Raw genomic sequence first — 69,492 nt, forward strand, 5'->3', positions numbered from 1 at the left:
ATTGGTAAGGCATTCGACATGTAATGGAAAGGCGTGGGTTCGGTCCCCACTCTGGGCGCGTGTTTTTCTTTCTTTCTTTCTCTTGTATATTTAAAAAAATGTTTACCTCATTAACCATAGTAAAAAAGAAAAAAAAGAGCCTAACGACACCCCTATGCCTCCTTTGGCGTTGTAGACTGCTGACCTAGCTTTCTGTATTTCCTCAACGAGCCCCTCATTTCCTTACTATATTATTCTGCGAAAGCCTAGCGAGGGTCTCGGTTCTGGCAACCTTGATGCCTAGGTAGCATAAGGGGGCTTCCCGCCAGTTACCCGCTCATGACAGGCTGTAGACGTTGGAGTCACGCCCCGGGGGTTGAAAAGAAGGTCCCCTTCTCCCCGTGTAGTCAGAGTGGCGCTGTCTACCACCCTCAAGTGTCAGATACACTTCTAGTAAATATAAATAGCCCAGAAAGTGAAGGAGAACACAGTCGCCCAGATAGCCGAAATGGTAAGGCATTCGACATGTAATCGAAAGGCGTGGGTTCGGTCCCCACTCTGGGTGCGTGTTTTTCTTTCTTTCTTTCTCTTGTATATTAAAAAATGTTTACCTCATTAACCATAGTAAAAAAGAAAAAAAGAGCCTAACGATACCGCTATGCCTCCTTTGGCGTTGTAGACTGCTGACCTAGCTTTCTGTATTTCCTCAACGAGCCCCTCATTTCCTTACTATATTATTCTGCGAAAGCCTAGCGAGGGTCTCGGTTCTGGCAGCCTTGATGCCTAGGTAGCATAAGGGGGCTTCCTGCCAGTTACCCGCTCATGACAGGCTGTAGACGTTGGAGTCACGCCCCGGGGGTTGAAAAGAAGGTCCCCTTCTCCCCGTGTAGTCAGAGTGGCGCTGGCTACCGCCCTCAAGTGTCAGATACACTTCTAGTAAATATAAATAGCCCAGAAAGTGAAGGAGAACACAGTCGCCCAGATAGCCGAATTGGTAAGGCATTCGACATGTAATCGAAAGGCGTGGGTTCGGTCCCCACTCTGGGCGCGTGTTTTTCTTTCTTTCTTTCTCTTGTATATTTAAAAAAATGTTTACCTCATTAACCATAGTAAAAAAGAAAACAAAAGAGCCTAACGACACCCCTATGCCTCCTTTGGCATTGTAGACTGCTGACCTAGCTTTCTGTATTTCCTCAACGAGCCCCCATTTCCTTCCTATATTATTCTGCGAAAGCCTAGCGATGGTCTAGGTTCTGGCAGCCTTGATGCTTAGGTAGCATAAGGGGGCTTCCCGCCAGTTACCCGCTCATGACAGGCTGTAGACGTTGGAGTCACGCCCCGGGGGTTGAAAAGAAGGTCCCCTTCTCCCCGTGTAGTCAGAGTGGCGCTGTCTACCACCCTCAAGTGTCAGATACACTTCTAGTAAATATAAATAGCCCAGAAAGTGAAGGAGAACACAGTCGCCCAGATAGCCGAAATGGTAAGGCATTCGACATGTAATCGAAAGGCGTGGGTTCGGTCCCCACTCTGGGCGCGTGTTTTTCTTTCTTTCTTTCTCTTGTATATTTAAAAAAATGTTTACCTCATTAACCATAGTAAAAAAGAAAAAAAAAAGAGCCTAACGATACCCCTATGCCTCCTTTGGCGTTGTAGACTGCTGACCTAGCTTTCTGTATTTCCTCAACGAGCCCCTCATTTCCTTACTGTATTATTCTGCGAAAGCCTAGCGAGGGTCTCGGTTCTGGCAGCCTTGATGCCTAGGTAGCATAAGGGGGCTTCCCGCCAGTTACCCGCTCATGACAGGCTGTAGACGTTGGAGTCACGCAACGGGGGTTGAAAAGAAGGTCCCCTTCTCCCCGTGTAGTCAGAGTGGCGCTGTCTACCACCCTCAAGTGTCAGATACACTTCTAGTAAATATAAATAGCCCAGAAAGTGAAGGAGAACACAGTCGCCCAGATAGCCGAAATGGTAAGGCATTCGACATGTAATCGAAAGGCGTGGGTTCGGTCCCCACTCTGGGCGCGTGTTTTTCTTTTTTTCTTTCTCTTGTATATTTAAAAAAATGTTTACCTCATTAACCATAGTAAAAAAGAAAACAAAAGAGCCTAACGACACCCCTATGCCTCCTTTGGCATTGTAGACTGCTGACCTAGCTTTCTGTATTTCCTCAACGAGCCCCCATTTCCTTCCTATATTATTCTGCGAAAGCCTAGCGATGGTCTAGGTTCTGGCAGCCTTGATGCTTAGGTAGCATAAGGGGGCTTCCCGCCAGTTACCCGCTCATGACAGGCTGTAGACGTTGGAGTCACGCCCCGGGGGTTGAAAAGAAGGTCCCCTTCTCCCCGTGTAGTCAGAGTGGCGCTGTCTACCACCCTCAAGTGTCAGATACACTTCTAGTAAATATAAATAGCCCAGAAAGTGAAGGAGAACACAGTCGCCCAGATAGCCGAAATGGTAAGGCATTCGACATGTAATCGAAAGGCGTGGGTTCGGTCCCCACTCTGGGCGCGTGTTTTTCTTTCTTTCTTTCTCTTGTATATTTAAAAAAATGTTTACTCATTAACCATAGTAAAAAAGAAAAAAAAAAGAGCCTAACGATACCCCTATGCCTCCTTTGGCGTTGTAGACTGCTGACCTAGCTTTCTGTATTTCCTCAACGAGCCCCTCATTTCCTTACTGTATTATTCTGCGAAAGCCTAGCGAGGGTCTCGGTTCTGGCAGCCTTGATGCCTAGGTAGCATAAGGGGGCTTCCCGCCAGTTACCCGCTCATGAAAGGCTGTAGACCTTGGAGTCACGCCCCGGGGGTTGAAAAGAAGGTCCCCTTCTCCCCGTGTAGTCAGAGTGGCGCTGGATACCACCTTCAAGTGTCAGATACACTTCTAGTAAATATAAATAGCCCAGAAAGTTAAGGAGAACACAGTCGCCCAGATAGCCGAATTGGTAAGGCATTCGACATGTAATGGAAAGGCGTGGGTTCGGTCCCCACTCTGGGCGCGTGTTTTTCTTTCTTTCTTTCTCTTGTATATTTAAAAAAATGTTTACCTCATTAACCATAGTAAAAAAGAAAAAAAAGAGCCTAATGACACCCCTATGCCTCCTTTGGCGTTGTAGACTGCTGACCTAGCTTTCTGTATTTCCTCAACGAGCCCCTCATTTCCTTACTATATTATTCTGCGAAAGCCTAGCGAGGGTCTCGGTTCTGGCAACCTTGATGCCTAGGTAGCATAAGGGGGCTTCCCGCCAGTTACCCGCTCATGACAGGCTGTAGACGTTGGAGTCACGCCCCGGGGGTTGAAAAGAAAGTCCCCTTCTCCCCGTGTAGTCAGAGTGGCGCTGGCTACCACCTGCAAGTGTGAGATACACTTCTAGTAAATATAAATAGCCCAGAAAGTGAAGGAGAACACAGTCGCCCAGATAGCCGAATTGGTAAGGCATTCGACATGTAATCGAAAGGCGTGGGTTCGGTCCCCACTCTGGGCGCGTGTTTTTCTTTCTTTCTTTCTCTTGTATATTTAAAAAAATGTTTACCTCATTAACCATAGTAAAAAAGAAAACAAAAGAGCCTAACGACACCCCTATGCCTCCTTTGGCATTGTAGACTGCTGACCTAGCTTTCTGTATTTCCTCAACGAGCCCCCATTTCCTTCCTATATTATTCTGCGAAAGCCTAGCGAGGGTCTCGGTTCTGGCAGCCTTGATGCCTAGGTAGCATAAGGGGGCTTCCCGCCAGTTACCCGCTCATGAAAGGCTGTAGACCTTGGAGTCACGCCCCGGGGGTTGAAAAGAAGGTCCCCTTCTCCCCGTGTAGTCAGAGTGGCGCTGGATACCACCCTCAAGTGTCAGATACACTTCTAGTAAATATAAATAGCCCAGAAAGTGAAGGAGAACACAGTCGCCCAGATAGCCGAATTGGTAAGGCATTCGACATGTAATCGAAAGGCGTGGGTTCGGTCCCCACTCTGGGCGCGTGTTTTTCTTTCTTTCTTTCTCTTGTATATTTAAAAAAATGTTTACCTCATTAACCATAGTAAAAAAGAAAACAAAAGAGCCTAACGACACCCCTATGCCTCCTTTGGCATTGTAGACTGCTGACCTAGCTTTCTGTATTTCCTCAACGAGCCCCCATTTCCTTCCTATATTATTCTGCGAAAGCCTAGCGAGGGTCTCGGTTCTGGCAACCTTGATGCCTAGGTAGCATAAGGGGGCTTCCCGCCAGTTACCCGCTCATGACAGGCTGTAGACGTTGGAGTCACGCCCCGGGGGTTGAAAAGAAAGTCCCCTTCTCCCCGTGTAGTCAGAGTGGCGCTGGCTACCACCTGCAAGTGTGAGATACACTTCTAGTAAATATAAATAGCCCAGAAAGTGAAGGAGAACACAGTCGCCCAGATAGCCGAATTGGTAAGGCATTCGACATGTAATGGAAAGGCGTGGGTTCGGTCCCCACTCTGGGCGCGTGTTTTTCTTTCTTTCTTTCTCTTGTATATTTAAAAAAATGTTTACCTCATTAACCATAGTAAAAAAGAAAAAAAAGAGCCTAACGACACCCCTATGCCTCCTTTGGCGTTGTAGACTGCTGACCTAGCTTTCTGTATTTCCTCAACGAGCCCCTCATTTCCTTACTATATTATTCTGCGAAAGCCTAGCGAGGGTCTCGGTTCTGGCAACCTTGATGCCTAGGTAGCATAAGGGGGCTTCCCGCCAGTTACCCGCTCATGACAGGCTGTAGACGTTGGAGTCACGCCCCGGGGGTTGAAAAGAAGGTCCCCTTCTCCCCGTGTAGTCAGAGTGGCGCTGTCTACCACCCTCAAGTGTCAGATACACTTCTAGTAAATATAAATAGCCCAGAAAGTGAAGGAGAACACAGTCGCCCAGATAGCCGAAATGGTAAGGCATTCGACATGTAATCGAAAGGCGTGGGTTCGGTCCCCACTCTGGGTGCGTGTTTTTCTTTCTTTCTTTCTCTTGTATATTAAAAAATGTTTACCTCATTAACCATAGTAAAAAAGAAAAAAAGAGCCTAACGATACCGCTATGCCTCCTTTGGCGTTGTAGACTGCTGACCTAGCTTTCTGTATTTCCTCAACGAGCCCCTCATTTCCTTACTATATTATTCTGCGAAAGCCTAGCGAGGGTCTCGGTTCTGGCAGCCTTGATGCCTAGGTAGCATAAGGGGGCTTCCTGCCAGTTACCCGCTCATGACAGGCTGTAGACGTTGGAGTCACGCCCCGGGGGTTGAAAAGAAGGTCCCCTTCTCCCCGTGTAGTCAGAGTGGCGCTGGATACCACCTTCAAGTGTCAGATACACTTCTAGTAAATATAAATAGCCCAGAAAGTTAAGGAGAACACAGTCGCCCAGATAGCCGAATTGGTAAGGCATTCGAGATGTAATGGAAAGGCGTGGGTTCGGTCCCCACTCTGGGCGCGTGTTTTTCTTTCTTTCTTTCTCTTGTATATTTAAAAAAATGTTTACCTCATTAACCATAGTAAAAAAGAAAAAAAAAGAGCCTAACGACACCCCTATGCCTCCTTTGGCGTTGTAGACTGCTGACCTAGCTTTCTGTATTTCCTCAACGAGCCCCTCATTTCCTTACTATATTATTCTGCGAAAGCCTAGCGAGGGTCTCGGTTCTGGCAACCTTGATGCCTAGGTAGCATAAGGGGGCTTCCCGCCAGTTACCCGCTCATGACAGGCTGTAGACGTTGGAGTCACGCCCCGGGGGTTGAAAAGAAAGTCCCCTTCTCCCCGTGTAGTCAGAGTGGCGCTGGCTACCACCTGCAAGTGTGAGATACACTTCTAGTAAATATAAATAGCCCAGAAAGTGAAGGAGAACACAGTCGCCCAGATAGCCGAATTGGTAAGGCATTCGACATGTAATGGAAAGGCGTGGGTTCGGTCCCCACTCTGGGCGCGTGTTTTTCTTTCTTTCTTTCTCTTGTATATTTAAAAAAATGTTTACCTCATTAACCATAGTAAAAAAGAAAAAAAAGAGCCTAACGACACCCCTATGCCTCCTTTGGCGTTGTAGACTGCTGACCTAGCTTTCTGTATTTCCTCAACGAGCCCCTCATTTCCTTACTATATTATTCTGCGAAAGCCTAGCGAGGGTCTCGGTTCTGGCAACCTTGATGCCTAGGTAGCATAAGGGGGCTTCCCGCCAGTTACCCGCTCATGACAGGCTGTAGACGTTGGAGTCACGCCCCGGGGGTTGAAAAGAAGGTCCCCTTCTCCCCGTGTAGTCAGAGTGGCGCTGTCTACCACCCTCAAGTGTCAGATACACTTCTAGTAAATATAAATAGCCCATAAAGTGAAGGAGAACACAGTCGCCCAGATAGCCGAAATGGTAAGGCATTCGACATGTAATCGAAAGGCGTGGGTTCGGTCCCCACTCTGGGTGCGTGTTTTTCTTTCTTTCTTTCTCTTGTATATTAAAAAATGTTTACCTCATTAACCATAGTAAAAAAGAAAAAAAGAGCCTAACGATACCGCTATGCCTCCTTTGGCGTTGTAGACTGCTGACCTAGCTTTCTGTATTTCCTCAACGAGCCCCTCATTTCCTTACTATATTATTCTGCGAAAGCCTAGCGAGGGTCTCGGTTCTGGCAGCCTTGATGCCTAGGTAGCATAAGGGGGCTTCCTGCCAGTTACCCGCTCATGACAGGCTGTAGACGTTGGAGTCACGCCCCGGGGGTTGAAAAGAAGGTCCCCTTCTCCCCGTGTAGTCAGAGTGGCGCTGGATACCACCTTCAAGTGTCAGATACACTTCTAGTAAATATAAATAGCCCAGAAAGTTAAGGAGAACACAGACGCCCAGATAGCCGAATTGGTAAGGCATTCGACATGTAATGGAAAGGCGTGGGTTCGGTCCCCACTCTGGGCGCGTGTTTTTCTTTCTTTCTTTCTCTTGTATATTTAAAAAAATGTTTACCTCATTAACCATAGTAAAAAAGAAAAAAAAAGAGCCTAACGACACCCCTATGCCTCCTTTGGCGTTGTAGACTGCTGACCTAGCTTTCTGTATTTCCTCAACGAGCCCCTCATTTCCTTACTATATTATTCTGCGAAAGCCTAGCGAGGGTCTCGGTTCTGGCAACCTTGATGCCTAGGTAGCATAAGGGGGCTTCCCGCCAGTTACCCGCTCATGACAGGCTGTAGACGTTGGAGTCACGCCCCGGGGGTTGAAAAGAAGGTCCCCTTCTCCCCGTGTAGTCAGAGTGGCGCTGTCTACCACCCTCAAGTGTCAGATACACTTCTAGTAAATATAAATAGCCCAGAAAGTGAAGGAGAACACAGTCGCCCAGATAGCCGAAATGGTAAGGCATTCGACATGTAATCGAAAGGCGTGGGTTCGGTCCCCACTCTGGGCGCATGTTTTTCTTTCTTTCTTTCTCTTTTATATTTAAAAAAATGTTTACCTCATTAACCATAGTAAAAAAGAAAAAAAAAGAGCCTAACGATACCCCTATGCCTCCTTTGGCGTTGTAGACTGCTGACCTAGCTTTCTGTATTTCCTCAACGAGCCCCTCATTTCCTTACTATATTATTCTGCGAAAGCCTAGCGAGGGTCTCGGTTCTGGCAGCCTTGATGCCTAGGTAGCATAAGGGGGCTTCCCGCCAGTTACCCGCTCATGAAAGGCTGTAGACCTTGGAGTCACGCCCCGGGGGTTGAAAAGAAGGTCCCCTTCTCCCCGTGTAGTCAGAGTGGCGCTGGATACCACCTTCAAGTGTCAGATACACTTCTAGTAAATATAAATAGCCCAGAAAGTTAAGGAGAACACAGTCGCCCAGATAGCCGAATTGGTAAGGCATTCGACATGTAATGGAAAGGCGTGGGTTCGGTCCCCACTCTGGGCGCGTGTTTTTCTTTCTTTCTTTCTCTTGTATATTAAAAAAGTGTTTACCTCATTAACCATAGTAAAAAAGAAAAAAAGAGCCTAACAATACCGCTATGCCTCCTTTGGCGTTGTAGACTGCTGACCGAGCTTTCTGTATTTCCTCAACGAGCCCCTCATTTCCTTACTATATTATTCTGCGAAAGCCTAGCGAGGGTCTCGGTTCTGGCAGCCTTGATGCCTAGGTAGCATAAGGGGGCTTCCTGCCAGTTACCCGCTCATGACAGGCTGTAGACGTTGGAGTCACGCCCCGGGGGTTGAAAAGAAGGTCCCCTTCTCCCCGTGTAGTCAGAGTGGCGCTGGCTACCACCCTCAAGTGTCAGATACACTTCTAGTAAATATAAATAGCCCAGAAAGTGAAGGAGAGCACAGTCGCCCAGATAGCCGAATTGGTAGGGCATTCGACATGTAATCGAAAGGCGTGGGTTCGGTCCCCACTCTGGGCGCGTGTTTTTCTTTCTTTCTTTCTCTTCTATATTTAAAAAAAATGTTTACCTCATTAACCATAGTAAAAAAGAAAAAAAAGAGCCTAACGACACCCCTATGCCTCCTTTGGCGTTGTAGACTGCTGACCTAGCTTTTTGTATTTCCTCAAGGAGCCCCTCATTTTCTTACTATATTATTCTGCGAAAGCCTAGCGAGGGTCTCGGTTCTGGCAGCCTTGATGCCTAGGTAGCATAAGGGGGCTTCCCGCCGGTTACCCGGTCATGACAGGCTGTAGACGTTGGAGTCACGCCCCGGGGGTTGAAAAGAAGGTCCCCTTCTCCCCGTGTAGTCAGAGTGGCGCTGGCTACCACCCTCAAGTGTCAGATACACTTCTAGTAAATATAAGTAGCCCAGAAAGTGAAGGAGAACACAGTCGCCCAGATAGCCGAATTGGTAGGGCATTCGACATGTAATCGAAAGGCGTGGGTTCGGTCCCCACTCTGGGCGCGTGTTTTTCTTTCTTTCTCTTGTATATTTAAAAAAATGTTTACCTCATTAACCATAGTAAAAAAGAAAAAAAAGAGCCTAACGACACCCCTATGCCTCCTTTGGCGTTGTAGACTGCTGACCTAGCTTTTTGTATTTCCTCAAGGAGCCCCTCATTTTCTTACTATATTATTCTGCGAAAGCCTAGCGAGGGTCTCGGTTCTGGCAGCCTTGATGCCTAGGTAGCATAAGGGGGCTTCCCGCCAGTTACCCGCTCATGACAGGCTGTAGACGTTGGAGTCACGCCCCGGGGGTTGAAAAGAAGGTCCCCTTCTCCCCGTGTAGTCAGAGTGGCGCTGGCTACCACCCTCAAGTGTCATATACTCTTCTAGTAAATATAAATAGCCCAGAAAGTGAAGGAGAACACAGTCGCCCAGATAGCCGAATTGGTAAGGCATTCGACATGTAATCGAAAGGCGTGGGTTCGATCCCCACTCTGGGCACGTGTTTTTCTTTCTTTCTTACTCTTGTATATTTAAAAAAATGTTTACCTCATTAACCATAGTAAAAAAGAAAAAAAAGAGCCTAACGACACCCCTATGCCTCCTTTGGCGTTGTAGACTGCTGACCTAGCTTTCTGTATTTCCTCAACGAGCCCCTCATTTCCTTACTATATTATTCTGCGAAAGCCTAGCGAGGGTATCGGTTCTGGCAGCCTTGATGCCTAGGTAGCATAAGGGGGCTTCCCGCCAGTTACCCGCTCATGACAGGCTGTAGACGTTGGAGTCACGCCCCGGGGGTTGAAAAGAAGGTCCCCTTCTCCCCGTGTAGTCAGAGTGGCGCTGTCTACCACCCTCAAGTGTCAGATACACTTCTAGTAAATATAAATAGCCCAGAAAGTGAAGGAGAACACAGTCGCCCAGATAGCCGAAATGGTAAGGCATTCGACATGTAATCGAAAGGCGTGGGTTCGGTCCCCACTCTGGGCGCGTGTTTTTCTTTCTTTCTTTCTCTTGTATATTTAAAAAAATGTTTACCTCATTAACCATAGTAAAAAAGAAAAAAAAAGAGCCTAACGATACCCCTATGCCTCCTTTGGCGTTGTAGACTGCTGACCTAGCTTTCTGTATTTCCTCAACGAGCCCCTCATTTCCTTACTGTATTATTCTGCGAAAGCCTAGCGAGGGTCTCGGTTCTGGCAGCCTTGATGCCTAGGTAGCATAAGGGGGCTTCCCGCCAGTTACCCGCTCATGAAAGGCTGTAGACCTTGGAGTCACGCCCCGGGGGTTGAAAAGAAGGTCCCCTTCTCCCCGTGTAGTCAGAGTGGCGCTGGATACCACCTTCAAGTGTCAGATACACTTCTAGTAAATATAAATAGCCCAGAAAGTTAAGGAGAACACAGTCGCCCAGATAGCCGAATTGGTAAGGCATTCAACATGTAATGGAAAGGCGTGGGTTCGGTCCCCACTCTGGGCGCGTGTTTTTCTTTCTTTCTTTCTCTTGTATATTAAAAAAATGTTTACCTCATTAACCATAGTAAAAAAGAAAAAAAGAGCCTAACAATACCGCTATGCCTCCTTTGGCGTTGTAGACTGCTGACCGAGCTTTCTGTATTTCCTCAACGAGCCCCTCATTTCCTTACTATATTATTCTGCGAAAGCCTAGCGAGGGTCTCGGTTCTGGCAGCCTTGATGCCTAGGTAGCATAAGGGGGCTTCCTGCCAGTTACCCGCTCATGACAGGCTGTAGACGTTGGAGTCACGCCCCGGGGGTTGAAAAGAAGGTCCCCTTCTCTCCGTGTAGTCAGAGTAGCGCTGGCTACCACCCTCAAGTGTCAGATACACTTCTAGTAAATATAAATAGCCCAGAAAGTGAAGGAGAACACAGTCGCCCAGATAGCCGAATTGGTAAGGCATTCGACATGTAATCGAAAGGCGTGGGTTCGGTCCCCACTCTGGGCGCGTGTTTTTCTTTCTTTCTTTCTCTTGTATATTTAAAAAAATGTTTACCTCATTAACCATAGTAAAAAAGAAAAAAAAAGAGCCTAACGATACCCCTATGCCTCCTTTGGCGTTTTAGACTGCTGACCTAGCTTTCTGTATTTCCTCAACGAGCCCCTCATTTCCTTACTATATTATTCTGCGAAAGCCTAGCGAGGGTCTCGGTTCTGGCAGCCTTGATGCCTAGGTAGCATAAGGGGGCTTCCCGCCAGTTACCCGCTCATGACAGGCTGTAGACGTTGGAGTCACGCCCCGGGGGTTGAAAAGAAAGTCCCCTTCTCCCCGTGTAGTCAGAGTGGCGCTGGCTACCACCCTCAAGTGTCAGATACACTTCTAGTAAATATAAATAGCCCAGAAAGTGAAGGAGAGCACAGTCGCCCAGATAGCCGAATTGGTAGGGCATTCGACATGTAATCGAAAGGCGTGGGTTCGGTCCCCACTCTGGGCGCGTGTTTTTCTTTCTTTCTTTCTCTTCTATATTTAAAAAAAATGTTTACCTCATTAACCATAGTAAAAAAGAAAAAAAAGAGCCTAACGACACCCCTATGCCTCCTTTGGCGTTGTAGACTGCTGACCTAGCTTTTTGTATTTCCTCAAGGAGCCCCTCATTTTCTTACTATATTATTCTGCGAAAGCCTAGCGAGGGTCTCGGTTCTGGCAGCCTTGATGCCTAGGTAGCATAAGGGGGCTTCCCGCCGGTTACCCGGTCATGACAGGCTGTAGACGTTGGAGTCACGCCCCGGGGGTTGAAAAGAAGGTCCCCTTCTCCCCGTGTAGTCAGAGTGGCGCTGGCTACCACCCTCAAGTGTCAGATACACTTCTAGTAAATATAAGTAGCCCAGAAAGTGAAGGAGAACACAGTCGCCCAGATAGCCGAATTGGTAGGGCATTCGACATGTAATCGAAAGGCGTGGGTTCGGTCCCCACTCTGGGCGCGTGTTTTTCTTTCTTTCTCTTGTATATTTAAAAAAATGTTTACCTAATTAACCATAGTAAAAAAGAAAAAAAAGAGCCTAACGACACCCCTATGCCTCCTTTGGCGTTGTAGACTGCTGACCTAGCTTTTTGTATTTCCTCAAGGAGCCCCTCATTTTCTTACTATATTATTCTGCGAAAGCCTAGCGAGGGTCTCGGTTCTGGCAGCCTTGATGCCTAGGTAGCATAAGGGGGCTTCCCGCCAGTTACCCGCTCATGACAGGCTGTAGACGTTGGAGTCACGCCCCGGGGGTTGAAAAGAAGGTCCCCTTCTCCCCGTGTAGTCAGAGTGGCGCTGGCTACCACCCTCAAGTGTCATATACACTTCTAGTAAATATAAATAGCCCAGAAAGTGAAGGAGAACACAGTCGCCCAGATAGCCGAATTGGTAAGGCATTCGACATGTAATCGAAAGGCGTGGGTTCGGTCCCCACTCTGGGCACGTGTTTTTCTTTCTTTCTTACTCTTGTATATTTAAAAAAATGTTTACCTCATTAACCATAGTAAAAAAGAAAAAAAAGAGCCTAACGACACCCCTATGCCTCCTTTGGCGTTGTAGACTGCTGACCTAGCTTTTTGTATTTCCTCAAGGAGCCCCTCATTTTCTTACTATATTATTCTGCGAAAGCCTAGCGAGGGTCTCGGTACTGGCAGCCTTGATGCCTAGGTAGCATAAGGGGGCTTCCCGCCGGTTACCCGGTCATGACAGGCTGTAGACGTTGGAGTCACGCTCCGGGGGTTGAAAAGAAGGTCCCCTTCTCCCCGTGTAGTCAGAGTGGCGCTGGCTACCACCCTCAAGTGTCAGATACACTTCTAGTAAATATAAGTAGCCCAGAAAGTGAAGGAGAACACAGTCGCCCAGATAGCCGAATTGGTAGGGCATTCGACATGTAATCGAAAGGCGTGGGTTCGGTCCCCACTCTGGGCGCGTGTTTTTCTTTCTTTCTTTCTCTTGTATATTTAAAAAATGTTTACCTCATTAACCATAGTAAAAAAGAAAAGAAAGAGCCTAACGACACCCCTATGCCTCCTTTGGCGTTGTAGACTGCTGACCTAGCTTTCTGTATTTCCTCAACGAGCCCCTCATTTCCTTACTATATTATTGTGCGAAAGCCTAGCGAGGGTCTCGGTTCTGGCAGCCTTGATGCCTAGGTAGCATAAGGGGGCTTCCCGCCAGTTGCCCGCTTATGACAGGCTGTAGACGTTGGAGTCACGCCCCGGGGGTTGAAAAGAAGGTCCCCTTCTCCCCGTGTAGTCAGAGTGGCGCTGGCTACCACCCTCAAGTGTCAGATACACTTCTAGTAAATATAAATAGCCCAGAAAGTGAAGGAGAACACAGTCGCCCAGATAGCCGAATTGGTAAGGCATTCGACATGTAATCGAAAGGCGTGGGTTCGGTCCCCACTCTGGGCGCGTGTTTTTCTTTCTTTCTTACTCTTGTATATTTAAAAAAATGTTTACCTCATTAACCATAGTAAAAAAGGAAAAAAAGAGCCTAACGATACCGCTATGCCTCCTTTGGCGTTGTAGACTGCTGACCTAGCTTTCTGTATTTCCTCAACGAGCCCCTCATTTCCTTACTATATTATTCTGCGAAAGCCTAGCGAGGGTCTCGGTTCTGGCAGCCTTGATGCCTAGGTAGCATAAGGGGGCTTCCTGCCAGTTACCCGCTCATGACAGGCTGTAGACGTTTGAGCACGCCCCGGGGGTTGAAAAGAAGGTCCCCATGTCCCCGTGTAGTCACAGTGGCGCTGGCTACCACCATCAAGTGTCAGATACACTTCTAGTAAATATAAATAGCCCAGAAAGTGAAGGAGAACACAGTCGCCCAGATAGCCGAATTGGTAAGGCATTCGACATGTAATCGAAAGGCGTGGGTTCGGTCCCCACTCTGGGCGCGTGTTTTTCTTTCTTTCTTTGTCTTGTATATTTAAAAAAATGTTTACCTCATTAACCATAGTAAAAAAGAAAAAAAAGAGCCTAACGACACCCCTATGCCTCCTTTGGCGTTGTAGACTGCTGACCGAGCTTTCTGTATTTCCTCAACGAGCCCCCATTTCCTTCCTATATTATGCTGCGAAAGCCTAGCGAAGGTCTCGGTTCTGGCAACCGTGATGCCTAGGTAGCATAAGGGGGCTTCCCGCCAGTTACCCGCTCATGACAGGCTGTAGACGTTGGAGTCACGCCCCGGAAGTTGAAAAGAAGGTCCCCTTCTCCCCGTGTAGTCAGAGTGGCGCTGGCTACCACCCTCAAGTGTCAGATACACTTCTAGTAAATATAAATAGCCCAGAAAGTGAAGGAGAACACAGTCGCCCAGATAGCCGAGTTGGTAAGGCATTCGACATGTAATCGAAAGGCGTGGGTTCGGTCCCCACTCTGGGCGCGTGTTTTTCTTTCTTTCTTTCTCTTGTATATTTAAAAAAATGTTTACCTCATTAACCATAGTAAAAAAGAAAAAAAAGAGCCTAACGATACTGCTATGCCTGCTTTGGCGTTGTAGACTTCTGACCTAGCTTTCTGTATTTCCTCAACGAGCCCCTCATTTCCTTACTATATTATTCTGCGAAAGCCTAGCGAGGGTCTCGGTTCTGGCAGCCTTGATGCCTAGGTAGCATAAGGGGGCTTCCCGCCAGTTACCCGCTCATGACAGGCTGTAGACGTTGGAGTCACGCCCCGGGAGTTGAAAAGAAGGTCCCCTTCTCCCCGTGTAGTCAGAGTGGCGCTGGCTACCACCCTCAAGTGTCAGATACACTTCTAGTAAATATAAATAGCCCAGAAAGTGAAGGAGAACACAGTCGCCCAGATAGCCGAATTGGTAAGGCATTCGACATGTAATCGAAAAGCGTGGGTTCGGTCCCCACTCTGGGCGCGTGTTTTTCTTTCTTTCTTTCTCTTGTATATTTAAAAAAATGTTTACCTCATTAACCATAGTAAAAAAGAAAAAAAGAGCCTAACGATACCGCTATGCCTGCTTTGGCGTTGTAGACTGCTGACCTAGCTTTCTGTATTTCCTCAACGAGCCCCTCATTTCCTTACTATATTATTCTGCGAAAGCCTAGCGAGGGTCTCGGTTCTGGCAGCCTTGATGCCTAGGTAGCATAAGGGGGCTTCCTGCCAGTTACCCGCTCATGACAGGCTGTAGACGTTTGAGCACGCCCCGGGGGTTGAAAAGAAGGTCCCCTTATCCCCGTGTAGTCAGAGTGGCGCTGGCTACCACCCTCAACTGTCAGATACACTTCTAGTAAATATAAATAGCCCAGAAAGTGAAGGAGAACACAGTCGCCCAGATAGCCGAATTGGTAAGGCATTCGACATGTAATCGAAAGGCGTGGGTTCGGTCCCCACTCTGGGCGCGTGTTTTTCTTTCTTTCTTTCTCTTGTATATTTAAAAAAATGTTTACCTCATTAACCATAGTAAAAAAGAAAAAAAAGAGCCTAACGACACCCCTATGCCTCCTTTGGCGTTGTAGACTGCTGACCGAGCTTTCTGTATTTCCTCAACGAACCCCATTTCCTTCCTATATTATTCTGCGAAAGCCTAGCGAGGGTCTCGGTTCTGGCAGCCTTGATGCCTAGGTAGCATAAGGGGGCTTCCCGCCAGTTACCCGCTCATGACAGGCTGTAGACGGTGGAGTCACGCCCCGGGAGTTGAAAAGAAGGTCCCCTTCTCCCCGTGTAGTCAGAGTGGCGCTGGCTACCACCCTCAAGTGTCAGATACACTTCTAGTAAATATAAATAGCCCAGAAAGTGAAGGAGAACACAGTCGCCCAGATAGCCGAATTGGTAAGGCATTCGACATGTAATCGAAAGGCGTGGGTTCGGTCCCCACTCTGGGCGCGTGTTTTTCTTTCTTTCTTTCTCTTGTATATTTAAAAAAATGTTTACCTCATTAACCATAGTAAAAAAGGAAAAAAAGAGCCTAACGATACTGCTATGCCTGCTTTGGCGTTGTAGACTGCTGACCTAGCTTTCTGTATTTCCTCAACGAGCCCCTCATTTCCTTACTATATTATTCTGCGAAAGCCTAGCGAGGGTCTCGGTTCTGGCAGCCTTGATGCCTAGGTAGCATAAGGAGGCTTCCTGCCAGTTACCCGCTCATGACAGGCTGTAGACGTTGGAGTCACGCCCCGGAAGTTGAAAAGAAGGTCCCGTTCTCCCCGTGTAGTCAGAGTGGCGCTGGCTACCACCCTCAAGTGTCAGATACACTTCTAGTAAATATAAATAGCCCAGAAAGTGAAGGAGAAGACAGTCGCCCAGATAGCCGAGTTGGTAAGGCATTCGACATGTAATCGAAAGGCGTGGGTTCGGTCCCCACTCTGGGCGCGTGTTTTTCTTTCTTTCTTTCTCTTGTATATTTAAAAAAATGTTTACCTCATTAACCATAGTAAAAAAGAAAAAAAAGAGCCTAACGATACTGCTATGCCTGCTTTGGCGTTGTAGACTGCTGACCTAGCTTTCTGTATTTCCTCAACGAGCCCCTCATTTCCTTACTATATTATTCTGCGAAAGCCTAGCGAGGGTCTCGGTTCTGGCAGCCTTGATGCCTAGGTAGCATAAGAGGGCTTCCCGCCAGTTACCCGCTCATGACAGGCTGTAGACGTTGGAGTCACGCCCCGGGAGTTGAAAAGAAGGTCCCCTTCTCCCCGTGTAGTCAGAGTGGCGCTGGCTACCACCCTCAAGTGTCAGATACACTTCTAGTAAATATAAATAGCCCAGAAAGTGAAGGAGAACACAGTCGCCCAGATAGCCGAATTGGTAAGGCATTCGACATGTAATCGAAAGGCGTGGGTTCGGTCCCCACTCTGGGCGCGTGTTTTTCTTTCTTTCTTTCTCTTGTATATTTAAAAAAATGTTTACCTCATTAACCATAGTAAAAAAGAAAAAAAGAGCCTAACGATACCGCTATGCCTGCTTTGGCGTTGTAGACTGCTGACCTAGCTTTCTGTATTTCCTCAACGAGCCCCTCATTTCCTTACTATATTATTCTGCGAAAGCCTAGCGAGGGTCTCGGTTCTGGCAGCCTTGATGCCTAGGTAGCATAAGGGGGCTTCCTGCCAGTTACCCGCTCATGACAGGCTGTAGACGTTTGAGCACGCCCCGGGGGTTGAAAAGAAGGTCCCCTTATCCCCGTGTAGTCAGAGTGGTGCTGGCTACCACCCTCAACTGTCAGATACACTTCTAGTAAATATAAATAGCCCAGAAAGTGAAGGAGAACACAGTCGCCCAGATAGCCGAATTGGTAAGGCATTCGACATGTAATCGAAAGGCGTGGGTTCGGTCCCCACTCTGGGCGCGTGTTTTTCTTTCTTTCTTTCTCTTGTATATTTAAAAAAATGTTTACCTCATTAACCATAGTAAAAAAGAAAAAAAAGAGCCTAACGACACCCCTATGCCTCCTTTGGCGTTGTAGACTGCTGACCGAGCTTTCTGTATTTCCTCAACGAACCCCATTTCCTTCCTATATTATTCTGCGAAAGCCTAGCGAGGGTCTCGGTTCTGGCAGCCTTGATGCCTAGGTAGCATTTGGGGGCTTCCTGCCAGTTACCCGCTATGACAGGCTGTAGACGTTTGAGCACTCCCCGGGGGTTGAAAAGAAGGTCCCCTTATCCCCGTGTAGTCAGAGTGGCGCTGGCTACCACCCTCAAGTGTCAGATACACTTCTAGTAAATATAAATAGCCCAGAAAGTGAAGGAGAACACAGTCGCCCAGATAGCCGAATTGGTAAGGCATTCGACATGTAATCGAAAGGCGTGGGTTCGGTCCCCACTCTGGGCGCGTGTTTTTCTTTCTTTCTTTCTCTTGTATATTTAAAAAAATGTTTACCTCATTAACCACAGTAAAAAAGAAAAAAAAGAGCCTAACGACACCCCTATGCCTCCTTTGGCGTTGTAGACTGCTGACCGAGCTTTCTGTATTTCCTCAACGAGCCCCCATTTCCTTCCTATATTATGCTGCGAAAGCCTAGCGAGGGTCTCGGTTCTGGCAGCCTTGATGCCTAGGTAGCATTTGGGGGCTTCCTGCCAGTTACCCGCTCATGACAGGCTGTAGACGTTTGAGCACGCCCCGGGGGTTGAAAAGAAGGTCCCCTTATCCCCGTGTAGTCAGAGTGGCGCTGGCTACCACCCTCAAGTGTCAGATACACTTCTAGTAAATATAAATAGCCCAGAAAGTGAAGGAGAACACAGTCGCCCAGATAGCCGAATTGGTAAGGCATTCGACATGTAATCGAAAGGCGTGGGTTCGGTCCCCACTCTGGGCGCGTGTTTTTCTTTCTTTCTTTCTCTTGTATATTTAAAAAAATGTTTACCTCATTAACCAGAGTAAAAAAGAAAAAAAAGAGCCTAACGACACCCCTATGCCTCCTTTGGCGTTGTAGACTGCTGACCTAGCTTTCTGTATTTCCTCAACGAGCCCCTCATTTCCTTACTATATTATTCTGCGAAAGCCTAGCGAGGGTCTCGGTTCTGGCAGCCTTGATGCCTAGGTAGCATAAGGGGGCTTCCTGCCAGTTACCCGCTCATGACAGGCTGTAGACGTTTGAGCACGCCCCGGGGGTTGAAAAGAAGGTCCCCTTATCCCCGTGTAGTCACAGTGGCGCTGGCTACCACCATCAAGTGTCAGATACACTTCTAGTAAATATAAATAGCCCAGAAAGTGAAGGAGAACACAGTCGCCCAGATAGCCGAATTGGTAAGGCATTCGACATGTAATCGAAAGGCGTGGGTTCGGTCCCCACTCTGGGCGCGTGTTTTTCTTTCTTTTTACTCTTGTATATTTAAAAAAATGTTTGCCTCATTAACCATAGTAAAAAAGAAAAAAAGAGCCTAACGACACCCCTATGCCTCCTTTGGCGTTGTAGACTGCTGACCTAGCTTTCTGTATTTCCTCAACGTGCCCCTCATTTCCTTACTATATTATTCTGCGAAAGCCTAGCGAGGGTCTCGGTTCTGGCAACCGTGATGCCTAGGTAGCATAAGGGGGCTTCCCGCCAGTTACCCGCGCATGACAGGCTGTAGACGTTGGAGTCACGCCCCGGGAGTTGAAAAGAAGGTCCCCTTCTTCCCGTGTAGTCAGAGTGGCGCTGGCTACCACCCTCAAGTGTCAGATACACTTCTAGTAAAAATAAATAGCCCAGAAAGTGAAGGAGAACACAGTCGCCCAGATAGCCGAATTGGTAAGGCATTCGACATGTAATCGAAAGGCGTGGGTTCGGTCCCCACTCTGGGCGCGTGTTTTTCTTTCTTTCTTTCTCTTGTATATTTAAAAAAATGTTTACCTCATTAACCATAGTAAAAAAGGAAAAAAAGAGCCTAACGATACCGCTATGCCTCCTTTGGCGTTGTAGACTGCTGACCTAGCTTTCTGTATTTCCTCAACGAGCCCCTCATTTCCTTACTATATTATTCTGCGAAAGCCTAGCGAGGGTCTCGGTTCTGGCAGCCTTGATGCCTAGGTAGCATAAGGGGGCTTCCTGCCAGTTACCCGCTCATGACAGGCTGTAGACGTTTGAGCACGCCCCGGAAGTTGAAAAGAAGGTCCCCTTATCCCCGTGTAGTCACAGTGGCGCTGGCTACCACCCTCAAGTGTCAGATACACTTCTAGTAAATATAAATAGCCCAGAAAGTGAAGGAGAAGACAGTCGCCCAGATAGCCGAGTTGGTAAGGCATTCGACATGTAATCGAAAGGCGTGGGTTCGGTCCCCACTCTGGGCGCGTGTTTTTCTTTCTTTCTTTCTCTTGTATATTTAAAAAAATGTTTACCTCATTAACCATAGTAAAAAAGAAAAAAAAGAGCCTAACGATACTGCTATGCCTGCTTTGGCGTTGTAGACTGCTGACCTAGCTTTCTGTATTTCCTCAACGAGCCCCTCATTTCCTTACTATATTATTCTGCGAAAGCCTAGCGAGGGTCTCGGTTCTGGCAGCCTTGATGCCTAGGTAGCATAAGAGGGCTTCCCGCCAGTTACCCGCTCATGACAGGCTGTAGACGTTGGAGTCACGCCCCGGGAGTTGAAAAGAAGGTCCCCTTCTCCCCGTGTAGTCAGAGTGGCGCTGGCTACCACCCTCAAGTGTCAGATACACTTCTAGTAAATATAAATAGCCCAGAAAGTGAAGGAGAACACAGTCGCCCAGATAGCCGAATTGGTAAGGCATTCGACATGTAATCGAAAGGCGTGGGTTCGGTCCCCACTCTGGGCGCGTGTTTTTCTTTCTTTCTTTCTCTTGTATATTTAAAAAAATGTTTACCTCATTAACCATAGTAAAAAAGAAAAAAAGAGCCTAACGATACCGCTATGCCTGCTTTGGCGTTGTAGACTGCTGACCTAGCTTTCTGTATTTCCTCAATGAGCCCCTCATTTCCTTACTATATTATTCTGCGAAAGCCTAGCGAGGGTCTCGGTTCTGGCAGCCTTGATGCCTAGGTAGCATAAGGGGGCTTCCTGCCAGTTACCCGCTCATGACAGGCTGTAGACGTTTGAGCACGCCCCGGGGGTTGAAAAGAAGGTCCCCTTATCCCCGTGTAGTCAGAGTGGTGCTGGCTACCACCCTCAACTGTCAGATACACTTCTAGTAAATATAAATAGCCCAGAAAGTGAAGGAGAACACAGTCGCCCAGATAGCCGAATTGGTAAGGCATTCGACATGTAATCGAAAGGCGTGGGTTCGGTCCCCACTCTGGGCGCGTGTTTTTCTTTCTTTCTTTCTCTTGTATATTTAAAAAAATGTTTACCTCATTAACCATAGTAAAAAAGAAAAAAAAGAGCCTAACGACACCCCTATGCCTCCTTTGGCGTTGTAGACTGCTGACCGAGCTTTCTGTATTTCCTCAACGAACCCCATTTCCTTCCTATATTATTCTGCGAAAGCCTAGCGAGGGTCTCGGTTCTGGCAGCCTTGATGCCTAGGTAGCATTTGGGGGCTTCCTGCCAGTTACCCGCTATGACAGGCTGTAGACGTTTGAGTACTCCCCGGGGGTTGAAAAGAAGGTCCCCTTATCCCCGTGTAGTCAGAGTGGCGCTGGCTACCACCCTCAAGTGTCAGATACACTTCTAGTAAATATAAATAGCCCAGAAAGTGAAGGAGAACACAGTCGCCCAGATAGCCGAATTGGTAAGGCATTCGACATGTAATCGAAAGGCGTGGGTTCGGTCCCCACTCTGGGCGCGTGTTTTTCTTTCTTTCTTTCTCTTGTATATTTAAAAAAATGTTTACCTCATTAACCACAGTAAAAAAGAAAAAAAAGAGCCTAACGACACCCCTATGCCTCCTTTGGCGTTGTAGACTGCTGACCGAGCTTTCTGTATTTCCTCAACGAGCCCCCATTTCCTTCCTATATTATGCTGCGAAAGCCTAGCGAGGGTCTCGGTTCTGGCAGCCTTGATGCCTAGGTAGCATTTGGGGGCTTCCTGCCAGTTACCCGCTCATGACAGGCTGTAGACGTTTGAGCACGCCCCGGGGGTTGAAAAGAAGGTCCCCTTATCCCCGTGTAGTCAGAGTGGCGCTGGCTACCACCCTCAAGTGTCAGATACACTTCTAGTAAATATAAATAGCCCAGAAAGTGAAGGAGAACACAGTCGCCCAGATAGCCGAATTGGTAAGGCATTCGACATGTAATCGAAAGGCGTGGGTTCGGTCCCCACTCTGGGCGCGTGTTTTTCTTTCTTTCTTTCTCTTGTATATTTAAAAAAATGTTTACCTCATTAACCAGAGTAAAAAAGAAAAAAAAGAGCCTAACGACACCCCTATGCCTCCTTTGGCGTTGTAGACTGCTGACCTAGCTTTCTGTATTTCCTCAACGAGCCCCTCATTTCCTTACTATATTATTCTGCGAAAGCCTAGCGAGGGTCTCGGTTCTGGCAGCCTTGATGCCTAGGTAGCATAAGGGGGCTTCCTGCCAGTTACCCGCTCATGACAGGCTGTAGACCTTTGAGCACGCCCCGGGGGTTGAAAAGAAGGTCCCCTTATCCCCGTGTAGTCACAGTGGCGCTGGCTACCACCATCAAGTGTCAGATACACTTCTAGTAAATATAAATAGCCCAGAAAGTGAAGGAGAACACAGTCGCCCAGATAGCCGAATTGGTAAGGCATTCGACATGTAATCGAAAGGCGTGGGTTCGGTCCCCACTCTGGGCGCGTGTTTTTCTTTCTTTTTACTCTTGTATATTTAAAAAAATGTTTGCCTCATTAACCATAGTAAAAAAGAAAAAAAGAGCCTAACGACACCCCTATGCCTCCTTTGGCGTTGTAGACTGCTGACCTAGCTTTCTGTATTTCCTCAACGTGCCCCTCATTTCCTTACTATATTATTCTGCGAAAGCCTAGCGAGGGTCTCGGTTCTGGCAACCGTGATGCCTAGGTAGCATAAGGGGGCTTCCCGCCAGTTACCCGCTCATGACAGGCTGTAGACGTTGGAGTCACGCCCCGGGAGTTGAAAAGAAGGTCCCCTTCTTCCCGTGTAGTCAGAGTGGCGCTGGCTACCACCCTCAAGTGTCAGATACACTTCTAGTAAAAATAAATAGCCCAGAAAGTGAAGGAGAACACAGTCGCCCAGATAGCCGAATTGGTAAGGCATTCGACATGTAATCGAAAGGCGTGGGTTCGGTCCCCACTCTGGGCGCGTGTTTTTCTTTCTTTCTTTGTCTTGTATATTTAAAAAAATGTTTACCTCATTAACCATAGTAAAAAAGAAAAAAAAGAGCCTAACGACACCCCTATGCCTCCTTTGGCGTTGTAGACTGCTGACCGAGCTTTCTGTATTTCATCAACGAGCCCCCATTTCCTTCCTATATTATGCTGCGAAAGCCTAGCGAAGGTCTCGGTTCTGGCAACCGTGATGCCTAGGTAGCATAAGGGGGCTTCCCGCCAGTTACCCGCTCATGACAGGCTGTAGACGTTGGAGTCACGCCCCGGAAGTTGAAAAGAAGGTCCCCTTCTCCCCGTGTAGTCAGAGTGGCGCTGGCTACCACCCTCAAGTGTCAGATACACTTCTAGTAAATATAAATAGCCCAGAAAGTGAAGGAGAACACAGTCGCCCAGATAGCCGAGTTGGTAAGGCATTCGACATGTAATCGAAAGGCGTGGGTTCGGTCCCCACTCTGGGCGCGTGTTTTTCTTTCTTTCTTTCTCTTGTATATTTAAAAAAATGTTTACCTCATTAACCATAGTAAAAAAGAAAAAAAAGAGCCTAACGATACTGCTATGCCTGCTTTGGCGTTGTAGACTGCTGACCTAGCTTTCTGTATTTCCTCAACGAGCCCCTCATTTCCTTACTATATTATTCTGCGAAAGCCTAGCGAGGGTCTCGGTTCTGGCAGCCTTGATGCCTAGGTAGCATAAGGGGGCTTCCCGCCAGTTACCCGCTCATGACAGGCTGTAGACGTTGGAGTCACGCCCCGGGAGTTGAAAAGAAGGTCCCCTTCTCCCCGTGTAGTCAGAGTGGCGCTGGCTACCACCCTCAAGTGTCAGACACACTTCTAGTAAATATAAATAGCCCAGAAAGTGAAGGAGAACACAGTCGCCCAGATAGCCGAATTGGTAAGGCATTCGACATGTAATCGAAAGGCGTGGGTTCGGTCCCCACTCTGGGCGCGTGTTTTTCTTTCTTTCTTTCTCTTGTATATTTAAAAAAATGTTTACCTCATTAACCATAGTAAAAAAGAAAAAAAGAGCCTAACGATACCGCTATGCCTGCTTTGGCGTTGTAGACTGCTGACCTAGCTTTCTGTATTTCCTCAACGAGCCCCTCATTTCCTTACTATATTATTCTGCGAAAGCCTAGCGAGGGTCTCGGTTCTGGCAGCCTTGATGCCTAGGTAGCATAAGGGGGCTTCCTGCCAGTTACCCGCTCATGACAGGCTGTAGACGTTTGAGCACGCCCCGGGGGTTGAAAAGAAGGTCCCCTTATCCCCGTGTAGTCAGAGTGGCGCTGGCTACCACCCTCAACTGTCAGATACACTTCTAGTAAATATAAATAGCCCAGAAAGTGAAGGAGAACACAGTCGCCCAGATAGCCGAATTGGTAAGGCATTCGACATGTAATCGAAAGGCGTGGCTTCGGTCCCCACTCTGGGCGCGTGTTTTTCTTTCTTTCTTTCTCTTGTATATTTAAAAAAATGTTTACCTCATTAACCATAGTAAAAAAGAAAAAAAAGAGCCTAACGACACCCCTATGCCTCCTTTGGCGTTGTAGACTGCTGACCGAGCTTTCTGTATTTCCTCAACGAACCCCATTTCCTTCCTATATTATTCTGCGAAAGCCTAGCGAGGGTCTCGGTTCTGGCAGCCTTGATGCCTAGGTAGCATAAGGGGGCTTCCCGCCAGTTACCCGCTCATGACAGGCTGTAGACGGTGGAGTCACGCCCCGGAAGTTGAAAAGAAGGTCCCCTTCTCCCCGTGTAGTCAGAGTGGCGCTGGCTACCACCCTCAAGTGTCAGATACACTTCTAGTAAATATAAATAGCCCAGAAAGTGAAGGAGAACACAGTCGCCCAGATAGCCGAATTGGTAAGGCATTCGACATCTAATCGAAAGGCGTGGGTTCGGTCCCCACTCTGGGCGCGTGTTTTTCTTTCTTTCTTTCTCTTGTATACTTAAAAAAATGTTTACCTCATTAACCATAGTAAAAAAGGAAAAAAAGAGCCTAACGATACTGCTATGCCTGCTTTGGTGTTGTAGACTGCTGACCTAGCTTTCTGTATTTCCTCAACGAGCCCCTCATTTCCTTACTATATTATTCTGCGAAAGCCTAGCGAGGGTCTCGGTTCTGGCAGCCTTGATGCCTAGGTAGCATTTGGGGGCTTCCTGCCAGTTACCCGCTATGACAGGCTGTAGACGTTTGAGCACTCCCCGGGGGTTGAAAAGAAGGTCCCCTTATCCCCGTGTAGTCAGAATGGCGCTGGCTACCACCCTCAAGTGTCAGATACACTTCTAGTAAATATAAATAGCCCAGAAAGTGAAGGAGAACACAGTCGCCCAGATAGCCGAATTGGTAAGGCATTCGACATGTAATCGAAAGGCGTGGGTTCGGTCCCCACTCTGGGCGCGTGTTTTTCTTTCTTTCTTTCTCTTGTATATTTAAAAAAATGTTTACCTCATTAACCACAGTAAAAAAGAAAAAAAAGAGCCTAACGACACCCCTATGCCTCCTTTGGCGTTGTAGACTGCTGACCGAGCTTTCTGTATTTCCTCAACGAGCCCCCATTTCCTTCCTATATTATGCTGCGAAAGCCTAGCGAGGGTCTCGGTTCTGGCAGCCTTGATGCCTAGGTAGCATTTGGGGGCTTCCTGCCAGTTACCCGCTCATGACAGGCTGTAGACGTTTGAGCACGCCCCGGGGGTTGAAAAGAAGGTCCCCTTATCCCCGTGTAGTCAGAGTGGCGCTGGCTACCACCCTCAAGTGTCAGATACACTTCTAGTAAATATAAATAGCCCAGAAAGTGAAGGAGAACACAGTCGCCCAGATAGCCGAATTGGTAAGGCATTCGACATGTAATCGAAAGGCGTGGGTTCGGTCCCCACTCTGGGCGCGTGTTTTTCTTTCTTTCTTTCTCTTGTATATTTAAAAAAATGTTTACCTCATTAACCAGAGTAAAAAAGAAAAAAAAGAGCCTAACGACACCCCTATGCCTCCTTTGGCGTTGTAGACTGCTGACCTAGCTTTCTGTTATTCCTCAACGAGCCCCTCATTTCCTTACTATATTATTCTGCGAAAGCCTAGCGAGGGTCTCGGTTCTGGCAGCCTTGATGCCTAGGTAGCATAAGGGGGCTTCCTGCCAGTTACCCGCTCATGACAGGCTGTAGACGTTTGAGCACGCCCCGGGGGTTGAAAAGAAGGTCCCCTTATCCCCGTGTAGTCACAGTGGCGCTGGCTACCACCATCAAGTGTCAGATACACTTCTAGTAAATATAAATAGCCCAGAAAGTGAAGGAGAACACAGTCGCCCAGATAGCCGAATTGGTAAGGCATTCGACATGTAATCGAAAGGCGTGGGTTCGGTCCCCACTCTGGGCGCGTGTTTTTCTTTCTTTCTTACTCTTGTATATTTAAAAAAATGTTTACCTCATTAACCATAGTAAAAAAGAAAAAAAGAGCCTAACGACACCCCTATGCCTCCTTTGGCGTTGTAGACTGCTGACCTAGCTTTCTGTATTTCCTCAACGTGCCCCTCATTTCCTTACTATATTATTCTGCGAAAGCCTAGCGAGGGTCTCGGTTCTGGCAACCGTGATGCCTAGGTAGCATAAGGGGGCTTCCCGCCAGTTACCCGCTCATGACAGGCTGTAGACGTTGGAGTCACGCCCCGGGAGTTGAAAAGAAGGTCCCCTTCTTCCCGTGTAGTCAGAGTGGCGCTGGCTACCACCCTCAAGTGTCAGATACACTTCTAGTAAAAATAAATAGCCCAGAAAGTGAAGGAGAACACAGTCGCCCAGATAGCCGAATTGGTAAGGCATTCGACATGTAATCGAAAGGCGTGGGTTCGGTCCCTACTCTGGGCGCGTGTTTTTCTTTCTTTCTTTCTCTTGTATATTTAAAAAAATGTTTACCTCATTAACCATAGTAAAAAAGGAAAAAAAGAGCCTAACGATACCGCTATGCCTCCTTTGGCGTTGTAGACTGCTGACCTAGCTTTCTGTATTTCCTCAACGAGCCCCTCATTTCCTTACTATATTATTCTGCGAAAGCCTAGCGAGGGTCTCGGTTCTGGCAGCCTTGATGCCTAGGTAGCATAAGGGGGCTTCCTGCCAGTTACCCGCTCATGACAGGCTGTAGACGTTTGAGCACGCCCCGGGGGTTGAAAAGAAGGTCCCCTTATCCCCGTGTAGTCACAGTGGCGCTGGCTACCACCATCAAGTGTCAGATACACTTCTAGTAAATATAAATAGCCCAGAAAGTGAAGGAGAACACAGTCGCCCAGATAGCCGAATTGGTAAGGCATTCGACATGTAATCGAAAGGCGTGGGTTCGGTACCCACTCTGGGCGCGTGTTTTTCTTTCTTTCTTTGTCTTGTATATTTAAAAAAATGTTTACCTCATTAACCATAGTAAAAAAGAAAAAAAAGAGCCTAACGACACCCCTATGCCTCCTTTGGCGTTGTAGACTGCTGACCGAGCTTTCTGTATTTCCTCAACGAGCCCCCATTTCCTTCCTATATTATGCTGCGAAAGCCTAGCGAAGGTCTCGGTTCTGGCAACCGTGATGCCTAGGTAGCATAAGGGGGCTTCCCGCCAGTTACCCGCTCATGACAGGCTGTAGACGTTGGAGTCACGCCCCGGAAGTTGAAAAGAAGGTCCCCTTCTCCCCGTGTAGTCAGAGTGGCGCTGGCTACCACCCTCAAGTGTCAGATACACTTCTAGTAAATATAAATAGCCCAGAAAGTGAAGGAGAACACAGTCGCCCAGATAGCCGAGTTGGTAAGGCATTCGACATGTAATCGAAAGGCGTGGGTTCGGTCCCCACTCTGGGCGCGTGTTTTTCTTTCTTTCTTTCTCTTGTATATTTAAAAAAATGTTTACCTCATTAACCATAGTAAAAAAGAAAAAAAAGAGCCTAACGATACTGCTATGCCTGCTTTGGCGTTGTAGACTGCTGACCTAGCTTTCTGTATTTCCTCAACGAGCCCCTCATTTCCTTACTATATTATTCTGCGAAAGCCTAGCGAGGGCCTCGGTTCTGGCAGCCTTGATGCCTAGGTAGCATAAGGGGGCTTCCCGCCAGTTACCCGCTCATGACAGGCTGTAGACGGTGGAGTCACGCCCCGGGAGTTGAAAAGAAGGTCCCCTTCTCCCCGTGTAGTCAGAGTGGCGCTGGCTACCACCCTCAAGTGTCAGATACACTTCTAGTAAATATAAATAGCCCAGAAAGTGAAGGAGAACACAGTCGCCCAGATAGCCGAATTGGTAAGGCATTCGACATGTAATCGAAAGGCGTGGGTTCGGTCCCCACTCTGGGCGCGTGTTTTTCTTTCTTTCTTTCTCTTGTATATTTAAAAAAATGTTTACCTCATTAACCATAGTAAAAAAGGAAAAAAAGAGCCTAACGATACTGCTATGCCTGCTTTGGCGTTGTAGACTGCTGACCTAGCTTTCTGTATTTCCTCAACGAGCCCCTCATTTCCTTACTATAATATTCTGCGAAAGCCTAGCGAGGGTCTCGGTTCTGGCAGCCTTGATGCCTAGGTAGCATTTGGGGGCTTCCTGCCAGTTACCCGCTATGACAGGCTGTAGACGTTTGAGCACTCCCCGGGGGTTGAAAAGAAGGTCCCCTTATCCCCGTGTAGTCAGAGTGGCGCTGGCTACCACCCTCAACTGTCAGATACACTTCTAGTAAATATAAATAGCCCAGAAAGTGAAGGAGAACACAGTCGCCCAGATAGCGGAATTGGTAAGGCATTCGACATGTAATCGAAAGGCGTGGGTTCGGTCCCCACTCTGGGCGCGTGTTTTTCTTTCTTTCTTTCTCTTGTATATTTAAAAAAATGTTTACCTCATTAACCACAGTAAAAAAGAAAAAAAAGAGCCTAACGACACCCCTATGCCTCCTTTGGCGTTGTAGACTGCTGACCGAGCTTTCTGTATTTCCTCAACGAGCCCCCATTTCCTTCCTATATTATGCTGCGAAAGCCTAGCGAGGGTCTCGGTTCTGGCAACCGTGATGCCTAGGTAGCATAAGGGGGCTTCCCGCCAGTTACCCCCTCATGACAGGCTGTAGACGTTGGAGTCACGCCCCGGGAGTTGAAAAGAAGGTCCCCTTCTCCCCGTGTAGTCAGAGTGGCGCTGGCTACCACCCTCAAGTGTCAGATACACTTCTAGTAAATATAAATAGCCCAGAAAGTGAAGGAGAACACAGTCGCCCAGATAGCCGAATTGGTAAGGCATTCGACATGTAATCGAAAGGCGTGGGTTCGGTCCCCACTCTGGGCGCGTGTTTTTCTTTCTTTCTTTCTCTTGTATACTTAAAAAAATGTTTACCTCATTAACCATAGTAAAAAAGAAAAAAAGAGCCTAACGATACCGCTATGCCTGCTTTGGCGTTGTAGACTGCTGACCTAGCTTTCTGTATTTCCTCAACGAGCCCCTCATTTCCTTACTATATTATTCTGCGAAAGCCTAGCGAGGGTCTCGGTTCTGGCAGCCTTGATGCCTAGGTAGCATTTGGGGGCTTCCTGCCAGTTACCCGCTCATGACAGGCTGTAGACGTTTGAGCACGCCCCGGGGGTTGAAAAGAAGGTCCCCTTATCCCCGTGTAGTCAGAGTGGCGCTGGCTACCACCCTCAAGTGTCAGATACACTTCTAGTAAATATAAATAGCCCAGAAAGTGAAGGAGAACACAGTCGCCCAGATAGCCGAATTGGTAAGGCATTCGACATGTAATCGAAAGGCGTGGGTTCGGTCCCCACTCTGGGCGCGTGTTTTTCTTTCTTTCTTTCTCTTGTATATTTAAAAAAATGTTTACCTCATTAACCAGAGTAAAAAAGAAAAAAAAGAGCCTAACGACACCCCTATGATTCCTTTGGCGTTGTAGACTGCTGACCTAGCTTTCTGTATTTCCTCAACGAGCCCCTCATTTCCTTACTATATTATTCTGCGAAAGCCTAGCGAGGGTCTCGGTTCTGGCAGCCTTGATGCCTAGGTAGCATAAGGGGGCTTCCTGCCAGTTACCTGCTCATGACAGGCTGTAGACGTTTGAGCACGCCCCGGGGGTTGAAAAGAAGGTCCCCTTATCCCCGTGTAGTCACAGTGGCGCTGGCTACCACCATCAAGTGTCAGATACACTTCTAGTAAATATAAATAGCCCAGAAAGTGAAGGAGAACACAGTCGCCCAGATAGCCGAATTGGTAAGGCATTCGACATGTAATCGAAAGGCGTGGGTTCGGTCACCACTCTGGGCGCGTGTTTTTCTTTCTTTCTTTGTCTTGTATATTTAAAAAAATGTTTACCTCATTAACCATAGTAAAAAAGAAAAAAAGAGCCTAACGATACCGCTATGCCTGCTTTGGCGTTGTAGACTGCTGACCTACCTTTCTGTATTTCCTCGACGAGCCCCTCATTTCCTTACTATATTATTCTGCGAAAGCCTAGCGAGGGTCTCGGTTCTGGCAGCCTTGATGCCTAGGTAGCATTTGGGGGCTTCCTGCCAGTTAAACGCTCATGACAGGCTGTAGACGTTTGAGCACGCCCCGGGGGTTGAAAAGAAGGTCCCCTTATCCCCGTGTAGTCAGAGTGGCGCTGGCTACCACCCTCAAGTGTCAGATACACTTCTAGTAAATATAAATAGCCCAGAAAGTGAAGGAGAACACAGTCGCCCAGATAGCCGAATTGGTAAGGCATTCGACATGTAATCGAAAGGCGTAGGTTCGGTCCCCACTCTGGGCGCGTGTTTTTCTTTCTTTCTTTCTCTTGTATATTTAAAAAAATGTTTACCTCATTAACCAGAGTAAAAAAGAAAAAAAAGAGCCTAACGACACCCCTATGCGTCCTTTGGCGTTGTAGACTGCTGACCGAGCTTTCTGTATTTCCTCAACGAGCCCCCATTTCCTTCCTATATTATGCTGCGAAAGCCTAGCGAGGGTCTCGGTTCTGGCAACCGTGATGCCTAGGTAGCATAAGGGGGCTTCCCGCCAGTTACCCGCTCATGACAGGCTGTAGACGTTGGAGTCACGCCCCGGGAGTTGAAAAGAAGGTCCCCTTCTCCCCGTGTAGTCAGAGTGGCGCTGGCTACCACCCTCAAGTGTCAGATACACTTCTAGTAAATATAAATAGCCCAGAAAGTGAAGGAGAACACAGTCGCCCAGATAGCCGAATTGGTAAGGCATTCGACATGTAATCGAAAGGCGTGGGTTCGGTCCCCACTCTGGGCGCGTGTTTTTCTTTCTTTCTTTGTCTTGTATATTTAAAAAAATGTTTACCTCATTAACCATAGTAAAAAAGAAAAAAAGAGCCTAACGACACCCCTATGCCTCCTTTGGCGTTGTAGACTGCTGACCGAGCTTTCTGTATTTCCTCAACGAGCCCCCATTTTCTTCCTATATTATGCTGCGAAAGCCTAGCGAGGGTCTCGGTTCTGGCAACCGTGATGCCTAGGTAGCATAAGGGGGCTTCCCGCCAGTTACCCGCTCATGACAGGCTGTAGACGTTGGAGTCACGACCCGGGAGTTGAAAAGAAGGTCCCCTTCTCCCCGTGTAGTCAGAGTGGCGCTGGCTACCACCCTCAAGTGTCAGATACACTTCTAGTAAATATAAATAGCCCAGAAAGTGAAGGAGAACACAGTCGCCCAGATAGCCGAATTGGTAAGGCATTCGACATGTAATCGAAAGGCGTGGGTTCGGTCCCCACTCTGGGCGCGTGTTTTTCATTCTTTCTTTCTCTTGTATATTTAAAAAAATGTTTACCTCATTAACCATAGTAAAAAAGAAAAAAAAGAGCCTAACCATACTGCTATGCCTGCTTTGGCGTTGTAGACTGCTGACCTAGGTTTCTTTATTTCCTCAACGAGCCCCTCATTTCCTTACTATATTATTCTGCGAAAGCCTAGCGAGGGTCTCGGTTCTGGCGGCCTTGATGCCTAGGTAGCATAAGGGGGCTTCCTGCCAGTTACCCGCTCATGACAGGCTGTAGACGTTTGAGCACGCCCCGGGGGTAGAAAAGAAGGTCCCCTTATCCCCGTGTAGTCAGAGTGGCGCTGGCTACCACCCTGAAGTGTCAGATACACTTCTAGTAAATATAAATAGCCCAGAAAGTGAAGGAGAACACAGTCGCCCAGATAGCCGAATTGGTAAGGCATTCGACATGTAATCGAAAGGCGTGGGTTCGGTCCCCACTCTGGGCGCGTGTTTTTCTTTCTTTCTTTGTCTTGTATATTTAAAAAAATGTTTACCTCATTAACCATAGTAAAAAAGAAAAAAAAGAGCCTAACGACACCCCTATGCCTCCTTTGGCGTTGTAGACTGCTGACCGAGCTTTCTGTATTTCCTCAACGAGCCCCCATTTCCTTCCTATATTATGCTGCGAAAGCCTAGCGAGGGTCTCGGTTCTGGCAACCGTGATGCCTAGGTAGCATAAGGGGGCTTCCCGCCAGTTACCCGCTCATGACAGGCTGTAGACGTTGGAGTCACGCCCCGGGAGTTGAAAAGAAGGTCCCCTTCAGCCCGTGTAGTCAGAGTGGCGCTGGCTACCACCCTCAAGTGTCAGATACACTTCTAGTAAATATAAATAGCCCAGAAAGTGAAGGAGAACACAGTCGCCCAGATCGCCGAATTGGTAAGGCATTCGACATGTAATCGAAAGGCGTGGGTTCGGTCCCCACTCTGGGCGCGTGTTTTTCTTTCTTTCTTTCTCTTGTATATTTAAAAAAATGTTTACCTCATTAACCATAGTAAAAAAGAAAAAAAAGAGCCTAATGATACTGCTATGCCTGCTTTGGCGTTTTTGACTGCTGACCTAGCTTTCTGTATTTCCTCAACGAGCCCCTCATTTCCTTACTATATTATTCTGCGAAAGCCTAGCGAGGGTCTCGGTTCTGGCGGCCTTGATGCCTAGGTAGCATAAGGGGGCTTCCTGCCAGTTACCCGCTCATGACAGGCTGTAGACGTTTGAGCACGCCCCGGGGGTAGAAAAGAAGGTCCCCTTATCCCCGTGTAGTCCGAGTGGCGCTGGCTACCACCCTGAAGTGTCAGATACACTTCTAGTAAATATAAATAGCCCAGAAAGTGAAGGAGAACACAGTCGCCCAGATAGCCGAATTGGTAAGGCATTCGACATGTAATCGAAAGGCGTGGGTTCGGTCCCCACTCTGGGCGCGTGTTTTTCTTTCTTTCTTTCTCTTGTATATTTAAAAAAATGTTTACCTCATTAACCATAGTAAAAAAGAAAAAAAAGAGCCTAACGACACCTCTATGCCTCCTTTGGCGTTGTAGACTGCTGACCGAGCTTTCTGTATTTCCTCAACGAGCCCCCATTTCCTTCCTATATTATGCTGCGAAAGCCTAGCGAGGGTTTCGGTTCTTGCAACCGTGATGCCTAGGTAGCATAAGGGGGCTTCCCGCCAGTTACCCGCTCATGACAGGCTGTAGATGTTTGAGCACGCCCCGGGGGTTGAAAAGAAGGTCCCCTTATCCCCGTGTAGTCAGAGTGGCGCTGGCTACCACCCTCAAGTGTCAGATACACTTCTAGTAAATATAAATTGCCCAGAAAGTGAAGGAGAACACAGTCGCCCAGATAGCCGAATTGGTAAGGCATTCGACATGTAATCGAAAGGCGTGGGTTCGGTCCCCACTCTGGGCGCGTGTTTTTCTTTCTTTCTTTCTCTTGTATATTTAAAAAAATGTTTACCTCATTAACCATAGTAAAAAAGAAAAAAAAGAGCCTAACCATACTGCTATGCCTGCTTTGGCGTTGTAGACTGCTGACCTAGCTTTCTGTATTTCCTCAACGAGCCCCTCATTTCCTTACTATATTATTCTGCGAAAGCCTAGCGAGGGTCTCGGTTCTGGCGGCCTTGATGCCTAGGTAGCATAAGGGGGCTTCCTGCCAGTTACCCGCTCATGACAGGCTGTAGATGTTTGAGCACGCCCCGGGGGTAGAAAAGAAGGTCCCCTTATCCCCGTGTAGTCAGAGTGGCGCTGGCTACCACCCTGAAGTGTCAGATACACTTCTAGTAAATATAAATAGCCCAGAAAGTGAAGGAGAACACAGTCGCCCAGATAGCCGAATTGGTAAGGCATTCGACATGTAATCGAAAGGCGTGGGTTCGGTCCCCACTCTGGGCGCGTGTTTTTCTTTCTTTCTTTCTCTTGTATATTTAAAAAAATGTTTACCTCATTAACCATAGTAAAAAAGAAAAAAAAGAGCCTAACGATACCGCTATGCCTGCTTTGGCGTTGTAGACTGCTGACCTAGCTTTCTGTATCTCCTCAACGAGCCCCTCATTTCCTTACTATATTATTCTGCGAAAGCCTAGCGAAGGTCTCGGTTCTGGCAGCCTTGATGCCTAGGTAGCATAAGGGGGCTTCCCGCCAGTTACCCGCTCATGACAGGCTGTAGATGTTTGAGCACGCCCCGGGGGTTGAAAAGAAGGTCCCCTTATCCCCGTGTAGTCAGAGTGGCGCTGGCTACCACCCTCAACTGTCAGATACACTTCTAGTAAATATAAATAGCCCAGAAAGTGAAGGAGAACACAGTCGCCCAGATAGCCGAATTGGTAAGGCATTCGACATGTAATCGAAAGGCGTGGGTTCGGTCCCCACTCTGGGCGCGTGTTTTTCTTTCTTTCTTTCTCTTGTATATTTAAAAAAATGTTTACCTCATTAACCATAGTAAAAAAGAAAAAAAAGAGCCTAACGATACTGCTATGCCTGCTTTGGCGTTGTAGACTGCTGACCTAGCTTTCTGTATTTCCTCAACGAGCCCCTCATTTCCTTACTATATTATTCTGCGAAAGCCTAGCGAGGGTCTCGGTTCTGGCGGCCTTGATGCCTAGGTAGCATAAGGGGGCTTCCTGCCAGTTACCTGCTCATGACAGGCTGTAGACGTTTGAGCACGCCCCGGGGGTAGAAAAGAAGGTCCCCTTATCCCCGTGTAGTCAGAGTGGCGCTGGCTACCACCCTGAAGTGTCAGATACACTTCTAGTAAATATAAATAGCCCAGAAAGTGAAGGAGAACACAGTCGCCCAGATAGCCGAATTGGTAAGGCATTCGACATGTAATCGAAAGGCGTGGGTTCGGTCCCCACTCTGGGCGCGTGTTTTTCTTTCTTTCTTTCTCTTGTATATTTAAAAAAATATTTACCTCATTAACCATAGTAAAAAAGGAAAAAAAGAGCCTAACGATACCGCTATGCCTCCTTTGGCGTTGTAGACTGCTGACCTAGCTTTCTGTATTTCCTCAACGAGCCCCTCATTTCCTTACTATATTATTCTGCGAAAGCCTAGCGAGGGTCTCGGTTCTGGCAGCCTTGATGCCTAGGTAGAATAAGGGGGCTTCCTGCCAGTTACCCGCTCATGACAGGCTGTAGACGTTTGAGCACGCCCCGGGGGTTGAAAAGAAGGTCCCCTTATCCCCGTGTAGTCGCAGTGGCGCTGGCTACCACCATCAAGTGTCAGATACACTTCTAGTAAATATAAATAGCCCAGAAAGTGAAGGAGAACACAGTCGCCCATATAGCCGAATTGGTAAGGCATTCGACATGTAATCGAAAGGCGTGGGTTCGGTCCCCACTCTGGGCGCGTGTTTTTCTTTCTTTCTTTGTCTTGTATATTTAAAAAAATGTTTACCTCATTAACCATAGTAAAAAAGAAAAAAAAGAGCCTAACGATACCCCTATGCCTCCTTTGGCGTTGTAGACTGCTGACCGAGCTTTCTGTATTTCCTCAACGAGCCCCCATTTCCTTCCTATATTATGCTGCGAAAGCCTAGCGAGGGTCTCGGTTCTGGCAACCGTGATGCCTAGGTAGCATAAGGGGGCTTCCCGCCAGTTACCCGCTCATGACAGGCTGTAGACGTTGGAGTCACGCCCCGGGAGTTGAAAAGAAGGTCCCCTTCTCCCCGTGTAGTCAGAGTGGCGCTGGCTACCACCCTCAAGTGTCAGATACACTTCTAGTAAATATAAATAGCCCAGAAAGTGAAGGAGAACACAGTCGCCCAGATAGCCGAATTGGTAAGGCATTCGACATGTAATCGAAAGGCGTGGGTTCGGTCCCCACTCTGGGCGCGTGTTTTTCTTTCTTTCTTTCTCTTGTATATTTAAAAAAATGTTTACCTCATTAACCATAGTAAAAAAGGAAAAAAAGAGCCTAACGATACCGCTATGCCTCCTTTGGCGTTGTAGACTGCTGACCTAGCTTTCTGTATTTCCTCAACGAGCCCCTCATTTCCTTACTATATTATTCTGCGAAAGCCTAGCGAGGGTCTCGGTTCTGGCAGCCTTGATGCCTAGGTAGCATAAGGGGGCTTCCTGCCAGTTACCCGCTCATGACAGGCTGTAGACGTTTGAGCACGCCCCGGGGGTTGAAAAGAAGGTCCCCTTATCCCCGTGTAGTCACAGTGGCGCTGGCTACCACCATCAAGTGTCAGATACACTTCTAGTAAATATAAATAGCCCAGAAAGTGAAGGAGAACACAGTCGCCCAGATAGCCGAATTGGTAAGGCATTCGACATGTAATCGAAAGGCGTGGGTTCGGTCCCCACTCTGGGCGCGTGTTTTTCTTTCTTTCTTTCTCTTGTATATTTAAAAAAATGTTTACCTCATTAACCATAGTAAAAAAGAAAAAAAAGAGCCTAACGATACCGCTATGCCTGCTTTGGCGTTGTAGACTGCTGACCTAGCTTTCTGTATTTCCTCAACGAGCCCCTCATTTCCTTACTATATTATTCTGCGAAAGGCTAGCGAGGGTCTCGGTTCTGGCGGCCTTGATGCCTAGGTAGCATAAGGGGGCTTCCCGCCAGTTACCCGCTCATGACAGGCTGTAGATGTTTGAGCACGCCCCGGGGGTTGAAAAGAAGGTCCCCTTATCCCCGTGTAGTCAGAGTGGCGCTGGCTACCACCCTCAACTGTCAGATACACTTCTAGTAAATATAAATAGCCCAGAAAGTGAAGGAGAACACAGTCGCCCAGATAGCCGAATTGGTAAGGCATTCGACATGTAATCGAAAGGCGTGGGTTCGGTCCCCACTCTGGGCGCGTGTTTTTCTTTCTTTCTTTCTCTTGTATATTTAAAAAAATGTTTACCTCATTAACCATAGTAAAAAAGAAAAAAAAGAGCCTAACGATACCGCTATGCCTGCTTTGGCGTTGTAGACTGCTGACCTAGCTTTCTGTATCTCCTCAACGAGCCCCTCATTTCCTTACTATATTATTCTGCGAAAGCCTAGCGAAGGTCTCGGTTCTGGCAGCCTTGATGCCTAGGTAGCATAAGGGGGCTTCCCGCCAGTTACCCGCTCATGACAGGCTGTAGATGTTTGAGCACGCCCCGGGGGTTGAAAAGAAGGTCCCCTTATCCCCGTGTAGTCAGAGTGGCGCTGGCTACCACCCTCAACTGTCAGATACACTTCTAGTAAATATAAATAGCCCAGAAAGTGAAGGAGAACACAGTCGCCCAGATAGCCGAATTGGTAAGGCATTCGACATGTAATCGAAAGGCGTGGGTTCGGTCCCCACTCTGGGCGCGTGTTTTTCTTTCTTTCTTTCTCTTGTATATTTAAAAAAATGTTTACCTCATTAACCATAGTAAAAAAGAAAAAAAAGAGCCTAACCATACTGCTATGCCTGCTTTGGCGTTGTAGACTGCTGACCTAGCTTTCTGTATTTCCTCAACGAGCCCCTCATTTCCTTACTATATTATTCTGCGAAAGCCTAGCGAGGGTCTCGGTTCTGGCGGCCTTGATGCCTAGGTAGCATAAGGGGGCTTCCTGCCAGTTACCCGCTCATGACAGGCTGTAGACGTTGGAGTCACGCCCCGGGAGTTGAAAAGAAGGTCCCCTTCTCCCCGTGTAGTCAGAGTGGCGCTGGCTACCACCCTCAAGTGTCAGATACACTTCTAGTAAATATAAATAGCCCAGAAAGTGAAGGAGAACACAGTCGCCCAGATAGCCGAATTGGTAAGGCATTCGACATGTAATCGAAAGGCGTGGGTTCGGTCCCCACTCTGGGCGCGTGTTTTTCTTTCTTTCTTTCTCTTGTATATTTAAAAAAATGTTTACCTCATTAACCATAGTAAAAAAGAAAAAAAAGAGCCTAACGATACCGCTATGCCTGCTTTGGCGTTGTAGACTGCTGACCTAGCTTTCTGTATCTCCTCAACGAGCCCCTCATTTCCTTACTATATTATTCTGCGAAAGCCTAGCGAAGGTCTCGGTTCTGGCAGCCTTGATGCCTAGGTAGCATAAGGGGGCTTCCCGCCAGTTACCCGCTCATGACAGGCTGTAGATGTTTGAGCACGCCCCGGGGGTTGAAAAGAAGGTCCCCTTATCCCCGTGTAGTCAGAGTGGCGCTGGCTACCACCCTCAAATGTCAGATACACTTCTAGTAAATATAAATAGCCCAGAAAGTGAAGGAGAACACAGTCGCCCAGATAGCCGAATTGGTAAGGCATTCGACATGTAATCGAAAGGCGTGGGTTCGGTCCAAACTCTGGGCGCGTGTTTTTCTTTCTTTCTTTCTCTTGTATATTTAAAAAAATGTTTACCTCATTAACCATAGTAAAAAAGAAAAAAAAAGAGCCTAACGATACTGCTATGCCTGCTTTGGCGTTGTAGACTGCTGACCTAGCTTTCTGTATTTCCTCAACGAGCCCCTCATTTCCTTACTATATTATTCTGCGAAAGCCTAGCGAGGGTCTCGGTTCTGGCGGCCTTGATGCCTAGGTAGCATAAGGGGGCTTCCTGCCAGTTACCTGCTCATGACAGGCTGTAGACGTTTGAGCACGCCCCGGGGGTAGAAAAGAAGGTCCCCTTATCCCCGTGTAGTCAGAGTGGCGCTGGCTACCACCCTGAAGTGTCAGATACACTTCTAGTAAATATAAATAGCCCAGAAAGTGAAGGAGAACACAGTCGCCCAGATAGCCGAATTGGTAAGGCATTCGACATGTAATCGAAAGGCGTGGGTTCGGTCCCCACTCTGGGCGCGTGTTTTTCTTTCTTTCTTTCTCTTGTATATTTAAAAAAATGTTTACCTCATTAACCATAGTAAAAAAGGAAAAAAAGAGCCTAACGATACCGCTATGCCTCCTTTGGCGTTGTAGACTGCTGACCTAGCTTTCTGTATTTCCTCAACGAGCCCCTCATTTCCTTACTATATTATTCTGCGAAAGCCTAGCGAGGGTCTCGGTTCTGGCAGCCTTGATGCCTAGGTAGAATAAGGGGGCTTCCTGCCAGTTACCCGCTCATGACAGGCTGTAGACGTTTGAGCACGCCCCGGGGGTTGAAAAGAAGGTCCCCTTATCCCCGTGTAGTCGCAGTGGCGCTGGCTACCACCATCAAGTGTCAGATACACTTCTAGTAAATATAAATAGCCCAGAAAGTGAAGGAGAACACAGTCGCCCAGATAGCCGAATTGGTAAGGCATTCGACATGTAATCGAAAGGCGTGGGTTCGGTCCCCACTCTGGGCGCGTGTTTTTCTTTCTTTCTTTCTCTTGTATATTTAAAAAAATGTTTACCTCATTAACCATAGTAAAAAAGAAAAAAAAGAGCCTAACGATACTGCTATGCCTGCTTTGGCGTTGTAGACTGCTGACCTAGCTTTCTGTATTTCCTCAACGAGCCCCTCATTTCCTTACTATATTATTCTGCGAAAGCCTAGCGAGGGTCTCGGTTCTGGCGGCCTTGATGCCTAGGTAGCATAAGGGGGCTTCCTGCCAGTTACCTGCTCATGACAGGCTGTAGACGTTTGAGCACGCCCCGGGGGTAGAAAAGAAGGTCCCCTTATCCCCGTGTAGTCAGAGTGGCGCTGGCTACCACCCTGAAGTGTCAGATACACTTCTAGTAAATATAAATAGCCCAGAAAGTGAAGGAGAACACAGTCGCCCAGATAGCCGAATTGGTAAGGCATTCGACATGTAATCGAAAGGCGTGGGTTCGGTCCCCACTCTGGGCGCGTGTTTTTCTTTCTTTCTTTCTCTTGTATATTTAAAAAAATGTTTACCTCATTAACCATAGTAAAAAAGAAAAAAAAGAGCCTAACGACACCCCTATGCCTCCTTTGGCGTTGTAGACTGCTGACCGAGCTTTCTGTATTTCCTCAACGAGCCCCCATTTCCTTCCTATATTATGCTGCGAAAGCCTAGCGAGGGTCTCGGTTCTGGCAACCGTGATGCCTAGGTAGCATAAGGGGGCTTCCCGCCAGTTACCCGCTCATGACAGGCTGTAGACGTTGGAGTCACGCCCCGGGAGTTGAAAAGAAGGTCCCCTTCTCCCCGTGTAGTCAGAGTGGCGCTGGCTACCACCCTCAAGTGTCAGATACACTTCTAGTAAATATAAATAGCCCAGAAAGTGAAGGAGAACACAGTCGCCCAGATAGCCGAATTGGTAAGGCATTCGACATGTAATCGAAAGGCGTGGGTTCGGTCCCCACTCTGGGCGCGTGTTTTTCTTTCTTTCTTTCTCTTGTATATTTAAAAAAATGTTTACCTCATTAACCATAGTAAAAAAGGAAAAAAAGAGCCTAACGATACCGCTATGCCTCCTTTGGCGTTGTAGACTGCTGACCTAGCTTTCTGTATTTCCTCAACGAGCCCCTCATTTCCTTACTATATTATTCTGCGAAAGCCTAGCGAGGGTCTCGGTTCTGGCAGCCTTGATGCCTAGGTAGCATAAGGGGGCTTCCTGCCAGTTACCCGCTCATGACAGGCTGTAGACGTTTGAGCACGCCCCGGGGGTTGAAAAGAAGGTCCCCTTATCCCCGTGTAGTCACAGTGGCGCTGGCTACCACCATCAAGTGTCAGATACACTTCTAGTAAATATAAATAGCCCAGAAAGTGAAGGAGAACACAGTCGCCCAGATAGCCGAATTGGTAAGGCATTCGACATGTAATCGAAAGGCGTGGGTTCGGTCCCCACTCTGGGCGCGTGTTTTTCTTTCTTTCTTTCTCTTGTATATTTAAAAAAATGTTTACCTCATTAACCATAGTAAAAAAGAAAAAAAAGAGCCTAACGATACCGCTATGCCTGCTTTGGCGTTGTAGACTGCTGACCTAGCTTTCTGTATTTCCTCAACGAGCCCCTCATTTCCTTACTATATTATTCTGCGAAAGCCTAGCGAGGGTCTCGGTTCTGGCGGCCTTGATGCCTAGGTAGCATAAGGGGGCTTCCCGCCAGTTACCCGCTCATGACAGGCTGTAGATGTTTGAGCACGCCCCGGGGGTTGAAAAGAAGGTCCCCTTATCCCCGTGTAGTCAGAGTGGCGCTGGCTACCACCCTCAACTGTCAGATACACTTCTAGTAAATATAAATAGCCCAGAAAGTGAAGGAGAACACAGTCGCCCAGATAGCCGAATTGGTAAGGCATTCGACATGTAATCGAAAGGCGTGGGTTCGGTCCCCACTCTGGGCGCGTGTTTTTCTTTCTTTCTTTCTCTTGTATATTTAAAAAAATGTTTACCTCATTAACCATAGTAAAAAAGAAAAAAAAGAGCCTAACGATACCGCTATGCCTGCTTTGGCGTTGTAGACTGCTGACCTAGCTTTCTGTATCTCCTCAACGAGCCCCTCATTTCCTTACTATATTATTCTGCGAAAGCCTAGCGAAGGTCTCGGTTCTGGCAGCCTTGATGCCTAGGTAGCATAAGGGGGCTTCCCGCCAGTTACCCGCTCATGACAGGCTGTAGATGTTTGAGCACGCCCGGGGGTTGAAAAGAAGGTCCCCTTATCCCCGTGTAGTCAGAGTGGCGCTGGCTACCACCCCTCAACTGTCAGATACACTTCTAGTAAATATAAATAGCCCAGAAAGTGAAGGAGAACACAGTCGCCCAGATAGCCGAATTGGTAAGGCATTCGACATGTAATCGAAAGGCGTGGGTTCGGTCCCCACTCTGGGCGCGTGTTTTTCTTTCTTTCTTTCTCTTGTATATTTAAAAAAATGTTTACCTCATTAACCATAGTAAAAAAGAAAAAAAAAGCCTAACCATACTGCTATGCTGCTTTGGCGTTGTAGACTGCTGACCTAGCTTTCTGTATTTCCTCAACGAGCCCCTCATTTCCTTACTATATTATTCTGCGAAAGCCTAGCGAGGGTCTCGGTTCTGGCGGCCTTGATGCCTAGGTAGCATAAGGGGGCTTCCTGCCAGTTACCCGCTCATGACAGGCTGTAGACGTTGGAGTCACGCCCCGGGAGTTGAAAAGAAGGTCCCCTTCTCCCCGTGTAGTCAGAGTGGCGCTGGCTACCACCCTCAAGTGTCAGATACACTTCTAGTAAATATAAATAGCCCAGAAAGTGAAGGAGAACACAGTCGCCCAGATAGCCGAATTGGTAAGGCATTCGACATGTAATCGAAAGGCGTGGGTTCGGTCCCCACTCTGGGCGCGTGTTTTTCTTTCTTTCTTTCTCTTGTATATTTAAAAAAATGTTTACCTCATTAACCATAGTAAAAAAGAAAAAAAAGAGCCTAACGATACCGCTATGCCTGCTTTGGCGTTGTAGACTGCTGACCTAGCTTTCTGTATCTCCTCAACGAGCCCCTCATTTCCTTACTATATTATTCTGCGAAAGCCTAGCGAAGGTCTCGGTTCTGGCAGCCTTGATGCCTAGGTAGCATAAGGGGGCTTCCCGCCAGTTACCCGCTCATGACAGGCTGTAGATGTTTGAGCACGCCCCGGGGGTTGAAAAGAAGGTCCCCTTATCCCCGTGTAGTCAGAGTGGCGCTGGCTACCACCCTCAAATGTCAGATACACTTCTAGTAAATATAAATAGCCCAGAAAGTGAAGGAGAACACAGTCGCCCAGATAGCCGAATTGGTAAGGCATTCGACATGTAATCGAAAGGCGTGGGTTCGGTCCCCACTCTGGGCGCGTGTTTTTCTTTCTTTCTTTCTCTTGTATATTTAAAAAAATGTTTACCTCATTAACCATAGTAAAAAAGAAAAAAAAAGAGCCTAACGATACTGCTATGCCTGCTTTGGCGTTGTAGACTGCTGACCTAGCTTTCTGTATTTCCTCAACGAGCCCCTCATTTCCTTACTATATTATTCTGCGAAAGCCTAGCGAGGGTCTCGGTTCTGGCGGCCTTGATGCCTAGGTAGCATAAGGGGGCTTCCTGCCAGTTACCTGCTCATGACAGGCTGTAGACGTTTGAGCACGCCCCGGGGGTAGAAAAGAAGGTCCCCTTATCCCCGTGTAGTCAGAGTGGCGCTGGCTACCACCCTGAAGTGTCAGATACACTTCTAGTAAATATAAATAGCCCAGAAAGTGAAGGAGAACACAGTCGCCCAGATAGCCGAATTGGTAAGGCATTCGACATGTAATCGAAAGGCGTGGGTTCGGTCCCCACTCTGGGCGCGTGTTTTTCTTTCTTTCTTTCTCTTGTATATTTAAAAAAATGTTTACCTCATTAACCATAGTAAAAAAGGAAAAAAAGAGCCTAACGATACCGCTATGCCTCCTTTGGCGTTGTAGACTGCTGACCTAGCTTTCTGTATTTCCTCAACGAGCCCCTCATTTCCTTACTATATTATTCTGCGAAAGCCTAGCGAGGGTCTCGGTTCTGGCAGCCTTGATGCCTAGGTAGAATAAGGGGGCTTCCTGCCAGTTACCCGCTCATGACAGGCTGTAGACGTTTGAGCACGCCCCGGGGGTTGAAAAGAAGGTCCCCTTATCCCCGTGTAGTCGCAGTGGCGCTGGCTACCACCATCAAGTGTCAGATACACTTCTAGTAAATATAAATAGCCCAGAAAGTGAAGGAGAACACAGTCGCCCAGATAGCCGAATTGGTAAGGCATTCGACATGTAATCGAAAGGCGTGGGTTCGGTCCCCACTCTGGGCGCGTGTTTTTCTTTCTTTCTTTGTCTTGTATATTTAAAAAAATGTTTACCTCATTAACCATAGTAAAAAAGAAAAAAAAGAGCCTAACGACACCCCTATGCCTCCTTTGGCGTTGTAGACTGCTGACCGAGCTTTCTGTATTTCCTCAACGAGCCCCCATTTCCTTCCTATATTATGCTGCGAAAGCCTAGCGAGGGTCTCGGTTCTGGCAACCGTGATGCCTAGGTAGCATAAGGGGGCTTCCCGCCAGTTACCCGCTCATGACAGGCTGTAGACGTTGGAGTCACGCCCCGGGAGTTGAAAAGAAGGTCCCCTTCTCCCCGTGTAGTCAGAGTGGCGCTGGCTACCACCCTCAAGTGTCAGATACACTTCTAGTAAATATAAATAGCCCAGAAAGTGAAGGAGAACACAGTCGCCCAGATAGCCGAATTGGTAAGGCATTCGACATGTAATCGAAAGGCGTGGGTTCGGTCCCCACTCTGGGCGCGTGTTTTTCTTTCTTTCTTTCTCTTGTATATTTAAAAAAATGTTTACCTCATTAACCATAGTAAAAAAGGAAAAAAAGAGCCTAACGATACCGCTATGCCTCCTTTGGCGTTGTAGACTGCTGACCTAGCTTTCTGTATTTCCTCAACGAGCCCCTCATTTCCTTACTATATTATTCTGCGAAAGCCTAGCGAGGGTCTCGGTTCTGGCAGCCTTGATGCCTAGGTAGCATAAGGGGGCTTCCTGCCAGTTACCCGCTCATGACAGGCTGTAGACGTTTGAGCACGCCCCGGGGGTTGAAAAGAAGGTCCCCTTATCCCCGTGTAGTCACAGTGGCGCTGGCTACCACCATCAAGTGTCAGATACACTTCTAGTAAATATAAATAGCCCAGAAAGTGAAGGAGAACACAGTCGCCCAGATAGCCGAATTGGTAAGGCATTCGACATGTAATCGAAAGGCGTGGGTTCGGTCCCCACTCTGGGCGCGTGTTTTTCTTTCTTTCTTTGTCTTGTATATTTAAAAAAATGTTTACCTCATTAACCATAGTAAAAAAGAAAAAAAAAGAGCCTAACGACACCCCTATGCCTCCTTTGGCGTTGTAGACTGCTGACCGAGCTTTCTGTATTTCCTCAACGAGCCCCCATTTCCTTCCTATATTATGCTGCGAAAGCCTAGCGAAGGTCTCGGTTCTGGCAACCGTGATGCCTAGGTAGCATAAGGGGGCTTCCCGCCAGTTACCCGCTCATGACAGGCTGTAGACGTTGGAGTCACGCCCCGGAAGTTGAAAAGAAGGTCCCCTTCTCCCCGTGTAGTCAGAGTGGCGCTGGCTACCACCCTCAAGTGTCAGATACACTTCTAGTAAATATAAATAGCCCAGAAAGTGAAGGAGAACACAGTCGCCCAGATAGCCGAGTTGGTAAGGCATTCGACATGTAATCGAAAGGCGTGGGTTCGGTCCCCACTCTGGGCGCGTGTTTTTCTTTCTTTCTCTTGTATATTTAAAAAAATGTTTACCTCATTAACCATAGTAAAAAAGAAAAAAAAGAGCCTAACGACACCCCTATGCCTCCTTTGGCGTTGTAGACTGCTGACCGAGCTTTCTGTATTTCCTCAACGAACCCCATTTCCTTCCTATATTATTCTGCGAAAGCCTAGCGAGGGTCTCGGTTCTGGCAGCCTTGATGCCTAGGTAGCATAAGGGGGCTTCCCGCCAGTTACCCGCTCATGACAGGCTGTAGACGGTGGAGTCACGCCCCGGGAGTTGAAAAGAAGGTCCCCTTCTCCCCGTGTAGTCAGAGTGGCGCTGGCTACCACCCTCAAGTGTCAGATACACTTCTAGTAAATATAAATAGCCCAGAAAGTGAAGGAGAACACAGTCGCCCAGATAGCCGAATTGGTAAGGCATTCGACATGTAATCGAAAGGCGTGGGTTCGGTCCCCACTCTGGGCGCGTGTTTTTCTTTCTTTCTTTCTCTTGTATATTTAAAAAAATGTTTACCTCATTAACCACAGTAAAAAAGAAAAAAAAGAGCCTAACGACACCCCTATGCCTCCTTTGGCGTTGTAGACTGCTGACCGAGCTTTCTGTATTTCCTCAACGAGCCCCCATTTCCTTCCTATATTATGCTGCGAAAGCCTAGCGAGGGTCTCGGTTCTGGCAACCGTGATGCCTAGGTAGCATAAAGGGGCTTCCCGCCAGTTACCCCCTCATGACAGGCTGTAGACGTTGGAGTCACGCCCCGGGAGTTGAAAAGAAGGTCCACTTCTCCCCGTGTAGTCAGAGTGGCGCTGGCTACCACCCTCAAGTGTCAGATACACTTCTAGTAAATATAAATAGCCCAGAAAGTGAAGGAGAACACAGTCGCCCAGATAGCCGAATTGGTAAGGCATTCGACATGTAATCGAAAGGCGTGGGTTCGGTCCCCACTCTGGGCGCGTGTTTTTCTTTCTTTCTTTCTCTTGTATATTTAAAAAAATGTTTACCTCATTAACCATAGTAAAAAAGAAAAAAAGAGCCTAACGATACCGCTATGCCTGCTTTGGCGTTGTAGACTGCTGACCTAGCTTTCTGTATTTCCTCAACGAGCCCCTCATTTCCTTACTATATTATTCTGCGAAAGCCTAGCGAGGGTCTCGGTTCTGGCAGCCTTGATGCCTAGGTAGCATTTGGGGGCTTCCTGCCAGTTACCCGCTCATGACAGGCTGTAGACGTTTGAGCACGCCCCGGGGGTTGAAAAGAAGGTCCCCTTATCCCCGTGTAGTCAGAGTGGCGCTGGCTACCACCCTCAAGTGTCAGATACACTTCTAGTAAATATAAATAGCCCAGAAAGTGAAGGAGAACACAGTCGCCCAGATAGCCGAATTGGTAAGGCATTCGACATGTAATCGAAAGGCGTGGGTTCGGTCCCCACTCTGGGCGCGTGTTTTTCTTTCTTTCTTTCTCTTGTATATTTAAAAAAATGTTTACCTCATTAACCAGAGTAAAAAAGAAAAAAAAGAGCCTAACGACACCCCTATGCCTCCTTTGGCGTTGTAGACTGCTGACCTAGCTTTCTGTATTTCCTCAACGAGCCCCTCATTTCCTTACTATATAATTCTGCGAAAGCCTAGCGAGGGTCTCGGTTCTGGCAGCCTTGATGCCTAGGTAGCATAAGGGGGCTTCCTGCCAGTTACCTGCTCATGACAGGCTGTAGACGTTTGAGCACGCCCCGGGGGTTGAAAAGAAGGTCCCCTTATCCCCGTGTAGTCACAGTGGCGCTGGCTACCACCATCAAGTGTCAGATACACTTCTAGTAAATATAAATAGCCCAGAAAGTGAAGGAGAACACAGTCGCCCAGATAGCCGAATTGGTAAGGCATTCGACATATAATCGAAAGGCGTGGATTCGGTCACCACTCTGGGCGCGTGTTTTTCTTTCTTTCTTTGTCTTGTATATTTAAAAAAATGTTTACCTCATTAACCATAGTAAAAAAGAAAAAAAGAGCCTAACGATACCGCTATGCCTGCTTTGGCGTTGTAGACTGCTGACCTAGCTTTCTGTATTTCGTCAACGAGCCCCTCATTTCCTTACTATATTATTCTGCGAAAGCCTAGCGAGGGTCTCGGTTCTGGCAGCCTTGATGCCTAGGTAGCATTTGGGGGCTTCCTGCCAGTTACCCGCTCATGACAGGCTGTAGACGTTTGAGCACGCCCCGGGGGTTGAAAAGAAGGTCCCCTTATCCCCGTGTAGTCAGAGTGGCGGTGGCTACCACCCTCAAGTGTCAGATACACTTCTAGTAAATATAAATAGCCCAGAAAGTGAAGGAGAACACAGTCGCCCAGATAGCCGAATTGGTAAGGCATTCGACATGTAATCGAAAGGCATGGGTTCGGTCCCCACTCTGGGCGCGTGTTTTTCTTTCTTTCTTTCTCTTGTATATTTAAAAAAATGTTTACCTCATTAACCAGAGTAAAAAAGAAAAAAAAGAGCCTAACGACACCCTTATACGTCCTTTGGCGTTGTAGACTGCTGACCGAGCTTTCTGTATTTCCTCAACGAGCCCCCATTTCCTTCCTATATTATGCTGCGAAAGCCTAGCGAGGGTCTCGGTTCTGGCAACCGTGATGCCTAGGTAGCATAAGGGGGCTTCCCGCCAGTTACCCGCTCATAACAGGCTGTAGACGTTGGAGTCACGCCCCGGGAGTTGAAAAGAAGGTCCCCTTCTCCCCGTGTAGTCAGAGTGGCGCTGGCTACCACCCTCAAGTGTCAGATACACTTCTAGTAAATATAAATAGCCCAGAAAGTGAAGGAGAACACAGTCGCCCAGATAGCCGAATTGGTAAGGCATTCGACATGTAATCGAAAGGCGTGGGTTCGGTCCCCACTCTGGGCGCGTGTTTTTCTTTCTTTCTTTGTCTTGTATATTTAAAAAAATGTTTACCTCATTAACCATCGTAAAAAAGAAAAAAAAGAGCCTAACGACACCCCTATGCCTCCTTTGGCGTTGTAGACTGCTGACCGAGCTTTCTGTATTTCCTCAACGAGCCCCCATTTCCTTCCTATATTATGCTGCGAAAGCGTAGTGAGGGTCTCGGTTCTGGCAACCGTGATGCCTAGGTAGCATAAGGGGGCTTCCCGCCAGTTACCCGCTCATGACAGGCTGTAGACGTTGGAGTCACGACCCGGGAGTTGAAAAGAAGGTCCCCTTCAGCCCGTGTAGTCAGAGTGGCGCTGGCTACCACCCTCAAGTGTCAGATACACTTCTAGTAAATATAAATAGCCCAGAAAGTGAAGGAGAACACAGTCGCCCAGATAGCCGAATTGGTAAGGCATTCGACATGTAATCGAAAGGCGTGGGTTCAGTCCCCACTCTGGGCGCGTGTTTTTCTTTCTTTCTTTCTCTTGTATATTTAAAAAAATGTTTACCTCATTAACCATAGTAAAAAAGAAAAAAAAGAGCCTAACGACACCTCTATGCCTCCTTTGGCGTTGTAGACTGCTGACCGAGCTTTCTGTATTTCCTCAACGAGCCCCCATTTCCTTCCTATATTATGCTGCGAAAGCCTAGCGAGGGTTTCGGTTCTGGCAACCGTGATGCCTAGGTAGCATAAGGGGGCTTCCCGCCAGTTACCCGCTCATGACAGGCTGTAGACGTTGGAGTCACGCCCCGGGAGTTGAAAAGAAGGTCCCCTTCTCCCCGTGTAGTCAGAGTGGCGCTGGCTACCACCCTCAAGTGTCAGATACACTTCTAGTAAATATAAATAGCCCAGAAAGTGAAGGAGAACACAGTCGCCCAGATAGCCGAATTGGTAAGGCATTCGACATGTAATCGAAAGGCGTGGGTTCGGTCCCCACTCTGGGCGCGTGTTTTTCTTTCTTTCTTTCTCTTGTATATTTAAAAAAATGTTTACCTCATTAACCATAGTAAAAAAGGAAAAAAAGAGCCTAACGATACTGCTATGCCTGCTTTGGCGTTGTAGACTGCTGACCTAGCTTTCTGTATTTCCTCAACGAGCCCCTCATTTCCTTACTATATTATTCTGCGAAAGCCTAGCGAGGGTCTCGGTTCTGGCAGCCTTGATGCCTAGGTAGCATTTGGGGGCTTCCTGCCAGTTACCCGCTATGACAGGCTGTAGACGTTTGAGCACTCCCCGGGGGTTGAAAAGAAGGTCCCCTTATCCCCGTGTAGTCAGAGTGGCGCTGGCTACCACCCTCAAGTGTCAGATACACTTCTAGTAAATATAAATAGCCCAGAAAGTGAAGGAGAACACAGTCGCCCAGATAGCCGAATTGGTAAGGCATTCGACATGTAATCGAAAGGCGTGGGTTCGGTCCCCACTCTGGGCGCGTGTTTTTCTTTCTTTCTTTCTCTTGTATATTTAAAAAAATGTTTACCTCATTAACCACAGTAAAAAAGAAAAAAAAGAGCCTAACGACACCCCTATGCCTCCTTTGGCGTTGTAGACTGCTGACCGAGCTTTCTGTATTTCCTCAACGAGCCCCCATTTCCTTCCTATATTATGCTGCGAAAGCCTAGCGAGGGTCTCGGTTCTGGCAACCGTGATGCCTAGGTAGCATAAAGGGGCTTCCCGCCAGTTACCCCCTCATGACAGGCTGTAGACGTTGGAGTCACGCCCCGGGAGTTGAAAAGAAGGTCCACTTCTCCCCGTGTAGTCAGAGTGGCGCTGGCTACCACCCTCAAGTGTCAGATACACTTCTAGTAAATATAAATAGCCCAGAAAGTGAAGGAGAACACAGTCGCCCAGATAGCCGAATTGGTAAGGCATTCGACATGTAATCGAAAGGCGTGGGTTCGGTCCCCACTCTGGGCGCGTGTTTTTCTTTCTTTCTTTCTCTTGTATATTTAAAAAAATGTTTACCTCATTAACCATAGTAAAAAAGAAAAAAAGAGCCTAACGATACCGCTATGCCTGCTTTGGCGTTGTAGACTGCTGACCTAGCTTTCTGTATTTCCTCAACGAGCCCCTCATTTCCTTACTATATTATTCTGCGAAAGCCTAGCGAGGGTCTCGGTTCTGGCAGCCTTGATGCCTAGGTAGCATTTGGGGGCTTCCTGCCAGTTACCCGCTCATGACAGGCTGTAGACGTTTGAGCACGCCCCGGGGGTTGAAAAGAAGGTCCCCTTATCCCCGTGTAGTCAGAGTGGCGCTGGCTACCACCCTCAAGTGTCAGATACACTTCTAGTAAATATAAATAGCCCAGAAAGTGAAGGAGAACACAGTCGCCCAGATAGCCGAATTGGTAAGGCATTCGACATGTAATCGAAAGGCGTGGGTTCGGTCCCCACTCTGGGCGCGTGTTTTTCTTTCTTTCTTTCTCTTGTATATTTAAAAAAATGTTTACCTCATTAACCAGAGTAAAAAAGAAAAAAAAGAGCCTAACGACACCCCTATGCCTCCTTTGGCGTTGTAGACTGCTGACCTAGCTTTCTGTATTTCCTCAACGAGCCCCTCATTTCCTTACTATATAATTCTGCGAAAGCCTAGCGAGGGTCTCGGTTCTGGCAGCCTTGATGCCTAGGTAGCATAAGGGGGCTTCCTGCCAGTTACCTGCTCATGACAGGCTGTAGACGTTTGAGCACGCCCCGGGGGTTGAAAAGAAGGTCCCCTTATCCCCGTGTAGTCACAGTGGCGCTGGCTACCACCATCAAGTGTCAGATACACTTCTAGTAAATATAAATAGCCCAGAAAGTGAAGGAGAACACAGTCGCCCAGATAGCCGAATTGGTAAGGCATTCGACATATAATCGAAAGGCGTGGATTCGGTCACCACTCTGGGCGCGTGTTTTTCTTTCTTTCTTTGTCTTGTATATTTAAAAAAATGTTTACCTCATTAACCATAGTAAAAAAGAAAAAAAGAGCCTAACGATACCGCTATGCCTGCTTTGGCGTTGTAGACTGCTGACCTAGCTTTCTGTATTTCGTCAACGAGCCCCTCATTTCCTTACTATATTATTCTGCGAAAGCCTAGCGAGGGTCTCGGTTCTGGCAGCCTTGATGCCTAGGTAGCATTTGGGGGCTTCCTGCCAGTTACCCGCTCATGACAGGCTGTAGACGTTTGAGCACGCCCCGGGGGTTGAAAAGAAGGTCCCCTTATCCCCGTGTAGTCAGAGTGGCGGTGGCTACCACCCTCAAGTGTCAGATACACTTCTAGTAAATATAAATAGCCCAGAAAGTGAAGGAGAACACAGTCGCCCAGATAGCCGAATTGGTAAGGCATTCGACATGTAATCGAAAGGCATGGGTTCGGTCCCCACTCTGGGCGCGTGTTTTTCTTTCTTTCTTTCTCTTGTATATTTAAAAAAATGTTTACCTCATTAACCAGAGTAAAAAAGAAAAAAAAGAGCCTAACGACACCCTTATACGTCCTTTGGCGTTGTAGACTGCTGACCGAGCTTTCTGTATTTCCTCAACGAGCCCCCATTTCCTTCCTATATTATGCTGCGAAAGCCTAGCGAGGGTCTCGGTTCTGGCAACCGTGATGCCTAGGTAGCATAAGGGGGCTTCCCGCCAGTTACCCGCTCATAACAGGCTGTAGACGTTGGAGTCACGCCCCGGGAGTTGAAAAGAAGGTCCCCTTCTCCCCGTGTAGTCAGAGTGGCGCTGGCTACCACCCTCAAGTGTCAGATACACTTCTAGTAAATATAAATAGCCCAGAAAGTGAAGGAGAACACAGTCGCCCAGATAGCCGAATTGGTAAGGCATTCGACATGTAATCGAAAGGCGTGGGTTCGGTCCCCACTCTGGGCGCGTGTTTTTCTTTCTTTCTTTGTCTTGTATATTTAAAAAAATGTTTACCTCATTAACCATCGTAAAAAAGAAAAAAAAGAGCCTAACGACACCCCTATGCCTCCTTTGGCGTTGTAGACTGCTGACCGAGCTTTCTGTATTTCCTCAACGAGCCCCCATTTCCTTCCTATATTATGCTGCGAAAGCGTAGTGAGGGTCTCGGTTCTGGCAACCGTGATGCCTAGGTAGCATAAGGGGGCTTCCCGCCAGTTACCCGCTCATGACAGGCTGTAGACGTTGGAGTCACGACCCGGGAGTTGAAAAGAAGGTCCCCTTCAGCCCGTGTAGTCAGAGTGGCGCTGGCTACCACCCTCAAGTGTCAGATACACTTCTAGTAAATATAAATAGCCCAGAAAGTGAAGGAGAACACAGTCGCCCAGATAGCCGAATTGGTAAGGCATTCGACATGTAATCGAAAGGCGTGGGTTCAGTCCCCACTCTGGGCGCGTGTTTTTCTTTCTTTCTTTCTCTTGTATATTTAAAAAAATGTTTACCTCATTAACCATTGTAAAAAAGAAAAAAAAGAGCCTAACGACACCTCTATGCCTCCTTTGGCGTTGTAGACTGCTGACCGAGCTTTCTGTATTTCCTCAATGAGCCCCCATTTCCTTCCTATATTATGCTGCGAAAGCCTAGCGAGGGTTTCGGTTCTGGCAACCGTGATGCCTAGGTAGCATAAGGGGGCTTCCCGCCAGTTACCCGCTCATGACAGGCTGTAGACGTTGGAGTCACGCCCCGGGAGTTGAAAAGAAGGTCCCCTTCTCCCCGTGTAGTCAGAGTGGCGCTGGCTACCACCCTCAAGTGTCAGATACACTTCTAGTAAATATAAATAGCCCAGAAAGTGAAGGAGAACACAGTCGCCCAGATAGCCGAATTGGTAAGGCATTCGACATGTAATCGAAAGGCGTGGGTTCGGTCCCCACTCTGGGCGCGTGTTTTTCTTTCTTTCTTTCTCTTGTATATTTAAAAAAATGTTTACCTCATTAACCATAGTAAAACAGAAAAAAAAGAGCCTAACGATACCGCTATGCCTGCTTTGGCGTTGTAGACTGCTGACCTAGCTTTCTGTATCTCCTCAACGAGCCCCTCATTTCCTTACTATATTATTCTGCGAAAGCCTAGCGAAGGTCTCGGTTCTGGCAGCCTTGATGCCTAGGTAGCATAAGGGGGCTTCCCGCCAGTTACCCGCTCATGACAGGCTGTAGACGTTTGAGCACGCCCCGGGGGTTGAAAAGAAGGTCCCCTTATCCCCGTGTAGTCAGAGTGGCGCTGGCTACCACCCTCAACTGTCAGATACACTTCTAGTAAATATAAATAGCCCAGAAAGTGAAGGAGAACACAGTCGCCCAGATAGCCGAATTGGTAAGGCATTCGACATGTAATCGAAAGGCGTGGGTTCGGTCCCCACTCTGGGCGCGTGTTTTTCTTTCTTTCTTTCTCTTGTATATTTAAAAAAATGTTTACCTCATTAACCATAGTAAAAAAGAAAAAAAAGAGCCTAACCATACTGCTATGCCTGCTTTGGCGTTGTAGACTGCTGACCTAGCTTTCTGTATTTCCTCAACGAGCCCCTCATTTCCTTACTATATTATTCTGCGAAAGCCTAGCGAGGGTCTCGGTTCTGGCGGCCTTGATGCCTAGGTAGCATAAGGGGGCTTCCTGCCAGTTACCCGCTCATGACAGGCTGTAGACGTTTGAGCACGCCCCGGAGGTAGAAAAGAAGGTCCCCTTATCCCCGTGTAGTCAGAGTGGCGCTGGCTACCACCCTGAAGTGTCAGATACACTTCTAGTAAATATAAATAGCCCAGAAAGTGAAGGAGAACACAGTCGCCCAGATAGCCGAATTGGTAAGGCATTCGACATGTAATCGAAAGGCGTGGGTTCGGTCCCCACTCTGGGCGCGTGTTTTTCTTTCTTTCTTTGTCTTGTATATTTAAAAAAATGTTTACCTCATTAACCATAGTAAAAAAGAAAAAAAAGAGCCTAACGACACCCCTATGCCTCCTTTGGCGTTGTAGACTGCTGACCGAGCTTTCTGTATTTCCTCAACGAGCCCCCATTTCCTTCCTATATTATGCTGCGAAAGCCTAGCGAGGGTCTCGGTTCTGGCAACCGTGATGCCTAGGTAGCATAAGGGGGCTTCCCGCCAGTTACCCGCTCATGACAGGCTGTAGACGTTGGAGTCACGCCCCGGGAGTTGAAAAGAAGGTCCCCTTCAGCCCGTGTAGTCAGAGTGGCGCTGGCTACCACCCTCAAGTGTCAGATACACTTCTAGTAAATATAAATAGCCCAGAAAGTGAAGGAGAACACAGTCGCCCAGATAGCCGAATTGGTAAGGCATTCGACATGTAATCGAAAGGCGTGGGTTCGGTCCCCACTCTGGGCGCGTGTTTTTCTTTCTTTCTTTCTCTTGTATATTTAAAAAAATGTTTACCTCATTAACCATAGTAAAAAAGAAAAAAAAGAGCCTAACGATACCGCTATGCCTGCTTTGGCATTGTAGACTGCTGACCTAGCTTTCTGTATCTCCTCAACGAGCCCCTCATTTCCTTACTATATTATTCTGCGAAAGCCTAGCGAAGGTCTCGGTTCTGGCAGCCTTGATGCCTAGGTAGCATAAGGGGGCTTCCCGCCAGTTACCCGCTCATGACAGGCTGTAGACGTTTGAGCACGCCCCGGGGGTTGAAAAGAAGGTCCCCTTATCCCCGCGTAGTCAGAGTGGCGCTGGCTACCACCCTGAAGTGTCAGATACACTTCTAGTAAATATAAATAGCCCAGAAAGTGAAGGAGAACACAGTCGCCCAGATAGCCGAATTGGTAAGGCATTCGACATGTAATCGAAAGGCGTGGGTTCGGTCCCCACTCTGGGCGCGTGTTTTTCTTTCTTTCTTTCTCTTGTATATTTAAAAAAATGTTTACCTCATTAACCATAGTAAAAAAGGAAAAAAAGAGCCTAACGATACCGCTATGCCTCCTTTGGCGTTGTAGACTGCTGACCTAGCTTTCTGTATTTCCTCAACGAGCCCCTCATTTCCTTACTATATTATTCTGCGAAAGCCTAGCGAGGGTCTCGGTTCTGGCAGCCTTGATGCCTAGGTAGAATAAGGGGGCTTCCTGCCAGTTACCCGCTCATGACAGGCTGTAGACGTTTGAGCACGCCCCGGGGGTTGAAAAGAAGGTCCCCTTATCCCCGTGTAGTCACAGTGGCGCTGGCTACCACCATCAAGTGTCAGATACACTTCTAGTAAATATAAATAGCCCAGAAAGTGAAGGAGAACACAGGCGCCCAGATAGCCGAATTGGTAAGGCATTCGACATGTAATCGAAAGGCGTGGGTTCGGTCCCCACTCTGGGCGCGTGTTTTTCTTTCTTTCTTTGTCTTGTATATTTAAAAAAATGTTTACCTCATTAACCATAGTAAAAAAGAAAAAAAAGAGCCTAACGACACCCCTATGCCTCCTTTGGCATTGTAGACTGCTGACCGAGCTTTCTGTATTTCCTCAACGAGCCCCCATTTCCTTCCTATATTATGCTGCGAAAGCCTAGCGAGGGTCTCGGTTCTGGCAGCCTTGATGCCTAGGTAGCATAAGGGGGCTTCCTGCCAGTTACCCGCTCATGACAGGCTGTAGACGTTTGAGCACGCCCCGGGGGTTGAAAAGAAGGTCCCCTTATCCCCGTGTAGTCAGAGTGGCGCTGGCTACCACCCTCAACTGTCAGATACACTTCTAGTAAATATAAATAGCCCAGAAAGTGAAGGAGAACACAGTCGCCCAGATAGCCGAATTGGTAAGGCATTCGACATGTAATCGAAAGGCGTTGGTTCGGTCCCCACTCTGGGCACGTGTTTTTCTTTCTTTCTTTCTCTGGTATATTTAAAAAAATGTTTACCTCATTAACCATAGTAAAAAAAAAAAGAGCCTAACGACACCCCTATGCCTCCTTTGGCGTTGTAGACTGCTGACCGAGCTTTCTGTATTTCCTCAACGAACCCCATTTCCTTCCTATATTATTCTGCGAAAGCCTAGCGAGGGTCTCGGTTCTGGCAGCCTTGATGCCTAGGTAGCATAAGGGGGCTTCCCGCCAGTTACCCGCTCATGACAGGCTGTAGACGTTGGAGTCACGCTCCGGGAGTTGAAAAGAAGGTCCCCTTCTCCCCGTGTAGTCAGAGTGGCGCTGGCTACCACCCTCAAGTGTCAGATACACTTCTAGTAAATATAAATAGCCCAGAAAGTGAAGGAGAACACAGTCGCCCAGATAGCCGAATTGGTAAGGCATTCGACATGTAATCGAAAGGCGTGGGTTCGGTCCCCACTCTGGGCGCGTGTTTTTCTTTCTTTCTTTCTCTTGTATATTTAAAAAAAATGTTTACCTCATTACCATAGTAAAAAAGGAAAAAAAGAGCCTAACGATACCGCTATGCCTCCTTTGGCGTTGTAGACTGCTGACCTAGCTTTCTGTATTTCCTCAACGAGCCCCTCATTTCCTTACTATATTATTCTGCGAAAGCCTAGCGAGGGTCTCGGTTCTGGCAGCCTTGATGCCTAGGTAGCATAATGGGGCTTCCTGCCAGTTACCCGCTCATGACAGGCTGTAGACGTTTGAGCACGCCCCGGGGGTTGAAAAGAAGGTCCCCTTATCCCCGTGTAGTCACAGTGGCGCTGGCTACCACCATCAAGTGTCAGATACACTTCTAGTAAATATAAATAGCCCAGAAAGTGAAGGAGAACACAGTCGCCCAGATAGCCGAATTGGTAAGGCATTCGACATGTAATCGAAAGGCGTGTGTTCGGCCCCACTCTGGGCGCGTGTTTTTCTTTCTTTCTTTGTCTTGTATATTTAAAAAAATGTTTACCTCATTAACCATAGTAAAAAAGAAAAAAAAGAGCCTAACGACACCCCTATGCCTCCTTTGGCGTTGTAGACTGCTGACCGAGCTTTCTGTATTTCCTCAACGAGCCCCCATTTCCTTCCTATATTATGCTGCGAAAGCCTAGCGAGGGTCTCGGTTCTGGCAACCGTGATGCCTAGGTAGCATAAGGGGGCTTCCCGCCAGTTACGCGCTCATGACAGGCTGTAGACGTTGGAGTCACGCCCCGGGAGTTGAAAAGAAGGTCTCCTTCTCCCCGTGTAGTCAGAGTGGCGCTGGCTACCACCCTCAAGTGTCAGATACACTTCTAGTAAATATAAATAGCCCAGAAAGTGAAGGAGAACACAGTCGCCCAGATAGCCGAATTGGTAAGGCATTCGACATGTAATCGAAAGGCGTGGGTTCGGTCCCCACTCTGGGCGCGTGTTTTTCTTTCTTTCTTTCTCTTGTATATTTAAAAAAATGTTTACCTCATTAACCATAGTAAAAAAGAAAAAAAAGAGCCTAACGATACCGCTATGCCTGCTTTGGCGTTGTAGACTGCTGACCTAGCTTTCTGTATTTCCTCAACGAGCCCCTCATTTCCTTACTATAATATTCTGCGAAAGCCTAGCGAGGGTCTCGGTTCTGGCAGCCTTGATGCCTAGGTAGCATAAGGGGGCTTCCTGCCAGTTACCCGCTCATGACAGGCTGTAGACGTTTGAGCACGCCCCGGGGGTTGAAAAGAAGGTCCCCTTATCCCCGTGTAGTCAGAGTGGCGCTGGCTACCACCCTCAACTGTCAGATACACTTCTAGTAAATATAAATAGCCCAGAAAGTGAAGGAGAACACAGACGCCCAGATAGCCGAATTGGTAAGGCATTCGACATGTAATCGAAAGGCGTGGGTTCGGTCCCCACTCTGGGCGCGTGTTTTTCTTTCTTTCTTTCTTTTGTATATTTAAAAAAAATGTTTACCTCATTAACCATAGTAAAAAAGAAAAAAAAGAGCCTAACGACACCCCTATGCCTCCTTTGGCATTGTAGACTGCTGACCGAGCTTTCTGTATTTCCTCAACGAACCCCATTTCCTTCCTATATTATTCTGCGAAAGCCTAGCGAGGGTCTCGGTTCTGGCAGCCTTGATGCCTAGGTAGCATAAGGGGGCTTCCCGCCAGTTACCCGCTCATGACAGGCTGTAGACGTTGGAGTCACGCCCCGGGAGTTGAAAAGAAGGTCCCCTTCTCCCGTGTAGTCAGAGTGGCGCTGGCTACCACCCTCAAGTGTCAGATACACTTCTAGTAAATATAAATAGCCCAGAAAGTGAAGGAGAACACAGTCGCCCAGATAGCCGAATTGGTAAGGCATTCGACATGTAATCGAAAGGCGTGGGTTCGGTCCCCACTCTGGGCGCGTGTTTTTCTTTCTTTCTTTCTCTTGTATATTTAAAAAAATGTTTACCTCATTAACCATAGTAAAAAAAGAAAAAAAGAGCCTAACGATACCGCTATGCCTCCTTTGGCGTTGTAGACTGCTGACCTAGCTTTCTGTATTTCCTCAACGAGCCCCCATTTCCTTCCTATATTATGCTGCGAAAGCCTAGCGAGGGTCTCGGTTCTGGCAACCGTGATGCCTAGGTAGCATAAGGGGGCTTCCCGCCAGTTACCCGCTCATGACAGGCTGTAAACGTTGGAGTCACGCCCCGGGAGTTGAAAAGAAGGTCCCCTTCAGCCCGTGTAGTCAGAGTGGCGCTGGCTACCACCCTCAAGTGTCAGATACACTTCTAGTAAATATAAATAGCCCAGAAAGTGAAGGAGAACACAGTCGCCCAGATAGCCGAATTGGTAAGGCATTCGACATGTAATCGAAAGGCGTGGGTTCGGTCCCCACTCTGGGCGCGTGTTTTTCTTTCTTTCTTTCTCTTGTATATTTAAAAAAATGTTTACCTCATTAACCATAGTAAAAAAGAAAAAAAAGAGCCTAATGATACTGCTATGCCTGCTTTGGCGTTTTTGACTGCTGACCTAGCTTTCTGTATTTCCTCAACGAGCCCCTCATTTCCTTACTATATTATTCTGCGAAAGCCTAGCGAGGGTCTCGGTTCTGGCGGCCTTGATGCCTAGGTAGCATAAAGGGGCTTCCTGCCAGTTACCCGCTCATGACAGGCTGTAGACGTTTGAGCACGCCCCGGGGGTTGAAAAGAAGGTCCCCTTATCCCCGTGTAGTCAGAGTGGCGCTGGCTACCACCCTCAACTGTCAGATACACTTCTAGTAAATATAAATAGCCCAGAAAGTGAAGGAGAACACAGACGCCCAGATAGCCGAATTGGTAAGGCATTCGACATGTAATCGAAAGGCGTGGGTTCGGTCCCCACTCTGGGCGCGTGTTTTTCTTTCTTTCTTTCTTTTGTATATTTAAAAAAAATGTTTACCTCATTAACCATAGTAAAAAAGAAAAAAAAGAGCCTAACGACACCCCTATGCCTCCTTTGGCATTGTAGACTGCTGACCGAGCTTTCTGTATTTCCTCAACGAACCCCATTTCCTTCCTATATTATTCTGCGAAAGCCTAGCGAGGGTCTCGGTTCTGGCAGCCTTGATGCCTAGGTAGCATAAGGGGGCTTCCTGCCAGTTACCCGCTCATGACAGGCTGTAGACGTTTGAGCACGCCCCGGGGGTTGAAAAGAAGGTCCCCTTATCCCCGTGTAGTCAGAGTGGCGCTGGCTACCACCCTCAACTGTCAGATACACTTCTAGTAAATATAAATAGCCCAGAAAGTGAAGGAGAACACAGACGCCCAGATAGCCGAATTGGTAAGGCATTCGACATGTAATCGAAAGGCGTGGGTTTGGTCCCCACTCTGGGCGCGTGTTTTTCTTTCTTTCTTTCTTTTGTATATTTAAAAAAAATGTTTACCTCATTAACCATAGTAAAAAAGAAAAAAAAGAGCCTAACGACACCCCTATGCCTCCTTTGGCATTGTAGACTGCTGACCGAGCTTTCTGTATTTCCTCAACGAACCCCATTTCCTTCCTATATTATTCTGCGAAAGCCTAGCGAGGGTCTCGGTTCTGGCAGCCTTGATGCCTAGGTAGCATAAGGGGGCTTCCCGCCAGTTACCCGCTCATGACAGGCTGTAGACGTTGGAGTCACGCCCCGGGAGTTGAAAAGAAGGTCCCCTTCTCCCGTGTAGTCAGAGTGGCGCTGGCTACCACCCTCAAGTGTCAGATACACTTCTAGTAAATATAAATAGCCCAGAAAGTGAAGGAGAACACAGTCGCCCAGATAGCCGAATTGGTAAGGCATTCGACATGTAATCGAAAGGCGTGGGTTCGGTCCCCACTCTGGGCGCGTGTTTTTCTTTCTTTCTCTTGTATATTTAAAAAAATGTTTACCTCATTAACCATAGTAAAAAAAGAAAAAAAGAGCCTAACGATACCGCTATGCCTCCTTTGGCGTTGTAGACTGCTGACCTAGCTTTCTGTATTTCCTCAACGAGCCCCCATTTCCTTCCTATATTATGCTGCGAAAGCCTAGCGAGGGTCTCGGTTCTGGCAACCGTGATGCCTAGGTAGCATAAGGGGGCTTCCCGCCAGTTACCCGCTCATGACAGGCTGTAAACGTTGGAGTCACGCCCCGGGAGTTGAAAAGAAGGTCCCCTTCAGCCCGTGTAGTCAGAGTGGCGCTGGCTACCACCCTCAAGTGTCAGATACACTTCTAGTAAATATAAATAGCCCAGAAAGTGAAGGAGAACACAGTCGCCCAGATAGCCGAATTGGTAAGGCATTCGACATGTAATCGAAAGGCGTGGGTTCGGTCCCCACTCTGGGCGCGTGTTTTTCTTTCTTTCTTTCTCTTGTATATTTAAAAAAATGTTTACCTCATTAACCATAGTAAAAAAGAAAAAAAAGAGCCTAATGATACTGCTATGCCTGCTTTGGCGTTTTTGACTGCTGACCTAGCTTTCTGTATTTCCTCAACGAGCCCCTCATTTCCTTACTATATTATTCTGCGAAAGCCTAGCGAGGGTCTCGGTTCTGGCGGCCTTGATGCCTAGGTAGCATAAAGGGGCTTCCTGCCAGTTACCCGCTCATGACAGGCTGTAGACGTTTGAGCACGCCCCGGGGGTTGAAAAGAAGGTCCCCTTATCCCCGTGTAGTCAGAGTGGCGCTGGCTACCACCCTCAACTGTCAGATACACTTCTAGTAAATATAAATAGCCCAGAAAGTGAAGGAGAACACAGACGCCCAGATAGCCGAATTGGTAAGGCATTCGACATGTAATCGAAAGGCGTGGGTTCGGTCCCCACTCTGGGCGCGTGTTTTTCTTTCTTTCTTTCTTTTGTATATTTAAAAAAAATGTTTACCTCATTAACCATAGTAAAAAAGAAAAAAAAGAGCCTAACGACACCCCTATGCCTCCTTTGGCATTGTAGACTGCTGACCGAGCTTTCTGTATTTCCTCAACGAACCCCATTTCCTTCCTATATTATTCTGCGAAAGCCTAGCGAGGGTCTCGGTTCTGGCAGCCTTGATGCCTAGGTAGCATAAGGGGGCTTCCCGCCAGTTACCCGCTCATGACAGGCTGTAGACGTTGGAGTCACGCCCCGGGAGTTGAAAAGAAGGTCCCCTTCTCCCCGTGTAGTCAGAGTGGCGCTGGCTACCACCCTCAAGTGTCAGATACACTTCTAGTAAATATAAATAGCCCAGAAAGTGAAGGAGAACACAGTCGCCCAGATAGCCGAATTGGTAAGGCATTCGACATGTAATCGAAAGGCGTGGGTTCGGTCCCCACTTTGGGCGCGTGTTTTTCTTTCTTTCTTTCTCTTGTATATTTAAAAAAATGTTTACCTCATTAACCATAATAAAAAAAGAAAAAAAGAGCCTAACGATACCGCTATGCCTCCTTTGGCGTTGTAGACTGCTGACCTAGCTTTCTGTATTTCCTCAACGAGCCCCCATTTCTTTCCTATATTATGCTGCGAAAGCCTAGCGAGGGTCTCGGTTCTGGCAACCGTGATGCCTAGGTAGCATAAGGGGGCTTCCCGCCAGTTACCCGCTCATGACAGGCTGTAAACGTTGGAGTCATGCCCCGGGAGTTGAAAAGAAGGTCCCCTTCAGCCCGTGTAGTCAGAGTGGCGCTGGCTACCACCCTCAAGTGTCAGATACACTTCTAGTAACTATAAATAGCCCAGAAAGTGAAGGAGAACACAGTCGCCCAGATAGCCGAATTGGTAAGGCATTCGACATGTAATCGAAAGGCGTGGGTTCGGTCCCCACTCTGGGCGCGTGTTTTTCTTTCTTTCTTTCTCTTGTATATTTAAAAAAATGTTTACCTCATTAACCATAGTAAAAAAGAAAAAAAAGAGCCTAATGATACTGCTATGCCTGCTTTGGCGTTTTTGAGTGCTGACCTCGCTTTCTGTATTTCCTCAACGGGCCCCTCATTTCCTTACTATATTATTCTGCGAAAGCCTAGCGAGGGTCTCGGTTCTGGCGGCCTTGATGCCTAGGTAGCATAAAGGGGCTTCCTGCCAGTTACCCGCTCATGACAGGCTGTAGACGTTTGAGCACGCCCCGGGGGTAGAAAAGAAGGTCCCCTTATCCCCGTGTAGTCCGAGTGGCGCTGGCTACCACCCTGAAGTGTCAGATACACTTCTAGTAAATATAAATAGCCCAGAAAGTGAAGGAGAACACAGTCGCCCAGATAGCCGAATTGGTAAGGCATTCGACATGTAATCGAAAGGCGTGGGTTCGGTCCCCACTCTGGGCGCGTGTTTTTCTTTCTTTCTTTCTCTTGTATATTTAAAAAAATGTTTACCTCATTAACCATAGTAAAAAAGAAAAAAAAGAGCCTAACGACACCTCTATGCCTCCTTTGGCGTTGTAGACTGCTGACCGAGCTTTCTGTATTTCCTCAACGAGCCCCCATTTCCTTCCTATATTATGCTGCGAAAGCCTAGCGAGGGTTTCGGTTCTTGCAACCGTGATGCCTAGGTAGCATAAGGGGGCTTCCCGCCAGTTACCCGCTCATGACAGGCTGTAGACGTTGGAGTCACGCCCCGGGAGTTGAAAAGAAGGTCCCCTTCTCCCCGTGTAGTCAGAGTGGCGCTGGCTACCACCCTCAAGTGTCAGATACACTTCTAGTAAATATAAATAGCCCAGAAAGTGAAGGAGAACACAGTCGCCCAGATAGCCGAATTGGTAAGGCATTCGACATGTAATCGAAAGGCGTGGGTTCGGTCCCCACTCTGGGCGCGTGTTTTTCTTTCTTTCTTTCTCTTGTATATTTAAAAAAATGTTTACCTCATTAACCATAGTAAAAAAGAAAAAAAAGAGCCTAACGATACCGCTATGCCTGCTTTGGCGTTGTAGACTGCTGACCTAGCTTTCTGTATCTCCTCAACGAGCCCCTCATTTCCTTACTATATTATTCTGCGAAAGCCTAGCGAAGGTCTCGGTTCTGGCAGCCTTGGTGCCTAGGTAGCATAAGGGGGCTTCCCGCCAGTTACCCGCTCATGACAGGCTGTAGACGTTTGAGCACGCCCCGGGGGTTAAAAAGAAGGTCCCCTTATCCCCGTGTAGTCAGAGTGGCGCTGGCTACCACCCTCAACTGTCAGATACACTTCTAGTAAATATAAATAGCCCAGAAAGTGAAGGAGAACACAGTCGCCCAGATAGCCGAATTGGTAAGGCATTCGACATGTAATCGAAAGGCGTGGGTTCGGTCCCCACTCTGGGCGCGTGTTTTTCTTTCTTTCTTTCTCTTGTATATTTAAAAAAATGTTTACCTCATTAACCATAGTAAAAAAGAAAAAAAAGAGCCTAACGATACTGCTATACCTGCTTTGGCGTTGTAGACTGCTGACCTAGCTTTCTGTATTTCCTCAACGAGCCCCTCATTTCCTTACTATATTATTCTGCGAAAGCCTAGCGAGGGTCTCGGTTCTGGCGGCCTTGATGCCTAGGTAGCATAAGGGGGCTTCCTGCCAGTTACCCGCTCATGACAGGCTGTAGACGTTTGAGCACGCCCCGGGGGTAGAAAAGAAGGTCCCCTTATCCCCGTGTAGTCAGATTGGCGCTGGCTACCACCCTGAAGTGTCAGATACACTTCTAGTAAATATAAATAGCCCAGAAAGTGAAAGAGAACACAGTCGCCCAGATAGCCGAATCGGTAAGGCATTCGACATGTAATCGAAAGGCGTGGGTTCGGTCCCCACTCTGGGCGCGTGTTTTTCTTTCTTTCTTTCTCTTGTATATTTAAAAAAATGTTTACCTCATTAACCATAGTAAAAAAGGAAATAAAGAGCCTAACGATACCGCTATGCCTCCTTTGGCGTTGTAGACTGCTGACCTAGCTTTCTGTATTTCCTCAACGAGCCCCTCATTTCCTTACTATATTATTCTGCGAAAGCCTAGCGAGGGTCTCGGTTCTGGCAGCCTTGATGCCTAGGTAGAATAAGGGGGCTTCCTGCCAGTTACCCGCTCATGACAGGCTGTAGACGTTTGAGCACGCCCCGGGGGTTGAAAAGACGGTCCCCTTATCCCCGTGTAGTCACAGTGGCGCTGGCTACCACCATCAAGTGTCAGATACACTTCTAGTAAATATAAATAGCCCAGAAAGTGAAGGAGAACACAGTCGCCCAGATAGCCGAATTGGTAAGGCATTCGACATGTAATCGAAAGGCGTGGGTTCGGTCCCCACTCTGGGCGCGTGTTTTTCTTTCTTTCTTTGTCTTGTATATTTAAAAAAATGTTTACCTCATTAACCATAGTAAAAAAGAAAAAAAAGAGCCTAACGACACCCCTATGCCTCCTTTGGCGTTGTAGACTGCTGACCGAGCTTTCTGTATTTCCTCAACGAGCCCCCATTTCCTTCCTATATTATGCTGCGAAAGCCTAGCGAGGGTCTCGGTTCTGGCAGCCTTGATGCCTAGGTAGCATAAGGGGGCTTCCTGCCAGTTACCCGCTCATGACAGGCTGTAGACGTTTGAGCACGCCCCGGGGGTTGAAAAGAAGGTCCCCTTATCCCCGTGTAGTCAGAGTGGCGCTGGCTACCACCCTCAACTGTCAGATACACTTCTAGTAAATATAAATAGCCCAGAAAGTGAAGGAGAACACAGTCGCCCAGATAGCCGAATTGGTAAGGCATTCGACATGTAATCGAAAGGCGTGGGTTCGGTCCCCACTCTGGGTGCGTGTTTTTCTTTCTTTCTTTCTCTTGTATATTTAAAAAAATGTTTACCTCATTAACCATAGTAAAAAAAAAAAGAGCCTAACGACACCCCTATGCCTTCTTTGGCGTTGTAGACTGCTGACCGAGCTTTCTGTATTTCCTCAACGAACCCCATTTCCTTCCTATATTATTCTGCGAAAGCCTAGCGAGGGTCTCGGTTCTGGCAGCCTTGATGCCTAGGTAGCATAAGGGGGCTTCCCGCCAGTTACCCGCTCATGACAGGCTGTAGACGTTGGAGTCACGCCCCGGGAGTTGAAAAGAAGGTCCCCTTCTCCCCGTGTAGTCAGAGTGGCGCTGGCTACCACCCTCAAGTGTCAGATACACTTCTAGTAAATATAAATAGCCCAGAAAGTGAAGGAGAACACAGTCGCCCAGATAGCCGAATTGGTAAGGCATTCGACATGTAATCGAAAGGCGTGGGTTCGGTCCCCACTCTGGGCGCGTGTTTTTCTTTCTTTCTTTCTCTTGTATATTTAAAAAATGTTTACCTCATTACCATAGTAAAAAAGGAAAAAAAGAGCCTAACGATACCGCTATGCCTCCTTTGGCGTTGTAGACTGCTGACCTAGCTTTCTGTATTTCCTCAACGAGCCCCTCATTTCCTTACTATATTATGCTGCGAAAGCCTAGCGAGGGTCTCGGTTCTGGCAACCGTGATGTCTAGGTAGCATAAGGGGGCTTCCCGCCAGTTACCCGCTCATGACAGGCTGTAGACGTTGGAGTCACGCCCCGGGAGTTGAAAAGAAGGTCCCCTTCTCCCCGTGTAGTCAGAGTGGCGCTGGCTACCACCCTCAAGTGTCAGATACACTTCTAGTAAATATAAATAGCCCAGAAAGTGAAGGAGAACACAGTCACCCAGATAGCCGAATTGGTAAGGCATTCGACATGTAATCGAAAGGCGTGGGTTCGGTCCCCACTCTGGGCGCGTGTTTTTCTTTCTTTCTTTCTCTTGTATATTTAAAAAAATGTTTACCTCATTAACCATAGTAAAAAAGAAAAAAAAGAGCCTAACGATACCGCTATGCCTGCTTTGGCGTTGTAGACTGCTGACCTAGCTTTCTGTATTTCCTCAACGAGCCCCTCATTTCCTTACTATATTATTCTGCGAAAGCCTAGCGAGGGTCTCGGTTCTGGCAGCCTTGATGCCTAGGTAGCATAAGGGGGCTTCCTGCCAGTTACCCGCTCATGACAGGCTGTAGACGTTTGAGCACGCCCCGGGGGATGAAAAGAAGGTCCCCTTATCCCCGTGTAGTCAGAGTGGCGCTGGCTACCACCCTCAACTGTCAGATACACTTCTAGTAAATATAAATAGCCCAGAAAGTGAAGGAGAACACAGACGCCCAGATAGCCGAATTGGTAAGGCATTCGACATGTAATCGAAAGGCGTGGGTTCGGTCCCCACTCTGGGCGCGTGTTTTTCTTTCTTTCTCTTGTATATTTAAAAAAATGTTTACCTCATTAACCATAGTAAAAAAGAAAAAAAAGGGCCTAACGACACCCCTATGCCTCCTTTGGCATTGTAGACTGCTGACCGAGCTTTCTGTATTTCCTCAACGAACCCCATTTCCTTCCTATATTATTCTGCGAAAGCCTAGCGAGGGTCTCGGTTCTGGCAGCCTTGATGCCTAGGTAGCATAAGGGGGCTTCCCGCCAGTTACCCGCTCATGACAGGCTGTAGACGTAGGAGTCACGCCCCGGGAGTTGAAAAGAAGGTCCCCTTCTCCCCGTGTAGTCAGAGTGGCGCTGGCTACCACCCTCAAGTGTCAGATACACTTCTAGTAAATATAAATAGCCCAGAAAGTGAAGGAGAACACAGTCGCCCAGATAGCCGAATTGGTAAGGCATTCGACATGTAATCGAAAGGCGTGGGTTCGGTCCCCACTCTGGGCGCGTGTTTTTCTTTCTTTCTTTCTCTTGTATATTTAAAAAAATGTTTACCTCATTAACCATAGTAAAAAAAGAAAAAAAGAGCCTAACGATACCGCTATGCCTCCTTTGGCGTTGTAGACTGCTGACCTAGCTTTCTGTATTTCCTCAACGAGCCCCTCATTTCCTTACTATATTATTATGCGAAAGCCTAGCGAGGGTCTCGGTTCTGGCAGCCTTGATGCCTAGGTAGCATAAGGGGGCTTCCTGCCAGTTACCCGCTCATGACAGGCTGTAGACGTTTGAGCACGCCCCGGGGGTTGAAAAGAAGGTCCCCTTATCCCCGTGTAGTCACAGTGGCGCTGGCTACCACCATCAAGTGTCAGATACACTTCTAGTAAATATAAATAGCCCAGAAAGTGAAGGAGAACACAGTCGCCCAGATAGCCGAATTGGTAAGGCATTCGACATGTAATCGAAAGGCGTGGGTTCGGTCACCACTCTGGGCGCGTGTTTTTCTTTCTTTCTTTGTCTTGTATATTTAAAAAAATGTTTACCTCATTAACCATAGTAAAAAAGAAAAAAAAGAGCCTAACGACACCCCTATGCCTCCTTTGGCGTTGTAGACTGCTGACCGAGCTTTCTGTATTTCCTCAACGAGCCCCCATTTCCTTCCTATATTATGCTGCGAAAGCCTAGCGAGGGTCTCGGTTCTGGCAACCGTGATGCCTAGGTAGCATAAGGGGGCTTCCCGCCAGTTACCCGCTCATGACAGGCTGTAGACGTTGGAGTCACGCCCCGGGAGTTGAAAAGAAGGTCCCCTTCTCCCCGTGTAGTCAGAGTGGCGCTGGCTACCACCCTTAAGTGTCAGATACACTTCTAGTAAATATAAATAGCCCAGAAAGTGAAGGAGAACACAGTCGCCCAGATAGCCGAATTGGTAAGGCATTCGACATGTAATCGAAAGGCGTGGGTTCGGTCCCCACTCTGGGCGCGTGTTTTTCTTTCTTTCTTTCTCTTGTATATTTAAAAAAATGTTTACCTCATTAACCATAGTAAAAAAGAAAAAAAAAGAGCCTAACGATACTGGTATGCCTGCTTTGGCGTTGTAGACTGCTGACCTAGCTTTCTGTATTTCCTCAACGAGCCCCTCATTTCCTTACTATATTATTCTGCGAAAGCCTAGCGAGGGTCTCGGTTCTGGCGGCCTTGATGCCTAGGTAGCATAAGGGGGCTTCCTGCCAGTTACCCGCTCATGACAGGCTGTAGACGTTTGAGCACGCCCCGGGGGTTGAAAAGAAGGTCCCCTTATCCCCGTGTAGTCAGAGTTGCGCTGGCTACCACCCTGAAGTGTCAGATACACTTCTAGTAAATATAAATAGCCCAGAAAGTGAAGGAGAACACAGTCGCCCAGATAGCCGAATTGGTAAGGCATTCGACATGTAATCGAAAGGCGTGGGTTCGGTCCCCACTCTGGGCGCGTGTTTTTCTTTCTTTCTTTCTCTTGTATATTTAAAAAAATGTTTACCTCATTAACCATAGTAAAAAAGAAAAAAAAGAGCCTAACGATAATGCTATGCCTGCTTTGGCGTTGTAGACTGCTGACCTAGCTTTCTGTATTTCCTCAACGAGCCCCTCATTTCCTTACCATATTATTCTGCGAAAGCCTAGCGAGGGTCTCGGTTCTGGCGGCCTTGATGCCTAGGTAGCATAAGGGGGCTTCCTGCCAGTTACCCGCTCATGACAGGCTGTAGACGTTTGAGCACGCCCCGGGGGTTGAAAAGAAGGTCCCCATATCCCCGTGTAGTCAGAGTGGCGCTGGCTACCACCCTGAAGTGTCAGAAACACTTCTAGTAAATATAAATAGCCCAGAAAGTGAAGGAGAACACAGTCGCCCAGATAGCCGAATTGGTAAGGCATTCGACATGTAATCAAAAGGCGTGGGTTCGGTCCCCACTCTGGGCGCGTGTTTTTCTTTCTTTCTTTCTCTTGTATATTTAAAAAAATGTTTACCTCATTAACCATAGTAAAAAAGAAAAAAAAGAGCCTAACGACACCTCTATGCCTCCTTTGGCGTTGTAGACTGCTGACCGAGCTTTCTGTATTTCCTCAACGAGCCCCCATTTCCTTCCTATATTATGCTGCGAAAGCCTAGCGAGGGTTTCGGTTCTGGCAACCGTGATGCCTAGGTAGCATAAGGGGGCTTCCCTCCAGTTACCCGCTCATGACAGGCTGTAGACGTTGGAGTCACGCCCCGGGAGTTGAAAAGAAGGTCCCCTTCTCCCCGTGTAGTCAGAGTGGCGCTGGCTACCACCCTCAAGTGTCAGATACACTTCTAGTAAATATAAATAGCCCAGAAAGTGAAGGAGAACACAGTCGCCCAGATAGCCGAATTGGTAAGGCATTCGACATGTAATCGAAAGGCGTGGGTTCGGTCCCCACTCTGGGCGCGTGTTTTTCTTTCTTTCTTTGTCTTGTATATTTAAAAAAATGTTTACCTCATTAACCATAGTAAAAAAGAAAAAAAAGAGCCTAACGACACCCCTATGCCTCCTTTGGCGTTGTAGACTGCTGACCGAGCTTTCTGTATTTCCTCAACGAGCCCCCATTTCCTTCCTATATTATGCTGCGAAAGCCTAGCGAGGGTCTCGGTTCTGGCAACCGTGATGCCTAGGTAGCATAAGGGGGCTTCCCGCCAGTTACCCGCTCATGACAGGCTGTAGACGTTGGAGTCACGCCCCGGGAGTTGAAAAGAAGGTCCCCTTCAGCCCGTGTAGTCAGAGTGGCGCTGGCTACCACCCTCAAGTGTCAGATACACTTCTAGTAAATATAAATAGCCCAGAAAGTGAAGGAGAACACAGTCGCCCAGATAGCCGAATTGGTAAGGCATTCGACATGTAATCGAAAGGCGTGGGTTCGGTCCCCACTCTGGGCGCGTGTTTTTCTTTCTTTCTTTCTCTTGTATATTTAAAAAAATGTTTACCTCATTAACCATAGTAAAAAAGAAAAAAAAGAGCCTAACGATACTGCTATGCCTGCTTTGGCGTT

The 69,492-nt window shown here is 47.7% G+C and overlaps 11 non-coding genes across 11 annotated transcripts; all 11 read left to right on the forward strand.

Annotated features, from left to right (window-relative positions):
• Positions 1-9,212: 9,212 nt before the first annotated feature.
• Positions 9,213-9,284, forward strand: Trnat-ugu (transfer RNA threonine (anticodon UGU)). The gene has a single exon. It is a non-coding gene; the product is annotated as a tRNA-Thr (tRNA).
• Positions 9,285-12,125: 2,841 nt separating this feature from the next.
• Trnat-ugu (transfer RNA threonine (anticodon UGU)) lies at positions 12,126-12,197 on the forward strand. Its single transcript has one exon. It is a non-coding gene; the product is annotated as a tRNA-Thr (tRNA).
• Positions 12,198-14,066: 1,869 nt separating this feature from the next.
• Positions 14,067-14,138, forward strand: Trnat-ugu (transfer RNA threonine (anticodon UGU)). Its single transcript has one exon. It is a non-coding gene; the product is annotated as a tRNA-Thr (tRNA).
• Positions 14,139-16,006: 1,868 nt separating this feature from the next.
• Trnat-ugu (transfer RNA threonine (anticodon UGU)) lies at positions 16,007-16,078 on the forward strand. Its single transcript has one exon. It is a non-coding gene; the product is annotated as a tRNA-Thr (tRNA).
• Positions 16,079-19,396: 3,318 nt separating this feature from the next.
• On the forward strand, positions 19,397-19,468 carry Trnat-ugu (transfer RNA threonine (anticodon UGU)). Its single transcript has one exon. It is a non-coding gene; the product is annotated as a tRNA-Thr (tRNA).
• A 3,318-nt stretch (positions 19,469-22,786) lies between these two features.
• On the forward strand, positions 22,787-22,858 carry Trnat-ugu (transfer RNA threonine (anticodon UGU)). The gene has a single exon. It is a non-coding gene; the product is annotated as a tRNA-Thr (tRNA).
• A 1,382-nt stretch (positions 22,859-24,240) lies between these two features.
• Trnar-ucu (transfer RNA arginine (anticodon UCU)) lies at positions 24,241-24,312 on the forward strand. The gene has a single exon. It is a non-coding gene; the product is annotated as a tRNA-Arg (tRNA).
• A 2,836-nt stretch (positions 24,313-27,148) lies between these two features.
• On the forward strand, positions 27,149-27,220 carry Trnat-ugu (transfer RNA threonine (anticodon UGU)). Its single transcript has one exon. It is a non-coding gene; the product is annotated as a tRNA-Thr (tRNA).
• A 17,387-nt stretch (positions 27,221-44,607) lies between these two features.
• On the forward strand, positions 44,608-44,679 carry Trnat-ugu (transfer RNA threonine (anticodon UGU)). Its single transcript has one exon. It is a non-coding gene; the product is annotated as a tRNA-Thr (tRNA).
• A 1,862-nt stretch (positions 44,680-46,541) lies between these two features.
• On the forward strand, positions 46,542-46,613 carry Trnai-uau (transfer RNA isoleucine (anticodon UAU)). The gene has a single exon. It is a non-coding gene; the product is annotated as a tRNA-Ile (tRNA).
• A 3,805-nt stretch (positions 46,614-50,418) lies between these two features.
• On the forward strand, positions 50,419-50,490 carry Trnai-uau (transfer RNA isoleucine (anticodon UAU)). The gene has a single exon. It is a non-coding gene; the product is annotated as a tRNA-Ile (tRNA).
• The last annotated feature ends 19,002 nt before the right edge of the window (positions 50,491-69,492 follow it).

Source organism: Haemaphysalis longicornis, unplaced genomic scaffold, assembly GCF_048455015.1.
Source record: "Haemaphysalis longicornis isolate Haplotype H1 unplaced genomic scaffold, Haemaphysalis longicornis Haplotype H1 scaffold_16, whole genome shotgun sequence".
In the NCBI taxonomy this organism is placed as follows: domain Eukaryota; kingdom Metazoa; phylum Arthropoda; class Arachnida; order Ixodida; family Ixodidae; genus Haemaphysalis; species Haemaphysalis longicornis.